Raw genomic sequence first — 72089 nt, 5'->3', positions numbered from 1 at the left:
TTTTTTTATTTTTCTTGCATGTCCCCCTCGGATCTACAGCGACTTTACTTCCAAGTGCACTTTCAGTGCAAACTGGATTTTCCTTTAGTAAATATCCCCCAATGACCGTATATTGATTAGTTTGCACAAAAGTTATTCCTTTTCAAAATAGGGGATAGATTTATGGACTTTTATTGTTTCGTTTTTACCAGTAATGGCGGAAATCTTCAATTTTTAGTGGGACTGCTACATTGCGGTGGACAAATCTGACCCTAAGTGAGACTTTTTTGGGGATCAGTGACACCAATACAGTGATCAGTGTTACAAAAAAAAAAAAAGCACTAATCAATGTATAAATGACACTGGCAGGGAAGGGGTTAAAGTGGTTGTAAACCCTTACAAACCACTTTGACCTACAGGTAAGCCTAGATTAAGGCTTACCTGTAGGTCCAAGCAATATCTCCTAAACCTATATACAGCGGCGCGCAGGCGTACTGAACGCGGCAGTTCCAAAAATGGAGCTGCCGCATTTGTCGACTCCCGTGCGCATGCGCGGGAGTGACGTCATCGCGGCTTCGCCGAATGACAGCGGCGGAGCTGCGAGACGCCACCAGCAAGATGGATGCGCGGACTACAGGGGACAGCGTGACTTCGCTGGCTCCTGTGTCAGGTAAGTGACACATAATGGGCTACTATGCGATGCATAGTAGTCCATTATGCTTTACCTTTGCAGGGAAAAAAAAGAGGAAGTAAACTCATCAGGGTTTACTTCCTCTTTAACACCAGGTGATCAAGGGGTTAAATGTGTTCCCTGTGTGTGTTCTAACTGTGTGGGGATGGTCTTACTGGGACAACACAGAGATCGTTGTTCCTAATTACTAGGAACAGACAATATCAGTGTTCTCCTCTGTCAGAACGGGGATCTGCCTTGTTTACATAGGCAGATCCCCGTTCTGCGTCTCTTGTTGAGCGTTCGCGGGTGGTGTTGGGTCTGCCGGACACGCGTATCGGCTCCTCCTCCGTGCACACTATCTATTGCATGAAAGGTATGTTGTTTCACAGGTATGTTGTTTCACACAATAGAGCCTCCCTGCCACAGTACTGTATATATGGTTAAAGCGGGTTATACAGCACAGTGCTTGTGCTGTGTAATTTGGCCTATTCTATCATCTAAAATACCTGGCTGATCCTGCCTGGCACTGCCCCCCTTTATAAACTGAACACGTTTATCATGGCTGCTGAGCCCCAGATACCGTGATCAGTTTACATGCCTCTGTCATAGGCTGATCTCCTTGCCCCCTCTCCCCCCTCCCCGCCTGTCAGCTGTGTTAGTGCCCGTCCCTCTCCTCCTGCTAAAATGACTGATTTGTTTCTACAATCCCCTGTGTTATGTTACAGTATGTGCCCCAGTGTGTGTTATTTATTAAAATAAATGCTGCTGTATACCTAATTTCAGATTGACGCTCACATGACCGCCTCTCCTCCTCCTGGCTGACGTCAGCGGGGGATACTCAGTCCCGCCCACTGTAGCTGTCGGATTGGGGATAGTAGCAGTGGGCGGTCACGTGAGCGCAGAAATTAGTTATTCAGCTGCATTTTTTTTTTATAGATAACATACACTGGGGCACATACTGTAACATAACACAGGGGATTGTTGCAACCACTTTAAGAATCACTATTCTAACTTATTACTACAGTTAAAGAGGAGGCCCAGCCCCCCCCCCCCCACGAAAAAAGTCAGCAGCTACAAATACTGGACACTAATGCCACGTACACACGATCAGACTATCCGAAGGTGTGTGGGCTCCGGCGGAATTTTTTTTCCCAAACTTAGAAAGTAGTTTTGACTCAAAAATTGTCCGCCAGACTGTGTGTGTGCTAGTCCGCCAGACTTTTGAAATGAATGGACTTTCCCGCACACGGAGAAAAGTCCGTTCATTTTGAACGCGGTTCCAGGCGCTCCGAAGTTGGAAGACGAGGCGGCGGCCCCCGCTAGTAAAAGAGCTATAGGAAGAAAGAGGAGGCCTGGCAAGAAGAACCGAAGTCGGAAGAAGACCCCCGGACGGCGACGAAGAAGAAAGATGGGCTCCTCCGCTAGTAAAAGAGCTAGCAAAGGAGCAGAAGATGGCGGAGGAGTCCGATGAGAAGACCCCCCAAGACGGAAGAAGACCCCTGGAGCTGTGCAATAAATTATTTTAAAACCTTGTGTTGTGTTTTATTTACATTTTTTTCACCAGGTGAATGGGTAGGGGTACATTGTACCCCATACTCATTCACATAGGGTGGGGGCCGGTATCTGGGGGCCCCCTTATTAAAGGGGGCTCCCAGATTCCGATAAGCTCCCCGCCTGCAGACCCCGACAACCAACGCCCAGGGTTGTCAGGAAGAGGCCCTTGTCCTCAACAAAGCACCCCCCTTTGTTGAGGGCACGCGGCCTGGTACGGCTCAGGAGGGGGGCCCACTCGTCCCCACCCCCTTTCCTGATCGGCTGGGTTGCGTGCTCGGATAAGGGTCTTATATGGACCTTGGGGGGGACCCCCCACACTGTTTTTTTTTGGCGTAGGGCTTCCCCTTTAAGTCCATACCAGATGACGGGGCCAGCGATGTGTCAGTCTCGCCGCCGAAGGCGGCGACATTGATTTCTTTCGCTAGTCCCGGCTACCTGGAGCCCATTCAAAATGAACAGACTGTTCTCCGTGTGTGGGCAAGTCCGTTCATTTCAAAAGAACTCCCGCCATAGGTCTGCCGGAAAAGTCCGGTTGTGTGTGGGCAGGTCCGCTCGTTTGGAATGTCCGGCGGATAGTCTGATCGTGTGTACGCAGCATTACTTATCCTGGAATCCAGCAATGTCGGCACCCCAGCTGATGTTTCCATTGGCTCTCGAGAGGCTGCTGCCGCCATTGCCTGTAAGGGAAACTGGCATTGAAACCTTTGCAGCTTCACAGCCAGTTCCCCACTGCGCATGCGTGAAGAGTGCTGCACTTTGTGAATTGCCTGGCGGCGGGGGAGGGAGGAAGGAACTTCCAGGGGACCACGCCGCATCTTGCCACAGCCAGGTCTTCCAGGATTGGGGATGGGTACCGATGAAGAACAAGTAACCATTTCTCCCTCCCCCTGAAAGGTGCCAAATGTGGCACCGAAGCAGTCAAGGAAGCAGATAAGCAGAGCTTCCACTTTTGGGTGGAACTCCGCTTTAATGAAAAATTTAATTTTATAAATTCAGGACAAATTACCAGGTTCTTATCATACTGCACCTTCTCTACCACTAACACCTTACCTGAGCTCCCCCACCACATTGATCACCAGCTAGAGCCATTGGGAAGTCCCCAGTACTTTCTTGTATGGGGAAGAATGGAAGCCGCTCCCCTTCCTCTCATGATGTAGTGAGCATCCAATCACCAGGCCTGAGGTTTGTCACATGGGAGGAGGGGAAGGTTCTTAGCCCAGTGTAAGCTCCAACATGGACCAACAGAGAGCTTACCCAGGGCTGTATATATGGGTGTCTGGTATATGAATATGGTGGGGCAGTGTGGGGAAGGGGAGTATCAGTAGGAATGAAGGATGGGCTTTTTTTCTGAAGACAATCTGTTACTTTGACTTCAAAGCTTTATTTCATATTGTACTTTTGTCATGTATCACTGTTATATCCTACCTTACCCTATCCTATCCATTCTTGTTCTACCGTATCCTATCCTATTCTACCCTATATTATCCTATTCTTTTCAATCATATCCTATATTAACCTTGCCTATGTTATTCTACTGTATCCTATCCTATTTTATCCACTTGTATCCTATCCTATCTTATCCTATTGTATCCAATCTTATCCTATACTGTATTATCTTATCCTATGTTATTCTATCGTATCTTATCCTATCTTATCCTATTGTATCCTAAACTATCCAATCTTATCCCATACCATCCTGTACTATCCAATCGTATCCTATCCTATCCTCTCCTAACCTATGTTATTCTACCGTATCCTATCCTATACCCAGGGCTGAAACTAGGGGGGTGCCTGCCCGGGTGACGCATCTCAGGGGGTGCTGCCAGGGGCGCCGCACCCGCCCACACTGGGATCTGCTGCTCTACTGCTGCCTGATCAAGTGTAATGGACAGGTAGCGCCTGCTGCATAGTTTGCCAAATACCAGAGAATCAAATAGGAGGGAGACTGCACAGGTGCACTAGCGCTGAATCACTCCGCTCCTCCTGCTCGGCTAGAAAAGCATTCCAGAGCAACAGTAGTTGAAGCGTCACTCTGGAATGCCTTTCTATAGCGCTGGCGGGTGGGAGGAGCAGAGTGATTCAGCACTAGTGCGACCTTGTGGTCTCCCTCCTATTTGATTCTCAGGTATTTGGCAAACTATGCAGCGGGTACTGCCTGTCCATTACACTTGATCGGGTGGCAGTGACACCCTAGAAGAGAGACAAACAGCATATGTCTTCTTTTCTGCGTGAGACATCCCAGAGAAGGGGAGGCATTAAAGAGGGCCCTGGAATGAGGGGGCAAAGGAGGCCCTTGACTGGGGGTGATGCAGAGGAGGTACTGGAGTGTGGGGGTGCAGAGGAGGCCCTGGACTAGGAGGAGAGTACACAGGAGGCCCTGGACTGGGGGGCGCAGAGGAGGCCCTGGACTAGGAGGAGAGTACACAGGAGGCCCTGGACTGGGGGGTGCAGAGGAGGCCCTGGACTAGGAGGAGAGTACACAGGAGGCCCTGGACTGGGGGGTGCAGAGGAGGCCCTGGACTTGCAGGGTTAATAAAGGACCTGTATTTGGAAAGCAGGGTGCAGAGGAGGCTCTGAACTTGGGGCAGGCTGTAAAAGGAGGCCTTGGACTGGAAGAGGGGTACAGAGGAGGCCCTGGACTGGGAGAGGAGCCCAGAGGGGACCCTGGACTAGGAAACGGTGGTTGTTGTGGCAAAGGCTCATGGATAGGGGGGGGGGTACAAGGGAGATACTGGACTAGGTGAGGGGATGCCTGGAGGTCCCAGATTAGAAGAGGGGGTGTCTGGAGACCCTGGACCAGTGGTGGTGCTTCCATTAAGGGCGCATGGGCGCCGCACCTTCTCTCCAGCCACCCCCTCTATGTAAAATGGATAGATTCATGCATTGCATGAATCTATCTGTAGCAATGACCCCCGAAGGAGCGGCTGATTTGATTTGGGCTTACCATTACCTTCTTCACTTCGATTTGCATCTAGGGGTTTCCTGAGGTAGATGGCCCAAGAACTACAGAGACTGATGACTGATCCGTTTGAAGGGATTTTTATTTGCAAAAAAGTAGTTAACAAACAGTCTCTCAGTATCGGTTCAGAGGGTTTAGGTGAAAAGTCCAGATACTCCTAGTATCAAAGTCAGTACGATGAAATAACTCTCTTACTTTGAATAAATCCAGAGAATAGCCATTCACAGCTGGATCCTCACCCTAGTTGGATAGTCCCTCTCTCACCAGGATTAGCAGCCAACAGGGTGCTTGAGTCAGGAACAAGTCTCTGCCACAGACTTTGTCATAGAACATGTAACGAAAACTTGAAAACTTGTAGAACACTCGTGTGGTACCAGTATCTTGCAGCTGGTCCGGCGATACCGCACAAGATTGGATTCACTTGGGTCCTTCAGCTTTTCCAGGCTCTTGTTGAGAAGCCAACCTGTGGCCTCCTGAAGAGTCCTCCCCTGGATAACCTCACAGTTGCTGGGTCTCTCCACTAACCGAGACGGCACCGGACCACCTCTGAATTCCTCCTTTAGTTTCCTCGCCTCGGGCTAGCCTACCCTGAGACGTAAAGTAGGGTGGATCCACACCCCAGGCCATGGAAGTCCTAGGGGCTGGCCAGGAGGACCAGGACCATGCAGTCAGAACATACTTCTGGTCCGAAACCCCGAAACACATGACATCCGCATCTTAAGTACCCCCTCCCAGAAGGCACAGCAAGAGTGACACTCCCACTGGGCTGGTTCCAAGAGAAAGTAACCTTAAAGCACCAAACTAGACTGTGTTTCCATACCTGCCAGAAGTGCCAGCGCTCCCTATGGCCAGGCAGAACACCCTTCAGTCCAGTCAGACTGATGCTGAGGTCAATATTTAGAGTAATCAAACCCAAACCAAACTGCGGTTTAAAGAGGAAGTAAACCCTGATGGGTTTACTTCCTCTTTGATTCCCTGCAAAGGTAAAGCATAATGGACTACTATGCATCGCATAGTAGTCCATTATGTGTCACTTACCTGACACAGGAGCCAGCAAAGTCACCGCTGTCCCCTGTAGTTCCGAGCATCCATCTTCTTGGTGGGTCTCAGGGGGTCTCGCTGCTCCGGCGCTGTGATTCGCCGGAGCATCGATGATGTCACTCCCACGCATGTGCACGGGAGCCGACACTCGCGGCATATCGCTGCGATCTGCTGCTTACCCAGTGCGCCTGCGTGCCGCTGTCTACGTTTAGGTTAAGGAGATATTTCTTGGACCTACAGGTAAGCCTAGATTAAGGTCAAAGTGGTTTGTAAGGGTTTACAACCACTTTAAGGGTAACATTAAATTTCAAAAACACATAACGGGTGCTCTTCAGGAGCCGGCGCTACATATCCATGGCCGCTGTAGCAACCCCCTAGTCAGGTGTGTGGCCCCTTTTTGGACGAGTTACAGCAGCGGGGTGTTTTTTTGAAGCACCTGATTAGAGCCATTGGCTCTAATAGGCTTCAAAAAAGGTGAACTGCGAGCACAGAGCATTGCGCTCATAGTCCACCCAGATGTGTTAGCAAAGCAAATGAATATTTAATTTTCTAACACTGAACCGCTTCTCTGCCAAGCAGGAGGCGTGGATCTAATACCGGTCACCTGATTGACTGAAAGTAGATGCGATCCCATTGGCTGCCTAGCAGAACAGGAAGAAGAGATGCAGGGAGGACACAGGAGCCATCGCCTGACCCACCCTGCATTGCCGCTCTCCTGCCCTCACTGTGCAGCAGAGAAATGACATCATCTCTCTGCTGCCTACCTTCTTGCTGGGACACAGCAAGTGAGAATCTGCATTGTGTAGTTGTAGCAGGCAAGTGACAATCTGCATCTAGTGGCAAGGTGACGTGGCAAGTGACACAGTAAGTGACAATCTGCTACGTATGGCAGGTGACGTGGCAAGTGACACAGCAAGTGACAATTTGCTACCTATGGCAGGTGACACGGCAAGTGACAATCTGCATCTGGTGGCAGGTGATGTGGCAAGGGACAATCCGCAACTTGTGGCAGGTGGCATGACAAGTGACCATCTGCATCTGGTGGCAGGTGACGTGGCAAGGGACAATCCGCAATTTGTGGCAGGTGACATGGCAAGTGACAATCTGCATCTGGTGGCAGGTGACGGTGGCAAGTGACACACCCAGGGCTCCCACTGATTCTGTATTAGGATGAGTTGAACTATTTTATTTTATATTCCATTGTAATAATAGAAATAATGCGCTTCAATCATCCTGACACCATAACAACCATGATGCCATGATAACTGAAGTGCCAACACCAGCCATTTCCCCAATAAATATCCTGCAAAAAAAACATATTTTCTGGCAGCGCCCCTCCTGAGACTGGACTCTGGATCCGCTCCTGGTCCAGCGTGGGATGTTTGGTGTTCTGTGCAGGGACATAGTCAAATGTCAAAATTTGACATGCAGACAGGAAAGGGAGGCCGGAAACGTAGGCTGGACGGAGGTGCAGGGCTGGCATGACAGATGCGAGGTAGCACCTATAGGGTTAAGTTTAGAGAAGAACTAGGAAGGGGTGGAGCGGCAGGAGAGGAAGAGGAGAGGGCGGATGCACCATAAAAGAAGGGGGAGGAGCTACGGCAGCAAGCGTGGGGTCACAAGCTGGAAGTTGCCCGCCCACCCGCCCCTTTAGGTTAAGTTGCTGTGTTGTTTGGCTTTCAGGTTGTTGTCGGGTTTTTTCTTTTTCTTGCAGGTTCGGTGGAGGAGGTCGTCATAGCAGTGGAAGGCGGTGTCTTTGGTCTTTGACGGGGTAAAGGAAATTAGGTGATGGAAGTGTGTGGGGGGGCTCATAGGTGGTATTTGCCCCTTTTGGTGTATCCCAGCAGAAGGGTAGGCTGGGATACGGGTTTGGTGACACTGTGGGAAGGTGGGGTTGTCTCCGGGCTGTTGTATGGTAAAATTTTGGTCCCGCAGTGGTTTGGGAAAAAGGTAACGTTAAATGGAACCGAGGTACCGTCAAAGACCAAACGACTGGGAGTTGTAATTGCTGTTGCAATATATATATAAGTATGTTTCTATTATAACATTAAAGTTATTTATTTTATTTTGGTTAAAGTTTTGGTTAAATAAAAGGCTGCTATGGCCAATTTTATACTCCAAACTCCGGTGTGGTCTATTTATTGGGAATGGGGAAGGTAAAATGGGAATGGTAATAGGTTTGGGTAGTAAAAGGGAATAGTTACGGAAGGGGTAATTACCGAATGCATAGGTCAGGGATGCATGTATTCAAATGCACAGCGTCTACATTCGGATCTGTGCACCCACTTCTAAAGGTGAAGTGGGTGCTCTCTGGTGAATGCAGACGCAGCAAAAAGTAGCTGAGCATACAGGATCTCAGTGCCTGTCTGAATGAGCCCTTAGGGGAATTTATCAAAACTAGAGCAGACAGAATCTGGAGTAGCTGTGCATGGCAACCAATCAGCTCATAGCTTTCATTTTTAAAGCTGAACAAGCTTTTAAAGCTGCACAGCTGTTCCAGATTCTGGCTGCACCAGTTTTGTAATACTTACCTGAGCCCCCTCTTGATCCAGCGATGTCCACGAGAGCCTTGTCTGTCTGGGGGCGTGCACTTTTGATCGGCTTTTGGCAGCAGCGGAAGCCAATGGCAATCTGAAGGAAAAATGTTAAATCTGAAGGAAAAACTCAGCAGAAAAACTGGTAGTGTGTATGGGGCTTAAGTCCAAAACATTAAAGAACTCTCTTACGTTGCCGGCATCCAGAGAATAGCCATGCGCAGCTGGATGATCACTCAAGTTGGACAGTACCTCTCTCACAAGGCCTAGCAGCCAACTTGTTGCTTACTCAAGAACAAAGTCTTTGCCACAGACTTTGTTGCAGAACATGTAGGGAAACTAAACTTGAAACACTTGTAGGATACCTGGATCTTTCAGCCAGCTTGGCGATATCCACAAGACCGGATTCTCTTGGTTACTTCAGCCCTTCCAGGCTCTTGTTAAGAAAACCAATCCATACGTGGTCTTCTTCTAAAGAGTCCTCCCCTGGAATTCTTGAAGTACACTGGGTCTCTCCCGAACCGGAGATGGCACCCATCCACCTCAAAATCCTCATTTAGTTTCCTTGCCTTGGGCTAGCCAGCTCCAAGACATTAAAGACGGGTGGATCCATACCCCAGGCCATAGCCTTTCTGGGGGCTGGTCAGGAGGATCAGGACCATGTAATCAGCACATCATACAGCACCGGAACCCCGAACCACGTGACATCCGCATCTTATGTACCCTCTCCCAGAAAGCACAGCGAGAGCGCCACTCCCACTGGGCTGGTTCTGAGAGAGAGTAAACTAAGCGCCTGGCCAGACCACAGTTCCATGCCTGCCAGAAGAGACAGTGCCCCCTGTGGCCAGGCTGAACATCTCACAGTCCAGTCGGACTGATGCTGAGGCCCAATTTAGTTAATTACACCTAAACCAAACTGCAGTTTAGGCAACTTTAATTTTAGAAAAACCGCATAGCGTGTGCTCTTCAGGAGCCACTGCTACATTCAGAAAAATAAACAAAAGACACGACTTTAATATCACTTTAAAGTTAGCTGTGTGCAGTAAAGCATATGCAATAGAACAGTTTTATTTTATTAAAATGAGTATGCTGTGGTTTGTACTGTCTGCTACATACTTGCTTGTGCCCTTTAAGCCCCTCCTACGCTTGATGCATTCTGACCACACCCACACCCAAATGACCAGCCCCGGGTGCCAGGCATGCTAGCTACACTGCTGTCTGCAAGAGAGAAGCCAGAGGGGTGCATGTCGGTGATGGAGAAGACAAGAGACCCAAGTCTGTGGGCTAAAGCAGCAAAGGGCTACTATCTATGTGGACAGTGTTGGCAAGGAAATGGTCTGTAGGAGACAGACGAGGGCCTGAAGTGGAAGGATTGAGCAGCACTGCTGTAGGTGCAAGCCAGGAGGCTGGACAACTATTTCTGTAATAAAAGAGGTTGGATATTTAATTTCTGACTTAATGGTGAAGATCTCCTGCATGGAAAACCTATGGATTATGTTTTCCATCACTTTGTGTGAACTTACTGTTAAATAAAAGTGGGCCAACAAGCCGTTAAAATGAAATATTTTACGTGGACTGTACTCAATAGTGAGGGCTACACTTGAGCTATACAACCCCAAACTTTATAATAGATAAAGGAAGGGTAGACCTAATCTAATCATAATCTGCCCTCCTCACCACACTTTCCACCAACCTTATTTCAAATATGACTCCTATCCTTCTTCATCCTTGTTCTCATTTCCACTTAAACTCTTGCCACTGCTCAACACTACTTGTTAAGCCTCGCACACACAATCGGCTTGTTGGCCAACAAAACCGTGGACTTTTGTCCGAAGGTTGTAGGCCCAGACTTGTCCGATGGAGCATACACACGGTTGGATTTTTGGCCAACAGCCTGTCATCACACATTTCCCATTGGAAAATGCAATCATGTGTACGAGGATTAAGACCATGTTGACTATACTCTACTACAATGTTTCCTTACTTTTATTCACTCCCATTATACAGTCCTTATCTCCACAAAGAGACTTTACTCCGAGGAGTAAAAAAAAATTATAATCTAGCACCATGCTTACTGTGGACATTCCTACTACATGGATATTTAGAGCTTTCTATAAATATTGGTTCATATCTGAGTATATTAATCAAAGCCCCTTGTGAGGGTACACGTTTTCTGTTAATAAAGTAAAACTTATTGACACCAAACAGTGGTTTGGCTATTAGTGGGCTGTCTCCAGAACTAACCTTGTACAAGAGACTGGTAACTTTGTCATACATTACCATGAGATGACAACAATTAGAAAACAACTTTATGGCTTTCAGACAGCTACCTTCAGAACTTACCCTGTACAAGAAACTAGTTTTGGCTCCTGCTGAAAGGTTGGTGGTTGGAAGATGAAGCTGGAATGAACCACAAAAATTGCCCCAATCAGAATATCCCCAAATGGTGGGAAGGTATCCTTCGACCAATCCTGGGGTCTGCAGTGGGGACAAGACTGACCCTCACCCAGCCTGCCGGAGTCCCCTGTTTAAGGCCATTGGTGGGATCTTGGCGAACTAGGGTTACAGTATTATCTGGTTTAAAGGCTTAGTTCATCTAGAATACGGAATTGTAAATTCTGGAGAGTCAAACCATCTAATGGTTTTCTACATCGGGATTTGTTGAGATCTCTGTGCTGTGTCCCTGTACCTGAACACTTGTTGCAACCTTTAAAAAACCCTCAGAAGACTCCCTCATAATATATCAAGTCTTTATGGTGTTTATGCACATATCACTGACCAAGAAAGGCAGCCTCAGTGGCCTGCAATTCAAATTGTTGCTATACTATACAAGCCAAGAAAACTGTGGTAGACCTCTGGGCTGTAGAAGCCACCTGCCTTGAACACCTACATCAACAACATTACATGAAGACTGGATAACAATACCAATAAGATATGGGCCCAGCACTATCTTTTCACTTTCCTTAATTTTCAATGGCCATTAAAGGCAGGACTCAGTAAAGTGGCACCGAATCAAAAGGGTGCACAGGGAAAGTCTTGTTGGTTACCAAAGAAAATAGTTTTACATTATTTACTCTTAAACAACTATCAAAAGTTCCAGTTCGAGTATACTGGATTAGAGCAGTGCTTTTCAACCTCAGACCTCAAGTACCCTTAACAGGCCATGTTTTTGAATGTTCCCTTATGCCGCGTACACACGATTGAATTGACCGGTGTACTTAGTCCGGCAAACAATCCGGCGTATAGTCCGGCAGACTTTCTACCGAATGGACTTGGCCACACACGGACACAAGGAAAGTCCGCCGATTGCTAGCGCGATGACGTACAGCACGTACGACGGGACTAGAAAAAGGAAGTTCAATAGCCAGTAGCCAATAGCTTCCTTTTCGTACTTGCTTCTGAGCATGCATCATTCTTAGTCCGCCGAACTAGCATACTCTCGAACGTATTGTCTGCTAAAACCCAAGTCCGCTTATGCCCACACACGATCGGATTGTCCGGTGAAATGCGGTCCGGCGGACTAAGTACGCCAGACAATTTGATCTTGTGTACGCGGCATTAGTTAAAATAGCTGTCATAAATACCAAGCCATTGACATTGGTGAAGGAAATCTTGAAAACATCATGGAACTTGAAAAGCTTGAGGACAGAGGTTGGGAGCCCCCGATCCTCCTCTTCTTGGGTCTCCCATCAGTGCTCCTGGCTCCTCCTCTCTTGCTGGTGCCCACAATAGGAAAGAAATTTCCAAGCCACTCTGCTGCATTAATTGACACAGGCAGCAGGACTTAGCCCCCACCCACTCCCTTGTCACTAGAGTTGATTGACAGGAGCAGGAGCCAGTGGTTCCCACTGCTATCAATGTGCCCAATGAGGAGGGTGACAGCGGCGAGAGCCACTGTTCTCATGCACATCGCTGGATCGGATCTCAGAGGTAAAAATGAGGGGAGGCTGGGGGGATCCTGCAATAGAGAAGTTTTTTTTTATACTTTATACTTACCTAGGTGGATGCAGCATTGGTCCCCCGGCACCTGTACACTGAGAACCGAGCCATCAAACATCACCGGTGGCTCGGTTCCCACAGCTCCCTGAGCAGAGAACTTCTGACTGTAAATCAGCAGCCCTGGAGTGCTAAGCTGTGGAGTGGCCGTCTCAGGCTCTCAGTGGCTCGCTGAGAGGCTGAGATGGGTGTCAGTCCAGGCACCTGGCAGATCCAGACTTTATTTTTGCAATGACACGGTGCCTGGACTGATATCCCTGATGTTAGCAGAAAGCGGACTTCAGTCCGCTCGCTGCTGAAAACAGGTCACAGGACTGCAAAACTAATTGCACTCCTGGCTGGACTTCTCCTTTAATGCATTAATGTATAGAATGCATTAAGGTAAAAAACCTTGAGGCCTTACAACCACTTTAATTTGACTTGCTATCAGCACCTTTCAATCCCTGTATAGCAGAGCTGTAGACTGAGCAAGGAAGAAGCAGCACAACTGATTGTGCTGCAATGCTCATGTTCTAACAAGGGATGTGCTGATAGGAGGAGAGAGCAGAATGACAGACGGATGAGCTCACTAGTCTTCTGGCTTTCCCTGTCACAGGCTGGGGAAGAGCAAGACCTTAACTTTAACCTTAACCTTAACCTTAACCTGGGTCTCTGCCTAGCCTGATAGGGCTGTTTAGCACAGCATAAATCTGTAAATCTGAGCATTAGATGGACAGAATTATAAATCTTTTGGCAGGTAAAAGAGCTTCCTTACATGCCTGCTCCTTGACCAATGTATCCGGGATATCACCCACTCTATGTACACCCCTTTTACCCCTTAACCTACCTTTACCTATTCCCTCTCCCCTTTTAACCTTTAACCTTTCCCTCTTAACCCCCCAATAAATAGACCACACCGGAGTTTGGAGTGTAAATGGCCATAGCAGCCTTTATTAACAAATCTTCAAACCAAAACTTAAGTAACTTTATTACTATATATAAAACACTATTTTACAACGGCAATTTTAAACTCCCAGTCAGTTGGTCTTTGACGGTACCTCGGTTTCACCTTTTAACTTGACACTTTCCACCAGTATACTGCGGGACCAAATTTTACCATACTAGGCCTCTGCCCGTTTATCAGCCCGGAGACAACTCCCTTTCCCGCAGTGCCACCAATCCCGTATTCCAGCCTACTCTTCCGCTGGGATACACCAAAAGGGGGCACATACCACCTATGAGCCCCCCACACTTCCATCCGGCTGGCTTTCACACTGGAGTGGTGAGCTAGCAGTATGATGAAAAAAGTCTTGCTAGCCGCATCTTCGGAGCGGTGAAGGAGCGGTGTATTCACCACTCCTAAACCGATCCTACCCATTGAAATCAATGGGGCAGCGCGGCTATACCGCCGGCAAAGTTTGTGGGCAGTTTTAACCCTTTTTCGGGCGCTAGTAGGGGTTAAAACCACCCCGCTAGCAGCTGCATACTGCCGCTAAAACGTTGGTAAAGGGCCGCTAAATATAGCGTCGCTTTACCACCGATGCCGCCCCAGTGTGAAAGGGGCCTAATTCTGTAGAAAACTGGAAAGCTAGTTTTCTCCACTCAGAACAAACATCTCGGAGCCCCTCAACTAGCATGGGTGGGAACCCTGGTTATCACGAGACATTGCAACAAGGCATAGCTCTGTCACGCTCTTTATAACTAATATAAAATAGAATATACTTACTCACCCAGGAAATGCCTTTTAAGTTATCCAACAAACTGACCTCTTCTAGCTTCCTGTCGTGGAAGAAATTCCACACGCTGATCTTCCCATTCATATGCACATTCTCTCCTACGCTGAACCCACTATTCTGAGATGAATTATGCCATGTACACACAATCGGAAATTCCGCCAGCAAAAGACCGATGTAAGCTTTTGGTCGGAAAATGCAACCGTGTGTAGGCTCCATCGGACTTTTGCTGGTGGAATTTCCGATCGTCTGTGGCAATTCCAAAGCGCAAAATTCAGACGCATGCTCGGAAACAATTCGACGCACGCTCAGATTCATTGAACTTCATTTTTGCGGCTCATTGTAGTGTTGTACGCCACCGTGTTCTTGATGGTCGGAATTTGGTGTGACTGTGTGTAGTCAACACAAGCTTGATCAGATTTCCCTTCGGAAAAACCATCCAAGGCTTTTCCGACGAGAATTCCAATCGTGTGTACGCGGCATAAGCCTCCTCTAGAGCAGCTATGGATCCTTCCGAGGTTGCTGGGGGTTCCTTGAGCTGTGACCAATTCCTGCCTCTCAGATAAGTTTCCACTTGGCACCATTGATCCTTTTAGCTAGCTGTAAGGGAATGAGATTCTTCCCAATGGCCATAAATGTAAGGAGCATTCTTCCCACTAACCATCACAGCTGTACATATAGTAGTTATTAGTAGGGGTTCCTTGAGACTGGAAAAGGTATTTTGAGGGTTCCTCTATGCTAAAAAGGTAGAGAAAAGTTGCTCTAGAGCAGGGGTGTCTCAATTTCATTATCATTCATCAGCAGTATGGTTTCCCTCAAAGGGCCAGTTGTAGCTGTAAGATCATGTATCTACTGTTATTAGGGGTGTGCTACATGCAAAATGCAGAGCTCAGGAGTGCGTTACATACAGAGTGCATAGATCAGGAGTGCACTGTGTAGAGTTCAGGAGTGTGGTTTGTACAGTGTGCAGAGTTCAGTGGTGTACTGTGTACAAAATGCAGGGTTTAGGGGTGCACTATGCATAGTGTACAACAACAACCCAAAGCTTTGTTGCATGTCTAGTCACTCCTATCTCTACCTATGTAGATGACTCTAGTACCACTCAGTGTAGTCAGCTCTCTCTACTCCCTGTGTATGTGTCTCACTGTGAAGGATCTGTTATATCCAGAAGCTGCTGAAAACAAAGCTCTTTCTTTACAAGTGACAGCAAGGAGGGGAGAGTGAGAGCTGGAGGTGGTAGAATAGAGTTCCACCATAATCTGGCTGAAAAACTGGGAGAGTTCCACATGACAAGGACTGGCTGGCTATATTCAGGCTGCAGGCCTTGTTTTTGTCATACTGTATGCTCTAGAAGATCTACAAATCTTTGCAACTGACCACCTTTCTTAAAGACTGAATAAATCTTTCTTTAGTTGATTCAGGGACACATTTCCCTACACAAAGGGACAGGAATATAATGGAAAAACTCTAATACAGTGATTCGCAACCAGGGTTCCGTGAAACCCTAGGGTTCCTCCAGAGGTTGCTAGGGGTTCCTTCAGCATTGGGCAATTTCTTCCTCTCAGATAAGTTCCCAATGACGCCATTGCTTATTTTAGCTATCTGTAAGGAAGTAATTCTTCCCAATGACCACAAGTGTAAGGACCATTCTTCCCACTGACCATCACACGAATGTATCATGAATTGTAGAGTTCTAATTTTTAGCAGGGGTTCCTCAAGACCGGAGAACTATTTCAAGGGTTCCTCTGTGTTGAAAAAGTTGAGAAAGGCTGCTCTAATACAATAGAAATGTATAATTGTATTTATAGAGTCATCTCTATACAGGATTTTAATTATCAAAGTGTTCTCTTCTTTCTATTGCCTGATAAGAAATCTCGATTGTTCCTCTCTGGTCTCAGCAAGATAATATAACATTTCGGTAGGAATATACAGCTTAGTAGTCCAGCACTGGAGGCCAAGATAGCAAATATTTGAACAGCCACTGTGTATTTGCCACTGGTGCTCAGATAGGCTGGAATGAAGGAAATCCAGACACAGCAGAAGACCAGCATGCTGAAGGTGATTAGTTTGGCCTCATTGAAGCTTCCTGGGAGGTTCCTTGCTAGGAAGGCCACTAGAAAACTTACCATGGCCAGAAATCCCATGAACCCCAGAGTCATGTAGAAAAATTCTTTCTGTCCTTCATTGCATTCAAATGTTATCTTATAATTCTGATTATTCAATGTTGGAAAGGGAGGCGACCTGTGAAGCCATAAGGAACAAATGCTTGTCTGAAAAACTATGCAAAGTCCTACAACATTACGAGGAATGGTTGGACCCAACCATTTTCTCAAGGAACTGTTCATTCCAGTGGCTTTAAAGGCAATGATCACCATTATTGTCTTGGCCAAGACCGAGGAGATGCTGATGGAGAAGGCCACACTAAAGAAGGTTTGTCTCAGGAGACAACTGAATTTGGATGGTTGACCAATAAACACCAGGCAACAGAGAAAGCAGAGAATAAGAGACACCAGCAGGATGTAGCTTAGCTCCCTATTGGTGGCTTTGATGATGGGTGTGTCCTGATTTTTCATGAAAATGATTAAGATGCAGAGTGTGAGGATAGACAACATGGCAACTGCTATCACTAGCACAATTCCCAATGGTTCATTGTATGAGAGGAACTCTATCACCTTCGGGATACATCTGTTTCTTTCCTCATTGGACCACTGATCAGAGGGACATCTGGTGCATTCATCGGCATCTAAACAAGAATGTGTGAATTATTTAATAATGCATGTAAACAGATGTTGTCTTTAGTCACTGGACCTAAAAAGAATCTATGGTCAGCTTTTTGTAATTGATAATATTTCTTTAGCGTTTGGCATTATTAGGACATCTATATTTACTAGATACCCATCTCTGCTGTGCCCTCTGCACAAGGCAATGTCAGGTGACAATCTCCTGATTCAGCTATGACAATCTAATGTCTATGTTGCTGCAGACACCCGACTGGTCTACAAGTGTCCCCTCCTCCATTATCATTTGATCCCAGGTAAAGCCCTGAAGTCTAGTCTTCTTCTTAACATAAGGCTTGGAGACAGCTGCAGCCTGTGAGCTGATTGACAGCAAAATGTGGACCAAGGGTTGGAGGTTTCATCCCACCCAATACTCTGCAAAAAGCCTCCAGGCTCCAGAACCCAATTAAAGGCTTACTAATTCTGGACAAAACTGCAAAGCCAGGTTCTTTCACTCAGAACAGACATCAAGTAGCCCCTCAAGCTGCATGGGTGAGAACCCTTGTTGCCAGCAGACACCACATCAGTTCTTGATTGGGGGAATACAGAGAGAACCTATCCCTACACCCTGTTTTCTCTGTTCACCAACCCCCTCACCCCTGATCGCTTGTATTCTCACAAAAAAACTCATCCAGCACAAACCTTACTTTTAATGGCCATATAGGCGCCTTTATTAACAAAATTAGGTTCTAATAACTGAAAGTGCACAATCAACAAACATAACTCCAAAATAAAGGTGTGAGTTGAGGGTGCAATAGGTAAACAACAATCATGCCTCCGATAGCATTGCATCGGCAGCTCCACTTTGTTACCTGCTATGCCCCCAGCCCCACCACACCACCTCAAAGATTATAACAGTACCTTTCATAGAATCTTATCTTTACCCTGGTCCCCTACCACCAAAAAATGGGACCAGATGACACAATCAGTCGTCTTACCTTAGATGGGTCCTACACCCACTTTACACATTTAAACACTTTCAAAGCCCCTCAACAACAGCCCCATAATCAGATACTCTCCCATCTTCTCCCATTATCCCAACTACAGGCTGGCAGGAAGTTCTTGGTATATTGGTCAGGCTTAAAAGGACCCCGGTTTTTAACGTGAACTGTTAGACAGGTTAATTTGGTTTGTTGCAGGCTGGCTGGTAAGGGAGCTGGGAATTTTCTTTGTTTTTGTTTGAAATGCGTTGCCCCTCCATGTGATCCTTGCTGTTAAGGCCAGTTATAGGTTGGGGCAGTTTGCGTTTGTTTGTACCTTTGGTTATTTGGAGAGGGGGTGCACTGGACACTTTCACTTCCTGGATGTCCAGTGTGCCCCTGTGCATTTAAGGAGGAGTGGGCTCCCTCCAGGCATACCTGCCCTCAAACTATCCACTATCCATTATTATTTATGTGCTCCTACTATGAAGGCTCTCAAAATTGATAGCTTTAGGACTGCAGATAATACTTCAGTGCCTTTGAAACGTATGCATTTATTTGCAAATGTGTGCAAACTAAACCGGTTTTTATCATGAACTGTTAGGTAGGACAATTCAGGTTTTTGAAGGCTGTCTGGTAAACTGAGCTAGGATTTTTTCTTTGTTTTTGTTTGGCATGTATTGCCCTTCCATGTGCTCTTTGCTGTTAAGGCCAGTTATAGGTTGGGGCAGTTGCAGTTTGTTTGTACCATTGAAAATGACCCTCTCCTGCCCCCACCTGAGGCTAAGGCAGCCCATACATGTGTAGCACCCACCTGGTCCCCTGCAACCACGAGTTGTGGACAGTAAAGAAAAATGGCCACCAGTCACTTTTATGCTGAACAAAGATGAGTTTATTGCTCACACAACATAAATTCAGGGAGAGAGGGGTATGGCACAGGACACCCCAGAACACATAGGCAAGCAGACTACTCAAACAAAAATAGTAAGGCAGGCAGAGGTAGAGGAAAAGCGTCTTTAAGCTCTACCCAGTGTTCTGTATCTTAGTTGCAATAGCTGTTGCCTGTAGCAGCAAAAACTCACAATAAGGTGCAGGATTTGCTTGAATGAGCCTGTCTTTGATGCTATCCCAGTCTCTTCTACAGTTTCCTGCCTGTGTCAGAGAGGCTTCTGGTATTTTTATTTTTAGGTTTCCATCCCTTCCTTCATTCACGCAGACACGCCCTCAATTGCAGAGCCTAGAGCACATGGCTAGGCCTTAGATTTCAGGCCTACCTTGCACAGGTGTTCCTCACACACCCACACCAGACCAAGGTCTCGGTAAGAAGACCCTGATCACTTGACCTCCCCAAATATTTATACTCTCTCCCAACATGTACCAGTGGCCAGAAAACTCCTACTGATTGGCCATTGTTAGAAAAGTTTTAAAATGTTTATTATGTGACTATTAGAAAAACAATAACCCTGAGACTGATTTTTAAAATGACTTCTGAGCACGTTGTTGTATTAACTTGCTATATCGTTTTATTTTAACTAACTCCATAGTAAGTTGTAGGATGATTAACTATATATGGTAGCATGAGATTGTACAGGAAACCCTGATTAGCCAAAATAAAGTACCATTGTGTACCAGGCACGCTATCTATGTTTCCTCAGCCAATAGAAGTGTAGAGGCTGTATTATTGTAGGTATTAGAAGGGGGAATATACATTCCTTTGTGTGAGTCTTACTGGATCTTTTGCCCTCTAAGCTTCTCCCTTTTGTGTGACACATCAGAAATAAATTGTCTGCTTTTCAATACACCTGGAGTTTGACTGATCACAAGAGAAGAATATTCCTAACAGTCATACCTCCCATCATTTTTAGATGGGAATGAAGGACACCTATTAGCAAAAGTATGTAGGCATAGGACACTCACCCTGCCACGCCCCCTTAAAGGAGAATTATACAAAAAAATAAATGATCAGATAAGCCAACAATTCTTTTTTTTTATCACTACTATTCTTTATACTGGCTTTTCACATTTTCAATTGTAGCAATTTAGAAATTGGATGAAAGGTTTAGCACTGGGAAACCCTTTTTTGAAAGATAAATACTGCATTTTAAATACAACTATATAGATCAGAACAAATGAGGGACAAATGAGGAGAAAAGAGGGACAGAGGGACTTTGTTCCAAATCAGGGACAGTCCCTCAAAATCAGGGACAGTTGGGAGCTATGCTGATTGGCTGAGAGAAATATGCATATTCATAACTCAATTGTGCAACTGCTTATCATACTAATGTCAAAGGCACAAGTGACACCTACTGACAAAAAGGAGGAACTACAGCTACACTGAGCTTAGGAGATACCCAAATTGTTGGACCTGTGTAAGACTATAGAGGAGGGTGCAGTGGTCAACTTTGGTGCATGAAGGAATATTCAATACCTCTCTAGTAGAAGCAAACTACGAGGTGCAATCCAGATGGTATCATGTACCGGCAAGGCCGGCAAAACTCTATCCAGGGAGGCCCGGAGTGGATGGACAGAAGGGGAAGTAAGGAAGGGCCGGGCATGACAGGGATGGATAAGGTCTAAAGGGGTTAAGATGAGAAAGAGATGTTCTAGAGGGAGGAGCAAAGAGGAATTGGAGCTGAGGGGGAGGAGCAGTATAAAAGGAGGAGGGTGCGGAGCTACGGGCAGTGCGGAAGGAAGGAACAGAGAGAGGAGGCAGTTTTCCCACCCTCCCTCCCTATTGTTGGGGTGATGGGGTATGTTGTTTGTTGTTTCTGTTCTTCTTTTTGTCATGACAGCGATATGGACGGAAGTGGACGTTGGCAGTGTTTGTCTGGTGGTCTTTGACGGGTGGCGGTAAATCAGAGGTCATCTGAAAGGGGTGGGGGGCCCGTTGGATGGAATACCATTATGGTTATCACTGTCGGAAGTTGTCTCCGAGCGGTCACAGCTGGAGGCCTGATTAAGTGGAATTGGGTACCACAGTGAGTTTGTGTTTTGGTAAAGTTTTGGGTCACCGTCAGAGATCACCAGACGGGGCATGTTATTTATATGCTATTTGTTATACATGATGTTTGTTACGGTTATATATATATATATATATATATATATATATATATATATATATATATATATATTTATGGTTATTTATATATAGATATATATATATTTTGATTGGAGTGTTTTGAGTAATGTTTAATAAAGGCTGTTATGGCCATTTTACTCCAAAGCAAGGTGTGGTCTTATCTTTCTGGGTTTATGTGGTAAAAGGGGTGGGGTTGGAGTAGAATAAGTAACAGGGTAAGTAAGAGGGAGCTTTATACTACACTGGTCGTGGTGCCCCACCCCTCTAGTCGTCCTGTCCGAAGGTCCAGTGATTCTGGATTAGAATATTCAGTCTTGTCTACTCGGTGACGGGACAGAATATACCTAAAAATGCTAAAACAGCATTGTTTGCTGATCTATTGGATGAGATCCCCAGACACCTCTGAACCCTCAACTTCCTTACATTTTCAGCAGCTGAAATTACTATAGCGCAAGCAAGGAAATCACCCTTGGTTAATGTCACACTGGTTGACAAAATATCCTGGATTATGATTAATGAAAAATTGACAAGGATTTTTTGAGATGAACAAACCAGGTTTGAAAAAAAGTGTGGAGCCTCTGGATTAAATACCTTCGGACTCCCTAGGTGCTGGAATCCCATTATTGCATGTAACATATATGTAGCACCCTCCTAGAATAGGTTGCTAGAGAGGTTCAGGTAAATTTAGTTAGTTTGTCTCCTCTGTAAGCAGTGGAGATGTGTGTGTGTGTGGGTCTCACTGGCTGCAGGCTCAGCTACTTCTCCCTGCCTTCTAGCAGGTTCTAGAATGTAGTGGGCTGGAAGAGGCAGACCCTGGCCCTAAAACGTATGCCGTTTCAGCCAATCCCTGGAGGGGAGTGCCCAGTAGGTGTCTGAGAAGTAGATAAATAGCCAGAGGCCTGGAACAGCAATGTTCTTGTCTTGGAGGAGGAGATCCCAGCCCAAAGGGCTGCTGCCCTTATGGGCAGCTTAACTGAAGCCTGCAGAGAGCTCATCAAGGTCCCAGCTCAGTGGGAGCTGGGGGACAAATTTTTCCTAGAAGCAGTTTTGAGCCAAATCAAGAGGGTGCACTGAGAATCTGGCCCGGACAGTCATGGTACAGCGTCTAGCCAATATTGGACAGGAGGAATCCAAGTATCTGGAGACACAGTGCATAGAGGCCTGGAAGTAGGATTCTAGTGACTGTCTGCTGTTTAACCTCTTGTGTGCTAAAGTGGAATTTGTCCTGTTGGGGGTCCCAGAAATGCTTGTGTCTCTCATATCTGTCAAGAGGGGGATGCCCATGAAGAGAGTAGACAGAATAGAGAGTGTCCTCCAAATACTTTTTGTACTGAATTTTGGAGTATCTCAAAGCTTCCCTGCCCCCCATCCAAGTTTAAACAGCAATAAAGCCTAAAAAGACATCCGTTGTGTGGTTATTGTGTGAGAAACAGTACAAGTGTTGTGTGCCTGGCTGCCTGGGGACTCAGACGGGAAGAGAGCCTGGAACAAATCAACAGGACCTGTCAGGGGTCTGAGCTACATATCCATGAAGGCTTTCATCTATCCAAGTCATGGTTTAGCTTGTAACGGTTATTAACCTTCACCTGGACTTGTTTTGTATTGTTGAGTATATTTCACCACTTGTCCAACCATTGCTACTCGGGTGAGTGGTAACCTTTCCTCAATACAAGTCCAGTTGAAAAACTACTGCTATCTTTGTGTCAAACATACCTTGATTAGTTGCAGGAAAGGCCCCCAGGGGTCTTTAAGATATTCAAAGCACCCACCTAAATTAAAAGAAACAGCAGCTCCACCATACGATACCTGTGTAATTAGTAATCTCTCCCTCAGAGCAGGGGATGCAGTCATAGCAGCAGATAGGTTTTCCTTCAAGAGGGGCTTTCCGGTACCCTGGCCGACAGCTATTGCTGCAGACGGAGATTGGCACCTGCCGAGGAGACAATATCATCAGCAATTACATCGACCCTACTTTGGTTTCTGGTTTGTGTGTAGGCAGGTGCAGTCTACTTTCTCCACTGTAGGTCGCACTATCTGAAGCAACACTGTATTTGGAGAGGAAGTCAAGAGGAACATGGTTCCTCTATGGTTTCCTGAGCCACTGGGGAAGTGATCTGACTGGATGCTGCTGCCCCATGTGACCCTGGCAACCATCTTGGGTCAGGCTGAGCCTATTTAAGGCCCTGGCTCCAAGGTTTGGTGTTCTTTTGGTGAGTTGGTAGAGTAGGGACAGGTATCCTGCCTGTGAAGGGCAGTACTAGCGCTAGGAAAAAGTTCCGGATGAGGAGCGAAAGTGTAGGTTCACATCTCTTCTGGACACCTCCTCCATTGGGCGCAAGATTGCCAGGCCGCATTTTGCTCCCTCTCTGCAGATGCTGTCAGTCCGGCTGGAATCTGCATCTTCATGTTGTTGGAAACTGTAAGTGCACCCGACTGGGTAGCCTGTCCACTGGGTTTGTTGGGAACTGTTGCCGCATTACTTTGATACAAGTTTGACATTGCACCCGACTGTGTGAATTATTGCCGCCGCACACACTACACCCCACCTACATGTGTGTGGACAGGCCCAGTTGATTGGTATCCAAGATGGAGTAAAGGTAAGACCAAGGAAAGTGGCACTGTTATTATTTGGTAATTAGAGGTAACATATAACATGTGGAAGACAGCGACAAGATGCTTATTCAAACAATATAACATCAGAGTCTTGATAACAGAAGCTGGAGGACGCAAGATCTCAGATATCTATATACTATCCAGATGTGTATACGAGACTGGAATGAAGGAGATGAGACGCCGCTCACCAACCCAGTGGTGTGATAATGTGTTTCACCCCACCCACCAGGGCTTGGTCACAGAGGTCAGTGATCGGCGTCTCATCTCCTTCATCCTGGTCACAGGGGACTCGGGTACAACATTTCTCAGCAATGAAGGCAGTACTTTAACACAGTCCCAGAACTTGAGATGACGCTTTAATAAGGATTAATGTCACCAGAACAGCTTCTGAGTGAAGGGGATGACAGAGCAGCAGTACAGGCACACTTAGTAGACGGATTGAAAGAGCCTTGTCCCAACTCCCTAGAGTCCAAAGATAGTGGAGCCAGAAGATGTATATCTGCTTTTTCACTCCTCCGCAGGAAACTCTCCTTAGCTGTAAATACACTGTCCCCCGTCAACTGCTGTGGGACCACGTCAACTGCTGTGGGACCACGTCAACTGCCGCAGGTTATTTATTAGCATTGCCCTCGCTAAAGATGCCTGTGGAAGTCAACGAGTGCTGCAGCGTCCAATCGGACAGCTGCTCCCCTTCTGACACAACTATGGAGGCTTCAGAGGAACAAAATTCCCCTTGACCTCCATTCCTTCTGTGCAGTGGCCAAACAAACAGTGCCACCTACAGAGGGGGAGGATAAACTGCACCTACCTACATGTGTTTTTAACAAACATTTTTCTTCATATATCAATTTTTGGACCTAAAGTTGGACTACAGGAAGATATAAATAGACATCAATTGATATGGTTCTGTATTAATTAAAAAAACAATTCAATATATTTTAATAGCAACTAATGTAAATACAGAAATGGTCAGACAGAGAGGGAGGGGAATCACTAGACACCAATCAGATGTGTTGCATGCACATGTGCAGATAAAAACATTCTGACAGGAGGGGGGACCACAGTGATGAGAGAGGGGAGTTTATCAGTCTGCTGTTTCTACTTTATTGTCCAATCACAGACTTGGGGCAAGAAGGTAACTATGTAAGGTGTAACAAAAAAAGAAAAAAACAGGACATTTTGTATACGTGGGACTCCATATGGAGTTGTGAGCCAAGAGCCTACTGTATACTGTCTACAGCCTTGCCATTATCTCTTTTCTTGAAGCATTGGCTATTCCATAGTGAGGCTCCTTTTTAGCTGCACTGACCCTGAGGTGTTATCTTCTCCCACTTATTTGGATGTGTGTTGCTCCCGCTCTCTCCCCTGCCGTTGTGGACTATATGCTGAACGGCTCTCACTTTGGTGGCTTTACATATCTAATACCATTAGGATCCCTGAGGAAGCCCTTGGCAAAACGCGTAGAGATTCCTACTGGTGATGGTATATTGAATCTGGGTTTGTCCTGTTATAGGGAAGAAGTCCTTCATCTGACTCTATTAATAGATACTTTTGACGTGAACCAACCTAACAGGTCTTTTTGTATATATGCACACACCATACTAGCCATCCAGCCTATGGTTGAATGTTACACATTATAGATTGCACATACTTTTTGATATTTTTCCTATGTGATTATAATCATGTTGTCAAATAAACTTTGTATACGTTTATACATTTGGGTACTCATTTGGGATTATAGTTGGCAGCTGTTGAAGTCCAGTATTTCAGTTCTTTGCTTTTTTGTATTCTATGGATGTGATCCACAAGCATCACGTTACGTCTCTCGATTTTGGGCTGTATAAGAAGTAATTCATAACTGCAGCAGAAATAAGTCTGTTCCATGGTTACTGCCGGGCAGGGCTCTTGGGTGGGCATAGACCAGGGTTTCTCAACCAGGGTTCCATGGAACCCTGGGGTTCCTCCAGAGGTGTTAGGGGTTTCTTGAGCAATGAGCAATTTCTGCCTCTCAGATAAGTTTCCACTGACACCATTGATCTTTTAAGCTATCTGTAAGGGGTAATTGTTCCCAATGACCACAAGCGTAAGGAGCATTCTTCCCAATGACCATCGCACCAATGTATCAGGAGTTGTAGATATACAGTGGAACCTCGGATTATGAACACAATCCGTTCCAGGACTCGCATATCAAAGCGAATTTCCCCATTGAAGTCAATGGAAACAGAAATAATTTGTTCTACATTGACTTCAATGGCATGGAATACCGCATGCAGCCAGAGGTGGGGGGTGACGGAGAGTCTCAAAAATGGCCGTAAAGGCCCGAGGACACTTCGGCTGACCTCGGCAAACCTCGGAAAGACTTCGTTCCCAAGGTTTGCCAAGGTCAGCCGAGCTGTCCTCAGGCCTTTCTGCGCATTTCCAAATGGCGGCGAACGGCGGCGAACGGCTCCGGTCCCCCACCCACCTCAGGCCAAACGCGGTATTGCACATGCTTTGGCCTGAATCCTGCTCGTTTTGCGAAGACAACACTCGCAAACCCAGCTACGATTTGTAAAAATACAGTGCTCGTATTGCGAAACGCTCGTTAACTGCGTTACAATCTGAGGTTCCACTGTAGTAATTTTTAGCGGGGGTTCCCTGAGACTGGAAAGTTATTTGTAGGGTTCCTCCGTGATTAAAAGGCTGAGAAACCCTGGTATAGACAAAATTTTTAATTATTTGTATAATATATTTCAACTATGTGTAGCTGAAGTTAAAGAGTATAAGTTGGCAATCCTTAGTTATGGTGGCTGCATCAGTTTTTCTTATTTCAGTTTTTTTTTAACTTTCTTTTCACTCTGTGATTCTACCACTAACACACTTCCTGTCCTAGGGTGGCAACACTCTGTATTGTATATATGGAGGAGCAGTCTCATCCTAGGTTAGGCCTACTGGGAAAATCTACTTTGTAGTATTTCTCCTTCTTTTCTCAGGAGGAAGAGGAGGATGAGGAGAGGGATTAGGACCCCTGTCAGTTTTTATTGCTGTCTGTTCCCCCAGTGGGGGGCATCCACCCTCTCTATTTTTCCAGTTTACCGTTATCATCGAACGTGAAAGAAGTTGAAAGTAAAAGAAAATCCTACATTTTGGGTTAACATCAGAACAGTTATAGAAGGGAAATCCTCCAATGGGTACACTAGTTCTGGTAACTGGCTCATTTTGGATGGATTTCCTTTAACTTCCTGTTTTGGCTACAGGACAGGAAGTGAAGGGAAATCTTCCCAAAGTGACAGATGGCAAAAACAAAACAAACAAAAAAAAAAACTGATGGTGATCATAACCTCCCTTACTCCAAAATGAAAAACAAAAACAAAACACTTCTGCCTATAGTTACACTTTAATGGATCCCTCAACACTGAAGACCTAAATGTAACGAGAGACTTAAATTTCAGCACACATCACATATTGGACAATTACCTGTAATAAATGATCATTCCACAGGATGGCACTAACATTTAGACTTATCTTCTCCCTGGGGGGTTGGGCCTCAGGGTCAATCCTCCCCACTTTCATCAGGTTGAAGCTGCCGTTGATGACCTGGATGTTAATGATATCATATGATGCTGCGAGGTCCCCCTCAGAATTAAATTTCATCAGCTCCCCAGACTTTGTGTGGAAATTGGTTTTCTTGAGGAAACGGAGCACCTGAAGTATTTTGAAACACCAAATAATAGGAGCTTCAGCTTTGTATTGACAGTTAAAGAGGAAGTAAACCCTTTCAAACCACTTTGACCTACAGGTAAGCCTAGATTAAGGCTTACCTGTAGGTCCAAGCAATATCTCCTAAACCTATATGGTTTAGGAGATATTTGCCCGAAAATGGGCACCGCTGTCTACGGCGCATGCGCCGTAGACAGCGGCGCGCAGGTGTACTAAATGCGGCAAGTCCAAGAATGGATCTGCCTAATTTGTCGACTCCCGCGCGCATGCGCGGGAGTGACGTCATTGCGGCTTCGCCGAATGGCAGCGGCGGAGCTGCGAGATGCGTCTCCCGTGCGCATGCACGGGAGTGACGTCATCGCGGCTTCGCCGCTGTCATTCGTCGGAGCTGCGAGACGCCACCAGCAAGATGGATGCGGCGGACTACAGGGGACAGCGGCGACTTCGCTGGCTCCTGTGTCAGGTAAGTGACACATAATGAGCTACTATGCGATGCATAGTAGTCCATTATGCTTTACCTTTGCAGGGAAAAAAAGAGGAAGTAAACCCACCAGGGTTTACTTCCTCTTTAAAGAACATGTAAACGTAATTTTTTTAGGGTTTTCGGGAAGAGGCCTTTGTCCTCATCAACATGAATCATCCCCGCAGGGCTCCCCCCCTTCCCCAAAGCACCCACCCCCCATGTTGAGGGCATGCGGCCTGGTACGGCTCGGGGAGGGGGGGGGCGCTCACTCGGCCCCACCCCCTTTCCTGACGGGCCGTGCTGCATGCTCGGATTACGGGTCTGGCATGGATTTTGGGGGACGTAGGGGCTTCCCCTTAAAATCCATACCAGACCTAATGGCCTGGCATGCTCTTGGAGGGGAATTCCCCCTCGTGCTCGCTGCGATAGGAAAATGTGGTTTTCCTATTGCAGCGAGCGCGAGATGTACAGTACCCTGTCACAGCTGGAAACATTCTCACGGGCAGGTGCTGTAGCTGCCTGTGTGTCGTATTTGGTCCGTCGGACCAGCATACAGACGAATGGGTTTCCCACTAGGAACTGAGTCCGGTGGAGTTCCGGCGGGAAAACGTAAAACATGTTCTATTTCTAAAGTCCGTCGGATTTTTGGCCAGCAAAGGTCCGATGGAGCCCACACAAAATCGAATCATCCGATGGATTTGACCTTTGCTCTCAAAAAGTCCAGTCGTGTGCACACGGCATTATGCCTCGTACATACGATCGGACTTTCTGATAGCAAAACCGTGGAATTTTGTTTGAAGGTTGTTGGCTCCAACTTGTCTAGCATACATACGGTCACACAAATGTTGGCTAACAATTACGAACGTAGTGACGTATGGTGATTCAATAAAAAGGAAGTTCAATAGTCATGCGCCACCCTTTGGGCTACTTGTGCTAATGTTATGTTTGGTGAGCATTGATTCCGAGCATGCGTGTTTGTACTTTGGACTTTTGTCAGATGGACTTGTGAACACACACAATCTGAAAGTCCGACAACACACATTTGTTGGTGGAAAATTTGAGAACCTGCTAGCCAATATTTGTTGGAGGAAATTCCAGCAACAAATGTCCGATGGAGCATACACATGTTGGACTTTCCGCCAACAAGCTCACATCCAACATTTGTTATCGGAAAATCTGATAGTGTATACAGGGCATAATTGTATTGAAATTCCCATCAGGGCAATAGATCAACCCCTCTATACCCAGCACCAAACCTGCCTTGACCTTGAATTTCTGGTTATATCGATGTGTTGGGACTAGTCAAGCCTTATAGTACAGCCAGTAAGAACAGTTTTGTTTTGGGGAGCCATATGTCTCCAGAAGACCCATAGATACCTTCTTGTTTAGAGAAAAATGTTAGGTTGTTTATTTTTAAAGCAAGCCTCTCATATACCTGAAGAATTTAAATTGAGCATATAATCCAAAAAATAAGTAGAGCCTATGTACAGTAAAGATTGCATATCAAAGGAGATCAGTAGATTCAAATGGAGAGAAAGATGAAGTGATATACAAATTTTTATTCCTGTTATGCCGCGTACACACGACCGGACTTTTCGATGGACTAGGTCCCCGACAGACATTCAGCAGAGGTCCGACTGACTTTCTGAACGTAACGGACTTGGCGACACACGACCGGAATAAGTCAGTTCGAAAGTCCGTTCATTTTGAACGTGATGACGTAAACGGGACTAAAACGGGGAGTTCAATAGCCAGTAGCCAATAGCTGCCCTTGCGTCATATTTGGTCCATCAAACTAGCACACAGACGAACGGTTTTCACGATTTTTAGTCCGTCTGACTTGAGTCCGTCGGATAGATTTGAAACATGTTTTATTTCTAGGTCCATCAGACTTTAGGGAAAAAAAAGTCCGCTGGAGCCCACGCTATTGAGTCTTGTTTTCCTACCTCTCAAGCCTCTCTATTGGCTTTTTAATGTGATAGGAAGGGCCAAGGCCAGCTTTTACAGCAAAAGTGTATGAGAATGACACAATAGGGACAGTCTTTGTAAGCACTGATGATCTCTGTTACAGAGAAAGTAGTCAAGATCTAACAAAGTGAAAATGTCATGGTTGGAATTTTTTTCCTGTTGTCTCTATTACCTCAAACACTCACCTGTTCCAGCAATCCAGCGCCATGTCTTCACCCAGAGAGCTGGTGACATGGCCAATCAGAAGACAGCTCTCCTGATTGGTGTAGGCTCATATGACAAAGCAACACATGGCTTGGTGTTCAAGTAACATGCCACTATGCCTAAGACAAGCTCATGTGTCTTCAGTGTTTCTGCTTCCTGTTTTCCCTGGATTTCCAGTGAGCCTTTTCCGGTGTCTCCAGTGATCCCTGTGCACTTCAATGACCCCACAGCATCTATACCTCCAGTGACACTGTGACTTTTACGCATTCTGGTGACCCCAGCAGCTCCAGTCACCCCGGAGCTCCTGTGCCCTCTATGGATCTCCAGTCTCCCCTGTGCTTCAGTATATCCAGTGACTCCTGTATGATCCGTGACCTCAGCACTTCCAGTCCCCACTGTGTTCATGTGTCTCCAATGACCCCTGCGCACCTTAGTAACCCAAGCATCTCCAGTCACCCCTGTGCTTCAGTGCATCCAGTCACTCCTGTGTCTCCTTTGACCCGAATGTCTCATTTGACCCATTGTCCCTTTGTCTCCAGTTAATCCTGTGTCTCAGGTGATCCCAGCATCCCATGTGTCATCCTGTGCCTCCTGAGCTTGTAGTGCTACATAGTGACTCCAGAGCATTCTGTGTTATCCAGTGACTTCACTGTGACCCTTCTGTACTTTGGTGACACCAGCATCTTCAGTCACTCCTTGTGCTCATGTGTCTCCAGCGAGCCCTATGCACTCTAGTGACTCCAGCATCTTCAGTCACCCCTGTGCTCCAGTGTCTCCAGTGACTCCTACGTCACCTTTGATCCAAGTGTCTCCATTGACCCATTACCCCTTTGTCTTTAGTGAATCCTGTGTCCTATGCAGGGCTTTTTTTCTTGGAGAATAGGTGCAGGAACTCCCCCCATCTGAGTCACCCCTTGTCTCTGCCCCCTACCCACCTCTGACCACCGTCCCTTGATTCCACACACTAAACACATACCAGTACTGTTCCTTTTAGAGAATACAGAACCAAGTATCCTTTTGTGAAGCTAAATCATTTGAATGGAACATGAAAAGAAAAGCAGTAAAATAGATCCCCTGCAGCCAGCAACAATAGAATCCCAGCAATAGAACCCCACACAACAATAGACTCCCCCAGCAACAATGGACTCCACCCCAACAACAACAGATTCCCTGCAGCAACAGTGAACTACCCAAAACAAAATATCACACCCAGTAACAAAATATCCACCCAAGCAATATTAGATCCCCCCAGCAGCAAAAACAGATCTTCCAGCAGCCAGCATCAATAGATCCTCCAGCAGCCAGTAAAAATAAACCTTTCCCTCAACAGTATATCCCTTCCAGCAACACTAGATTCCCCATCAGCAAAAATAGACCCTCACACAAAATCAGATCCCCACCAGTGACAATAGATCCCCCAGCAACCAACATAAATAGACCCTCCAGCATCCACCGGAACATACTAGTGGTGTACAACCAGCAGACAGTGTACTGTATATATATATATATATATATATATATATATATATATATATATATATATATATACCGGAGATAACAATGTCCCCCCCATTCCTCTCACTTGTCTCCAGTGGTGAAGCTGTACTTCCTCTTGCAGGGTGTCCGGGCAGGCCATGGCGGGAAGAGATCGGTCCGAGCACACACACATGGAGGTGCCGGAACTGCGTTTGCCCACGTTCCCGCTGAAAAAAAGCCCTGGTCCTATGTCTTTTCAGCATCTCATATGTCATCCTGTGCCTCCTGAGCTTATAGTGTCACCCAGTGACTCCAGGGAATCCGGCATTACCCAGAGATCTCACGGCACCCTGTAACATCCATCATTCTGTGTCACCCAATCACTCTAGATCATTCTGCCTTACACAGTAACTCTATAGCATCCAGTGTCACCCTGTGTCTCCGGTGTGCTCTGAGCTCCACCATGACACCTGTGTCTCTATGCAACCTCAAATACACTCCAGGACTGTCTCTCTTTAAGTGGATACGGATCCCTGACCTTGACATTACCATATCACCACAGACTGGGTGGTGGTAGAGCTACAGTATGTTTTACATGTTTAGTTCAGTTGTGGCATGATATTCTTTTTTGTCTGTTTTCTGTATAAGGTATAGTATATTGTAGAGCATTTTTTGGTAATACAAAAATGTACTGATGGAGAGAGATGTGGGTGGGATGCAAGAAGGGTGATGCCGCGTACACACGATCGGAATTCCTGTCAGAAAAAGACCGATGAGAGCTTTTCACAGTGACAGCATCAGCTTTCACCACCGTGCGGACACCCATGGCTGGAGGAGGAGAGCGGAACTGTCAGCGTGGCGCTGAGGCTGAGCTGTGTGTGAGAGAGACACACAGCTCAGCCCATGCAGCCGCCAGTTCCGCATGACACAGGCTCGGCCAGTCCGGGCCTGCCAGCAACAGTAGTAAATATCTACACTACCACTTCTGCTGTCTTTGTTTGGTCATTAGGAATGATTTTGCTAGTCATTGTAATTACAAAGAGAAATAAATGGATCATTGACTTCTTATCTGCCACTTTAGTAGGGGCTGTTTGGTTTTGAGTAATTACGTTTTGTGTTGCTGGCAAAACAGATAAGGAAGCAATTCTTAAGGAGCAGAGCATGGCCTCCTCCTTAGATAAAACACAAGTAGGCATCTACTCTAAGAAAGATGTCCATAGAGGAGCACAGGGAATAACACGCTGGCTAGTCTGAAAACAAGCCAGCTTGAACCTTGACTTGACTTCCAAGTTGTCCTAGTCAAGTTGTCCAAGAGCCTTACTAGCCAAGATCCCCTTACTTCCACACTCCCAGTCTTCTATTGCTGTAATCAGGATAAAATTATTTCTATTGAACAATGACAGAATTTAGGTCCTTATTAACAAATGTGTAGCACCCTGGAGTTTAGGCAGGGTTTCTCCTAGATTTAACTTGGATAATTATTAGGGATCAATTGATTTCTCCCTAAGTTTGACATTGTTGCACTTTTCTCTTCTGCTGCTAGGTGGCTGGGTACCTGGGTACCAAGAAGGACAATGCAAGAGTATATGGGGTATCTCAGCCAATAGGCAGGGGTTTTCTTGAATCCCTTGGCCTGCTGCGAGGACCTATATATTTGGATGGAGTCAGGTGATCAATGCCACCTGGACGGCTGTCTGGGTGGACATGTGTTGTATTGCCCAGGCTGCTAGGCCAGAGATTGGGCCTATCCCGGGCACATCTGGCTGCTAGGCTGTCTAAGGGCCTATCCAGAAGCAAGAGAGCAGCACAGGGTTGGGACTGCAGCTTGCAGTCCAACCAGAATTGACGGTTCTGCCAGCCGGAAAACCTGTCGTGGTTGGAGGTAGAGGGGAAGCTTTCGCCACTAAGGGACCAATCGCCTTATTATCAGGGACCACAGTGAGTAGCTGAAGCAAGTACCAGAGCAATATTCTCACAAAGCAGGGGCAGTGAAGAATCGGGAAACTTCAGGGTGTATCAAGCCAGGGACCCAGCCAGTAGAGGTGATGCTTGCAAGGCAGCCTTGTGTGTCAAGCCAGGGACCAAGCAGGCCGGTGGGGTAAAGCTTGAGAGGTATCTTGAGTGCCAAGCTAGGGACCCAGCAAGGAAGTGGGGGTGACGCTTGAGGAAGATACTACCGTGAAGATTGGAGGAGCTCAAGGGATTCAGTGGCAGTGAATCATCAAGTCTAGTGAGAGAGACTGGGAGCTCAGTGGTCTAAAGAAGTACAAGAGGAGATTGTAGTGGAAGTGAAGGAACTTCTACACTTTGTGTTAGAAACTGGTAAATACTGTTGCCATAGGAGACAGTGCTCCTCCACTTGCAGATGTGGCATTTTGCTGGATGCCTTTCCCTTCATGACTGTCCTTCTGTTGAAGTCTCAGAGTCTGCCAATTAATATTGCAGCTACCTAAGGGTGTCCTGGCCCTAACCCTCTCTCCCAAAGTTCTGTTAAGAGAAATAAAATCTATTTTGCATCCAAGAAGTGTCTGGGGCCCAATAAATCTTATTGCATTGAACCCACCATGCCACACAATCTACCAAATACAGAAGGATGTCAGCTATCTCTGGTTCTGGAGGTTATTAGACCGAAGGAGGGCTGGAACCTCGCTACAAATGTTAAAGAAGCAGAGGAAAAAACAAAACAATGGTTGGAAGCCCTTGTATTATTATTTAAATTGAGTAAGAAAGCTGTTTAATGTGGAGGCTTATGTCATTAAAGTAACGAGACAGGAAAGGCCATAGAAAGAGTAATGCTGCGTACACACGACCAGACTTTTTGACAGCAAAGGTGTGACGGAACGAGTCCGTCGGACAATTCGATCTTGTGTGGGCTCCATCAGACCTTTGCTTGCCAAAATATCCGGCGGACTTTAGAAATAGAACATGTTTTACATTTTTCCACCGGAACTCCGCAGGACCAAGAAATCCGTTCGTGTGTATGCTAGTCCGACGGACAAAAACCGACGCTAGGGCAGCTATTGGCTACTGGCTATGAACTTCCTTATTCTAGTCCAGTCGTACGTCATCACGTTCAAATCCGTCAGACTTTGGTGTGATTGTGTGTGGCCAAGTCCGTTCATTCGGAAAGTCAGTCGGAACTCCGCCGAAATCCGTCGGAAAGACCGTCGGACCTAGTCCCTCAAAAAGTCCGGTCGTGTGTACGTGGCATTACACATTGACATACTAGTACTTCATATTCCCATCGCACATGTTCCTGGATAAGCTCTCAGATCTGGGTACTGCAGCAATAACCAGCTGGATACTGGTTCAAGTCACAGTGAAGATATTTGCCAGCACACCATGGAACGACAAAGATAGCGTCCATATGGCTCATTTATTGCATGATCACAACAAAAGGATAGTGCAAGGCTTCGGAGCCACGCAGGACCCCTTCGTCAGACATGCCCGACGAAGGGGTCCTGTGTGGCTCCAAAATGTTGCACTATCCTTGTGTTGTGATCATGCAATAAATGACCCATTTGGACGCTATCTGTGTCGTTCCATGGTGTGCTGGAAAATATCTTCACATTGACATACTAGACACATGAAATGAGCTTCACAGGACAGTAGTTATTCCTGTTAAATGTCAGCAGAAAAAAAGCACATTCACTTTTCTCTTCAAGATTGTAAACTGCTGAAAGTGAGTTTATGCTTTCGCTATTTATCAGTTTGCTCTTTCTATATACACGATCATGAATACAAATCACAATCTAAGTATTTCGATTTCATACATCATTTGCCACTCACCTTCCTGGGCTGAGCATCATTAATATTTGAGCATACTCCATGATTGAAATAACCCTCCGATATAGTTGGACAGCCAAGCAGTGAATGCAGAGTGTGTGTATAGGCGTATACTGCCAGGTAGGCATGATAAGTCAAGCTAAGATCATTTGTCTCAAATAATTGAGCAATCTCACTTCTGAACCCTTCCTCACCAGTGCAGGTCACGCCTTCCTTTAAAATGGGAGCATTTGATCTCTCGCTATCTGGATTTTCAACAGGCCAGTAGCAGCTGAAAGCTTTCTCCCAGAACAGTCTAATAAATGGATATGTTGTGTTGGCATTTGGGTGAAGGTTTAGGAGGAACTTTTCAAACCCTGGTAAAGGAGCAGCACTAGGAACCAGCCCGATTGTCCCATTTAGAACTTTCCAGGCTTTCTTAGAGAAAAGACCAGGGGTGATTATGAAGGAAGCTGAAGAGATGAAAATTTTCCCAGTGACTTCTTCATCAAACATGGCATCTAGCAGGGCCTTCACATGGACCTCTTGGCTATGGAGAACAATCACATTAACAGAGCTTCTTTTAATGACATCCACCACTCTCTTGATTTTCTGGGTTGAATAACTCAGATGGATTTTCTCCAGAAAACCAATACAGCCTCCATTTCGCTCTATCCCAGCTCGTATGACCTGGGCACCCTGCTGCCCAACATCATTGTCCACCACCAGCATGCCAACCCAAGTCCAACCAAACCGGCCAACCAGCTGGATGAGAGCAATGTTCTGAAAGAGGTTGCTGGGCATGGTGCGGAAAAAGGATGGAAAATTCATTTTATTGCTCAGAGCTGACAAGGTTGCCCCATGACTGATCTGTGAAGGGAATGACATAAAGATAAATGTAACACATGATCATCATTTTTAACATGTGGGGCTTTCATTTTCATTTGGGTGTTAGGAATTAATGCAGGGTCATTTTTAAACCAGATCTTAACATTATGGCTTACTTTATGTGCTATAAATTCATAAAATATATACTGTATGGTTATCTGTGCACCAAGGATCATCATCCTTGATATACCAATAAATCAATTACAATATAGAGTTTGTTGTTATAAAAGTCTATTGACAGATGATACCTATAGATTTGCATTAGGAATTATAGGAGGGTTTCAATGATTTTGTATGAGTCTTATATAACTGAAGGGATAAGTACATACAGTAGTTGCCATCAGTCCCAAAATGCCGGGACATTCCTGGAAATCTGACCAATATCCCATTGAGAGCTTGTCCAGAATCCTGAAAATTTAGCTCTGTCAAGGACAACTCTGAGACTGTATTGAAAACGGTTATGGCACCCGGGCGAATCAAAACAGAGACATACTCACAGTCATAGAGATCCCTGTCCCTACTTCCTACTCCTCTAGAAAGTCAGGTGCCGCCTGGGTGTTTGCAGATGGGTCAGTCCTGAGTGAGATGACATAGGCATCCGAAGGTCATCATGTCATCTCCATCCTGCACACAGTCATCTCCAAGTCATCTCCGTCTTGCACACAGTCATCTCCATGTCATCTCCATCCTGCATACAGTCATCTACCATGTCATCTCCATGTCATCTCCATCCTGCATACAGTCATCTACCATGTCATCTCCATGTCATTCTTCAAAAAGTTGGTATGGGGTAAAGGTTCACACTTGGCATCTTTGCCCCTTCATTCTGCACTGTAAATTTCCTATTTACCATTACCACATTCTGCACTATGTAAGTCATCTCAGACTCTGAGTAACTACACCCCCTTTAAGCCACACCCAATATTTAGTGCAATAGCCATGCCCACTTTTCAGCTTCATATTTATCTTGCTTCTTGTAGAACCACACCCATAATAAATGAATGCCCTGCCCCTAATTAAAGCAATGATCTGCCTACAGTGACTTTTTGGGCACACAACAAAAAAAAGGTGTCCATAAAAACATTTTGGAAATCTTGGCAACTATGTAAGTGTAGCACCCTCTAGTTAGGTAGGTGCTAGAGTGATGATTTTTTTCTGGAGCGTAGGAAAATGTAGGCAGGCCTAGCTGGAGGCTAGGCCTGTTTTATTTCATTCTGGGGTGGGAGTGGCTCAGGGCAGGGCTGGGTGACTCACAGGTTGCATCACTGTCATCTCCCTCTTCTTTCTAGAAGGTGCTTGAAAGAGAGGAGGAGCTGCCTTGGGTATTCTAAGGAGCCTTGACCAATCCCCAACTTGGATTGCTAGAGCGCAGGCCTCTTTAAACTCCCAGGGTTAGCCCAGCTGGGGAGGAGTTGTCGGGAGGAAGAGCTGGAGTGAGAGAGCGTGGTGGCTGTTGGGGCCCACAGGGAGCTCCCCAGTCTGGGAAAGGGTTCTACTACGAGACTCCAGGGAGGACAACTGATCACAGCCAGGAGGGTTGGTGAGTGGAGAACAGTCGGGAGGACTGGGGCAGCACGCCTGAGAGAACTGGGAGATTGCAGTTTGAGATGGGTGCAGAACCAGAAGAGTGGACTGTGGGAAGGGCAGTGGAATAGGGTCATTGCAGCCAGGCTGGCTGGCAGGACCTGAAGATAGCTATCTGGGATTGGTAGCTGAATAGAGGACAGTTAGCATATGAAATGTTTCTACAACACCGGGTCCCAAGGTCCCTGCCCGCAAAAGGCATTTCACTGAGGTCTGGCTGAGTTAGTGTCAGGCCTAACCATGCGGTGCTAGCTAGTCTAGAGGAGTGACAGTCTGAAACAAGGGAAGTGCTAGAGGAGTAACAGTTTGCAGCAAGTGAAGTGCTGAAGGAGTGAAGGATAAGAGGTCTTAAGCAAGAGTTTGTGCTGGAGAGAAAATTGGAGTGTATATACTGGAGTGTATATAGAAGTCCCAAGCAAGTTGCACTGAATGTTCCTGCACATCCCATAATTTGACATTTCCCATCCAAGTTCAATGGCCTCAATAAAAAACAAAAAAAAACAAAGCTTATGGACTCTCTCTGAGCAGGGTGACAGGTAAACCACTACATTCAGCAACCCCCGAGGGGGGGGGGGGAGGGGGGGCATGGCTACATAAGTACAAACTACATACAGTGGTGTGAAAAAGTGTTTGCCCCCTTTCTCATTTCCTGTTCCTTTGCATGTTTGTCACACTTAAGTGTTTCGGAACATCAAACCAATTTAAACAATAGTCAAGGACAACACAAGTAAACACAAAATGCAATTTGTAAATGAAGGTGTTTATTATTAAAGGTGAAAAAAAATCCAAACCTCAAGGCCATGTGTGAAAAAGTGATTGCCCCCCTTGTTAAAACATACTATAACTGTGGTTGTCCACACCTGAGTTCAATTTCTCTAGCCACACCCAGGCCTGATTATTGCCACACCTGTTCACAATCAAGGCATCACTTAAATAGGAGCTGCTTGACACAGTAAGGTCCACCAGAAGATCCTTAAAAGCTACACATCATGCCGAGACCCAAAGAAATTCAGGAACAATTGAGAAAGAAAGTCATTGAGATCTATCAGTCTGAAAAGGGTTATAAAGCCATTTCCAAAGTTTGGGAATCCAGCGAACCACAGTGAGAGCCATTATCCACAAATGGCGAAGACATGGAACAGTGGTGAACCTTCCCAGGAGTGGCCGGCCGCCCAAAATTACCCCAAGAGCGCAGCGACGACTCATCCAAGAGGTCACAAAAGACCCCACAACAACGTCCAAGGAACTGCAGGCCTCACTTGCCTCAGTTAAGGTCAGCGTTCATGCCTCCACCATCAGGAAAAGACTGGGCAAAAATGGCCTGCATGGCAGAGTTCCAAGGAGAAAACCACTGCTGAGCAAAAAGAACATCAAAGCTCGTCTCAATTTCTCCACAACACATCTTGATGATCCCCAAGACTTTTGAGACAACATTCTGTGGACCGATGAGACAAAAGTGGAACTCTTTGGAAGGTGTGTGTCCAAGTATATCTGGTGTAGAAGGAACACTGCATTTCAGAAAAAGAACATTATACCAACAGTAAAATATGGTGGTGGTAGTGTGATGGTCTGGGGCTGTTTTGCTGCTTCAGGACCTGGAAGACTTGCCGTGATAAAAGGAACTATGAATTCTGCTGTCTACCAAGAGATCCTGAAGGAGAATGTCCGACCATCTGTTCGTGTACTCAAGCTGAAACGAACTTGGGTTCTGCAGCAGGACAATGATCCTAAACACACCAGCAAGTCCACCACCGAATGGCTGAAGAAAAACAAAATGAAGACTTTGGAGTGGCCTAGCCAAAGTCCTGACCTGAATCCTATTGAGATGTTGTGGTATGACTTTAAAAAGGCCGTTCATGCTCGAAAACCCTCTAATGTAACTGAATTAGGACAATTCTGCAAAGATGAGTGGGCCAAAATTCCTCCAGGATGCTGTAAAAGCCTCATTGCACGTTATCGCAAATGCTTGGTTGCAGTTGTTGCTGCTAAGGGTGGCCCAACCAGTTATTAGGTTTAGGGGGCAATTACTTTTTCACATTGTAACATAATTTGACAGTGCAGAAGGGTTGCTCTGGAGTAGGGTCTGGACTACCCATATGGAGACCAGCTGTATTCTGGTGGGGGGTGAGTGTAGCACCCTCTACCTTAGGTAGGTAGGTTGCTAGAGTAGTGTGTTTTTCTTTTGTTGCAGTCAGTTCAGATAAATTTAGGCAGGCCTAGCTGTGAGTTAGGCCTGTTTGTTTTTAGATCTGTGGGCTGGGGAGTAGTTTCGTTTAGCAGCAGGTGATTGGCATGTACTTCATCTCTCTGGTGCCTCCTTTGTTTCCAGAGGGTTCTGGAAAAGAGGCAGGGCAGAGGGCTGGAGTGACATGGAGTGTATTGGGGAGCCCTGACCAATCCCCAACTAGGATTGGCAGGGGGCAGGCCTCCTATATATACTCACGGTCAGCCTGTTGTGGGAGGAGTTGTCCGGGGGATGAACTGAGTTATGCAGTGTTAAACTGTCGTGGCCCTTGAGGGAACCCCCTTTCTGAAGGGGGGGTAAACTCGGGCCTGGAGTTCGGGAGCTGGGAGTTAGCCTCTCTCTACATGGTCATTGAGAGGTGTCCTGGCTCTGGGAGGGACATGCCAGGATTGAATGTGACGCCCGTGGGAGAGACTGTGGTGTTGTTGAAGTACAGCAAGGAGGGTTGGCAGGATTTGCACCAGATTTTCTGGGATCAGTAGTCCACCAAGTTTCAGTCAGCACAAACATTTTTTTCTTCATGGTTGCTACACTATAGGGGACTTGTAGGCCCCTGCCAGCAAATGGCTACTAGTGAATTGTTGGGACTTATTCAGAGTGAGGCCTAACCATGTGTTGACGGTGACAGGAATCTATGCTTGTACAGTAGAGGAAGCAAAGTGATCTCAAGTAGTGTGCTGAAGGAGTGTGGAGCTTTAGAGACTGTTCCTATACATTAAACCATCTTTGTTCAAGCAAGCAAGTTTCTTGATCATACATCACGGGACACAGGAGCTTCATTACATAGTGGGTTATATAGGCACCTCTGGTGATTGGACACTGGTTGACCCTAATTAAGGAGAATTCCTCCCCTATATAACCCCTCCCATCCGGGAGGCACCTCAGTTTTTTCGCCAGTGTCTGGTCGATGGTCACGTAAAACTTAGCTCTATGCGGGTCCCGGCGAGGGCCGAAGGGCTACAACAAACCGGATCCATACCTCGGGCCGATATTTGACTCCCAAGATGGTATGGTACCCGGGCCTCGTTTGCCGAAGACACGAGGTTTTGCCTGTAAGTCCTCTCCATTGGAAGACTGGACTCTGGGACAACCAGACTTGGGGTACTGTTGACTCAGGGCGCCCGTAAGTTTCTGGCAGAGTTTTTTACAAGGCCCAGGTAGGAGGATCTTTTCGTAAGAACCCCAGATACGCCTGAAGGTTGGCTAACAATACCCGCCGTGATGGGTGAAGGCTGGAATTGGTCTGAACACAGCAATTCCTGCGGCGGGGAACAGGTAGGGGAAGTCATCCTATATATTTAATATATGAATGGATTTCTTCACTGTGAGTAGTTGTATGTCTTACCTGGTTTCCACCACTAGATGGAGTAAGAGCAGCCTGATGCATACTTACATGCCTTTCAATACTAACACGCTCAGTGAAGTGCCTGGTTCTCCAGCTCTCACGTCTCCTTGCAGTCCCTGCCACAATAAAGGTAAAAAAGGGGTCCCACGCAGATCAGGGGGTCCCAGGTCACTCCTTTTGGGTTCTCCTCCTCCCCCCCCGGATCCCGCGGTCCTCGTGCACGCGCGCGGGTGCGTGCACGCGCGCCGGGCGCGCTCCCGGCCTATTGGGGAAAGGGGGGGGGTGTGGTTGCCAGCTGTGCACAATCAGGTGCTCTATGCTGTAATGCAGGCGCCAAAACGGCCGATTTAAAAGCCCAGAGCGTCAGGGGACTGTAAGGTGAGGCACAGGAGCTGTGGGCTGTAAGCATCCGTGGGATTGGATCCAGGCAAACCCTAAGACACCTACTCGGCATCATATTGTGCAGTTAAGCTAATATTGATTTATTGTGAGACTTTAAGCACAAATAAGTGATTGCATTTTACATTAGTAACTCTGCTTTGTAGCTCAGTACTATGTCTCCTCGTAAGAGGGTTTCAGGGGCAGGTAACAAAAGCACTGGCAGGTCACCGCCTAGGTCCATTTCAAAAGTGCATGCAGATTACCATCCCCCTCTGCAAGAGTGGAGCCTGCATCTCAAGACGAGTCAGTGCCCCTTTCAGGCTTTGCAGCCTCTCCTAATGTCGCAGCCCCGGTATATGTCACTGAGGACTCCCTTAGGGCTACATTGGAGAGTTTTGAAGGGAGGATAATGAATTTTATTTCTGCTTCCCTAAAAGATAGCAGAAAAAGGGGTAGATCCCCTCCCTCTGCTGAAATCCCTCTCTCAGACAGTTGTTCTGAAAATGAGGAGAGATCCCTATCTTTAGAAAGGGATCATGAGCAGTCGGATCAGTCAGAGGATGAGGAGTTAGTCCCCTCCTCCCAGGCACTCAGAAAGCAGGTGCAGTATTATACTGAATTGGTGCGTACCACATTCAGAATGCCTGCTACTGAAGTCGCTACATCCTCTGTCTCTTCCCTGGGAGTCAGGAAAGCCCCACAGACTGCCTGTTCCTTTCCAATTCATCCTTTAATGGCTGACTTGATGTATAAGGACTGGGGACATCCCGATAAACTGTTTTCTCCTCCCAAGAGGTTTTCTATGTATTATCCCGTGGAGGAAAGTTTCACCAAGAAATGGGGGGCCCCATCTGTTGATGCGGCTATCTCTTGTGTGAATAAAAACCTAACTTGTCCTTTGGATAATGCGCAGGTATTTAAGGATCCAGCTGACAAAGGGCTGGAAACCTTGTTAAAAGCCTCCCTTTCCATGGCCGGCGCTGTGGTGCAACCTACAGTCGCAGCCGTGGGGTTGTGTCAGTTCCTTAAGGAACAGGTTAAACAGATGTTTGAACTCCTTCCCAATGAGGAAGTAGAGAAATATGCAGAAATGCCTCACATCTTATGTTTCATAATTGATGCGATTTTGGATTCTGTCCAACAAGCATCACGTTTGTCCCTCATGTTGGTACACATACGAAGGGCTCTATGGCTAAAGAATTGGGCTGCTGAGATGTCATGCAAAAGCATTTGGCTGGGTTCCCGTTTAAAGGGGAACGGTTGTTTGGAGAGGAATTAGATAAATTCGTCCAAAATATTTCGGGAGGTAAATCTACACTCCTTCCAGTCAAGAAGAGTAAACGTCCTTCATTCAGGCGTACTCTTTCTCCCGAAGCATCAAGCTCTAAACAGTGGCGACGGCCTTCCCAGCCCTCCTCGGCTGGAAAGCCTCAGGGCTGAGCCCAGGGACAGAAAAAGACTTGGGGGCGGAAGCCTGCCAAGCAAACCTCCAAGACCTCCTTGTGAAGGGGCGCCCCCGCTCGGCCGAGTGGGGGGAAGGCTCCTGCAGTTTGCAGGCGCCTGGCGGGAGGAGATTCAGGACAGATGGGTGATCTCTTCAGTGTCTCTGGGCTACAGGCTAGAGTTTCAGGAGATTCCACCTTCTCGTTTTCTAAGGTCAAGGATCCCCAGGGATCCGATAAAGCAGAAACCGCTATTTGTGGCCTTAGATCAATTACTATCCCAGGGTGTGATAGTAGAAGTGAACCCTGAAAGATCAGGGTTCAGGTTTTTATTCAAATCTCTTCACCGTTCCAAAACCAAGCGGAAGTGTCAGACCTATCTTGGATCTGAGAGACTTAAACCGGTTTCTACACATCCAGACCTTCCGGATGCAGTCAATACGCACTGTGCTCTCCTCCCTACAAGGAGGAGAATTCATGGCATCAATAGATATCAGAGACGCATATCTTCATGTGCCAATATTTCCCGCACACCAGAAGTTTCTGAGGTTCGCGGCAGAGCAGCGCCATTTTCAATTTGTGGCCCTGCCGTTTGGCCTAGCCACGGCCCCCCGAGTCTTCACGAAGATTCTAGACCCTCTCTTAGCAATCTTAAGAGTTCAGGGCATAGCCGTCATGGCTTACCTAGACGACTTACTTCTCGTAGAGAGAACTGCAACATGCCTAAGTCGCAGCGTCACCAAAACGCTAGAACATCTGGGCCACCTAGGTTGGATTATAAACCTAGAAAAGTCATCTTTACAACCGACCACCAGGTTGGATTACCTGGGTCTGATTATCGACACCGCTCAAGGCAGGGTGTTCCTTCCAAAGCCAAAGGCCTTGGCCATTGGAGATCTGGTGCGCCTGATTCTGGGCAGAAGATCTTCCTCCATTCGGTTGTGCATGAGACTGTTGGGAAAAATGGTCGCCTCTTTCGAGGCCGTTCCATTCGCCCAGTTCCACCCAAGGCCCTGCAAGGATGCATCCTTGCGATTTGGAACAGGAAGCCCCAATCCCTGGATCTTCCTATGCGTTTATCCCCCCGGGCACGCAAGAGTCTTGTTTGGTGGTTACAAACCAGAAATTTGCTAAAGGGCAAAACATTTCTTCCCCTCTCATGGAAGATTGTCACAACGGATGCCAGCCTGACAGGCTGGGGAGCCGTATTAGAGGGAACATGCTCGCAGGGAAAATGGTCTGCGACCGAAAGTCTGTTGCCCATAAATATCCTAGAGTTTCGGGCAGTTTACATGGCACTCAGAGAGTGGTCTCACAGACTGCGAGGCTTCCCGGTTCGGATTCAGTCCGACAATGCCACCGCGGTGGCTTATATCAATCACCAGGGCGGTACCAGAAGTCTGGTGGCCCAAAACGAGGTGAATCGCATACTTGTCTGGGCAGAAGAGCATGTTCCGTGCCTCTCTGCAGTCTTCATCCCAGGTGTGGAGAATTGGCAGGCGGATTATCTCAGCCGCCAGCAGTTGTGCCCAGGAGAATGGGCTCTGCACCCCGATGTGTTTCGAGACATATGTTACAAATGGGGCACTCCAGACGTGGATCTTTTTGCGTCCAGATTCAACAGGAAACTGGACAACTTTGTGTCAAGGACAAGAGATGCACTTGCTCAGGGGTCAGATGCTCTGACGGTTCCCTGGAATCAGTACAATCTGATCTATGCCTTCCCCCCGAACCCGCTACTGTCACGGTTCCTGGGAAGGGTCAAGAGGGAGGCGAAGTCGGTCCTTCTAGTGGCCCCGGCTTGGCCCAGGCGACCATGGTTCGCAGAAATCATGAAGCTAGCAGTGGGCAGGCCATGGACCCTCCCCCTCCGGCCGGATCTGCTCTCGCAGGGCCCAATTTACCATCCTGCTTTACGCAGTCTGAATTTGACGGTCTGGCTGCTGAGACCCACATTTTAAAAGACCGTGGTCTTTCAGGGCCAGTCCTTTCCACTCTGGTCAATGCCAGAAAGCCGGCCTCCAGGCGTATCTATTACAAGATCTGGAGGGCATATGTTTCCTGGTGTGAACCCAGGAGATGGCATCCCAGAAGGTATGTCATTAACAGAATCTTGGCCTTTCTCCAATCAGGCCTTGAATTGAATCTGGCCATAAGCACCATCAAGGTGCAGATTTCGGCCCTGTCGGTCTTTCTTCAAAGACCGCTTGCATCACATTCCCTGATACGGGCCTTTATCCAGGGGGCTATGCGGATGAGACCGCCAGTCAGACCTCCGGTATGCCCATGGGATCTGAATTTGGTTCTCTCGGCCTTAGTAGCCCAACCATTTGAACCTTTGCATCTTGCTTCGTTAGTCCTCTTGACAAAGAAGCTAGTCTTCCTAGTAGCCATATCCACGGCTAGAAGGGTATCAGAATTGGCAGCTCTTTCTTGTAAAGAGCCCTATTTAATTATCCATAAGGACCGGGTGGTTATGCGTCCCAACAGGTCCTTTCTACCTAAGGTGGTTTCAGGTTTTCATCTGAATCAAGATATAATCCTACCATCCTTTTTTTTCCAAATCCTCAGTCCATAGAGGAAGAATCCTTACACACTTTAGATGTGGTTAGAGCAATCAGTCTTTATCTTCAAGCAACTGCTCAGATAAGAAAAACTGACTGCTTATTTATTCTGCCAGAAGGCCCTAGAAGGGGTCAAGCAGCGTCAAAGTCCACTCTCTCGAGATGGATCAGACAGGTTATTTCTCAGGCCTATAGCTTAAAGGGGAAGATTCCTCCTTTTCAGGTGAAAGCGCACTCTACTAGGGCTATCAGTGCTTCTTAGGCAGTGCATCACCAGGCCTCCCTGGCTCAGATCTGTAAGGCTGCGACTTGGTCATCAATCCACACATTCACCAGATTCTATCAGGTGGATGTCAGAGGGCAAGAGGATATCGCCTTCGGGCGCAGTGTACTGCAGGCTGCAGTTTAGGTCCTCAGGTCCCTGGCGGTCTATGCTTATGATCTGTGTCTCCCTCCCCTCAACCTGAGCATTGCTTTGGGACATCCCACTATGTAATGAAGCTCCTGTGTCCCGTGATGTATGATCAAGAAAATGGGATTTTTATATACAGCTTACCTGTAAAATCCTTTTCTTGAGAGTACATCACGGGACACAGGGCTCCCGCCCCTCTTGGGTTTTACGTGGTTCTTATTGCTTTGCTACAAAACTGAGGTGCCTCCCGGATGGGAGGGGTTATATAGGGGAGGAATTCTCCTTAATTAGGGTCAACCAGTGTCCAATCACCAGAGGTGCCTATATAACCCACTATGTAATGAAGCTCCTGTGTCCCGTGATGTACTCTCAAGAAAAGGATTTTACAGGTAAGCTGTATATAAAAATCCCATTTTCATTATTATTATTATCCATGTCCCTTTTCCCCATCCAAGTTTAATCCCCTAAAATAAAAACAACAAAAACAAGCTAAAGGACTGTTCATTGACTGGTAAAGTGTGTCTGAAGTGAATGGAATGCCTGGCCAAGCAGGGTGATGTGTGGAACTACTACACGCAGCCAGGGCCATCTTTAGTATTGTTTGGAGCCTGGGCAAATGTTTTCTTGGGGCCCCCCATACAGTTTCGCTCTCCACCTGCTCTGAGACATACAGTAAATAGCAGCTAGACTTAAAAGCAGTTTACTGTATCAGATCAGGAAGCGATTGCGATTGGTGGCCAGAGGTTACAGTGTATCATTACCTTTACTGACTGGTTGCTAGAGGTTACACCACACATTACGGCTCACTGATTAGTTGCTAGATGTTACAGCACATGATTTCTGCTTGTTGATTGGTTGCTAGAGATTATTGTACAGTAATACTGCTCACTGATTGGTTGCTAGAGGTTACAGCACATCATCTCCTCACTGCAAGGGGCATGATATACATTTGAATGCCGCCTTTATTTACATATCTATGCATCTGTTTACATATGAATGCCGGTTATTTACATGTAAACACGGGGTCTGCAGGTGAGTCATCTGTACAAAACAATAAGACAGAGCTGGGCAGCATTAATAGCAGCACTTCACACTGAGATATCAGGACAAAGCTAGGGACTAAAACTTCAAGGGCCAAGGGAATTTAAACTTGGATAGTTGGCAAGTATGAGGCAGTTGCTTTGGGCCCCACAACAATGACAGGGTCCAGGGCAGCTTCTCCTTTTGCCCTGCCTTAAAGATGGCCCTGCATGCAGCGACCCCACGGGGGCACCGCTACATATGCATTATCGTGGCATAATCTGTGAATGCTCAAATAACTAATCTTTACAATTTCGGTGAGCAGAAAAGCACTTCAAAATGCCCAATTGGTGAAACCTTCAGGTGGATGAGCTACACAAAGATGAAGACCATCCCGGGTTTCCCTTCTGCCAGTCGTGAACAAGGGACTGGGGCTGCAGTGAGCACAGGAAAGCCAACATTGTACATATGAAGACTGGAAAATTGTAGCCTGGTCTGTATAGATTCTCAATCTATGCCAAGGCACACACATGACTGGCGAGTCAATGAATCTAAATCCAATAGAAGACCTTTGTGATGTGATGGAATGGAAGATTTACAGCCTGAATGTGCAGCTGATATATTTGCAGATCTTTCATGATGTAATCATTCCAACATGTACCAAAAAGAATGTGGATTATGGAGTTCACGCAAAAAGTTTAGGGAAGCCCTACCTCGTGTTAGTATAGCGTTCTTCATAAATTACTTGTTGAGTGTACAAATCTAAAGAACCTTAACTTTTAGTTACCTGTGGATAATGTAGAGCACCCAACATTTGGGCAATGGGAAGAGATAACGCAGAAAAATGTTCACCTACAATCCCGACCATGACTGAAGGTGTGTGGCAGTCATATCCTGGAAAAGAGTTTCCAAGTCCTGACAGCAGGGACAAAACGCCTCCAACAGCCCGGAGCTCTGACATACAGGAATCCAGGACGCTGAAGCCAAGAGTGATATTAGGCAGGAGGTCCGGAGAATTGTTAATTTCATCCACTGCAAACATGAGGCCCAGAACATCCCGATAGTAACGAATGTGGAACCTACACAAGATGAGAGAACTTCGAGAGATGAGGCTATATATACATTATGTTACACACAATCACCGACTTCCCATGGCATTAATTAAAAATGGCCTAAGTTTGGCACGAGGGAGGATTAGAGAACCCATTGAAATCTATGGTAACCGAATCTTCAATTTTTTTTCTGGATTTTATCGAGGCCAATTTGCAAGACTCTGGTAAAAAAGACATAGCTAGCTGGGTACTGCCATGGGGTACATGTACCAATGCAAAAACAAAATTGAAAAATAATTCAGCGCCGAGCAGGTTTTGTAACATGACTTAAAGTGCAACATTAAAAGTACACTTCCTTTTAATAATAGGCTTATGGAATGCCTTAAACATGCACAGTTGTCACATCTGAAGGATGAATTCCAGCAAAAGTGTCAAAAAATAAATAAAATACTAAATGTATTACTATATTACTTATTATATTATATTATATTTTATATTATAATATAATATATATAATATATTATATTATATTAGTATTACTAAATGTAATACTATATTATTATAATACTAAATGCCACTAAATGTAATCAATCGTTTCTTACAAATATCTGTTTGCATATGATAATTTTTTGCTAAAACTTTTAGCTTTTGGAATAAATGTCCCCCTGTAAAGGTTCTCCAAACCACATAGCATTCAGGCCCCTCCAAGAGTTTGCTATTTAAAAAACCCAATAAACAATAAAGCTGTCAACAAATGCCATTTGCTGCAATTTTTAAAAAGTTTGTCATTGCTGTAGCATTTTCTGTACATAATAGAGATGAGCCCCCTCACAGGTAGATTTAGGGCACCCCCCCAGGCATATTATATATTATAAGTGGTTGTAAAGGCTGAAGGTTTTTTTTATTTTATGCATGAAGGTAAGAAAACCTGTGTGCTGCTCCCCCCACAGCCCCCTCAATACTCCCCTGAGCCACCCCTCGATCCAGCGATGTGCTCGGGAGCCTCAGCTGTCCCAGGTCTCTCTCTCCTCTGTTGTCAATCACAGCCAATGAGCCAATGAGGAGAGAATGGGGGGTGCGGCTGAGCTGTGGCTCTATGTGTCTTATGGATGCATAGAGCAAGGCTCGGGAGCGAGCACGCACAAATGACTCTATAGGAATCGGCTTGCTATTGGAGGCACTGGTCAAAGGGGAGGAGCCAGGGGTATGACGTTTATTTTTATTTATTTTTAATGTTTAAAAAAAAAACAAAAAAAAACTTTAATATCACTTTAAAAGAATTGGACATGTTGAAAGCACTGAAAGCCTACATACAGATTTCATTTACCACTAAATAGTTTCTGTTTGGACTCCGTTGGTCCAAAGTAATTTTTTTCCTTCACTAATACATATGGCCACTGTCAGCCCTGTATGAACTACATACAGTGTGCAGCGCTATGTTTTCTGGCAGCATTACAGGGACTTCCTGTCCCATTACTGGAACAAAAGAGAGTCAGGCTGAGCACTGCTTAGCCATTCACAGGAAGCCTTTTGATTTATGAATGAATATAAGACTTCCTTTGATTGTCTGAGGTCAGGGTTGTAACTAGAACCTTCAGGGCTCCGGTGCAAGAAACAGTGAAGAGCCTCCCTGACCCTCTTGGCTCCTTTTCATCAGTCCCAAGGCCCTTCCCTCCAGGCCAAGGGCCCTTCCCACTGATCCTGGGGTCTTTTACTCCCATCCTCATCCCATTAAAAACAAATAGTATTTATTGGTACAAAAAATATAGCACACTTAAAGTGGAGGGCCACCCTGAAAAAAAAAAAGACATTAAAAATTAGAAAAAAAAAATGAAAACCTTTTTTTTTTTTAACTTACCAGAAATGCCTGTTGCTAGGCACATCATCCTAATCTGCCTCTTCCTCCTCCGCGGAGATCTTCTTTCTTCTCTCCTCCGTGCAGCGTCTTCTGGGTTATGGGGCGCTGTGTGTTCTGGGAACTGTGTGTCCCAGAACACAGAGCGCCCCATTCACAAAGCGCTGCGCGACTCGCGCATGCGCAGTAGGAAACGGGCAGTGAAGCCACAAGGCTCCACTGCCTGTTTCCCTTACATAGAATGGCGGCACCGGGACCCGAGAGCCGAGGGACGGATTGGCCTCGGGCGGCCGACTTTTAATTATTTATTTTTTTAAACCGGCCCTCCTCTTTAAATTCAAGCAGCTGTATTGGCATGGATGGAAGGGACCAAGATGTACGCACAGGCAGGCAGGGCTGTATGAACAAACAAATGGTGTTGGTTTCCAAAGACGGAAACCCAAAGAAAAAAGTGAGGCTCTCTGAGAAACAATAACCATCAAAATATACATATCACAAAAATGTATTGAGTACAAAAACGTATCTACCATCCAAAATACATACATTTATTATAAATAAGTCACTGGACCAAAATATGTGAAAGAACTTACCCTATATATGAAAAAATAAAAATAAGTAAGTACCCACAATGGTATAGTACTCTTCCTATCCTAATGAACACTAAACTGAGGTAGGACATAAATGCACAAAAGACTTGTGATAACAAACAACACACAACATGTAGAGCCGGGGATCGCGTAACTAGTTAGCATGGAGGAGTCTCGTTCCTTATCAGAATTAAGGGCTGTATGAAGCAGAAGCAGCTGGCAATCCCAATGCCGGCATAAAGGGACCTGCTCAGTGTAGCAAACAGTGTCCGCATCAAGCAGCGTTACCCACTGCCATTCCACCACGTGGTCTACATCTATCCAGATGGTGGTAACGTGTTTTCCAAGGTGTTCCTTCCTTCTTAAAGCTCTAATTATGATAATGCAGTGGGACCCTTCCTGCTGTCTTGCCCCCCCCCCCCCCCCATGGTGGAGGAACTCCAAAGCCAGGTCACAAGTATGACCTTTGCAACCTTGGAAATTCTGTCACTGCCTGAGGTGAAAATGTGGGCAAATGACTTCACGATCTCCACCTCAGCCAGAGGAAGCATTATATTTATTCCTAAAATAGAAGGCTTCCTGTGAATGCCTGAGCAGTACTCAGTCCGACTCTATTTAGTTCCAGTAATGGGACAGGAAGTCCTCATACTGCTGCCGGAACACAGCACTGTATACAGTATGTAAATGGATCTATGTACAATTTATACAGCGCTGCCAGTGAGTACAGGTGTTAATTTAGTTGATCCGGGGGGGGCAAAAAAACAAAACAATAAAGCATGATCCAATTTGCCCAAATGGAGGAACATGGAGGAACATGGGGGAACATATTCCTTCCTGATCTTCCAGGAGGCAATCAGATATTCCCTAGATCAACTACCCCTGGGTTTATTACTTATAAATATTAGTATCTAGTTATATTTGGTGCATTTAGGAAAGAATCCAGGCCTTTTTTAAAGTCTACTGAGCTGGCCAAAACTAGTTCTTGAGGGAGTCTGTTCCACATACTGAACAAAAAAAAGTTTGTTTGAACTAGCTTGGTAAATGAAACTTTGAGTTAGGCTTCAACACAATCACTATTGGCTGACCAGAATTTTTTTTTTAATTGTGCTTTGCATTGGTACACGTTCCTCAGGGGAGTGGCCCACCCCTTGTACCACCCCTGGTTTTTGATACTCCTTTACTTATTAGCCTGGAAAATTGGCATTTTTAATTTGGCACAATCAACCCTTATTGATTTCTGAGGGGTTCAGGAGCTGTACTTTGAAGTTCACCAATAACGCTCAAACTGAATCCAGGGCAGTTCAGCTCCTCCCTAGTATTGAAAATGATAAGCTCATATAACAAATCACCTGGTAACTTTGTCATACATACATTAGATGACCACAAGCAGAAAACAACCCAATGAATATCACTTTGGCCTTTAGGCAGCTGCCTCCAGAACTTACCCTGTACAAGAAACTGGCGCTGGTTCCTCCTGAAAGGTTGGTAGTTGGAAGATGAATCCAGAGTGAACTACAAAAACTGCTCCAATCAGAATATTCCCAAATTGTGAGAAGGTATCCATTGGCCAACCCTGGAGACTGCAGCTGGGACTAGACTGACCATCATCCAGCCATGAGAGGAGGAGGAAGACTTGCAGCAGTCTTCTTGTGATAGCCATTCATGAGGTCTTGTTGAACTAGAGTTTCAGAGCCAGAGTGTGCTCAGCCAGTCCAACTGAAAGATACCGAGGTCAGAGATTACAATATTATTAGGGTTAAAGATAAAAGCTGGCCATGCACAGGGGGGAAATTTCCATTGTTCAGCCCCATGAGATGAACAGGAGAAATCACTTGATTCCTCCATCCATGTTACACCCGTGCTCGCTATTTGCTGATAATTGACACTTGTGGCTGTCTGAATATTTATTCAGTACTTGAAGTAGTTGTCCTGAGAGGTGCCCATCACAGCACTCTGTTGACTGTAAGAAACATGTCTTCTGGTCTATTGTGGCTTTAGGTCTCCTGGGCCCATTCCCATCTGACTTTCCACCAGTTTCTTAATGTCTTTGGATGGTGTCGGACACTGCCCTTACTGACAGCTTCAATTTCCTAGCAATTTCTCTAATGAAAAAACTTTCCCCTTTGAATTTTTGGTACCTAGGCTTTTTCTCTCTCAATGTGTTGGGTGCCAAAGTGCTGCCAATCATATGAATAGCTCTCCTCGAGCCAGGAAAACCAACCAGCTTTCTAGAAGTGCCTGAAGTGTCTTGATAAGTTTTGCTATCCAGTTCTTCAGGAGAATGGAGGCAATATGCATCAAATTTGTTGCCCCATGTGTCATAGGTGTCATGATTCAATGGCTAAAAGCCCTATATGTGAAGGGGGGCCATTGCGGGCGTCAGCAAGAGCCCAGAGCCAGTAGGGAGGGAATCTGAGCCTTCTAGGATTTCCTTCTACTAGGTGTATAAATTAGGAATACAGGCAGGACAATGCTGTTGGGACTTTCTCACAATTGTCTGTAATGCCACGTACACATGACCGGACTTTCTGGCAGACTAAGTCCGCCGGTCTTCCCGACGGACTTTCAGCGGAGTTCCAACGGACTTTCCGAACGAATGGACTTGACCACACACGAACGTGCTAAGTCCATTCAAAAGTCTGTTCATTTTGAACGTGATGATGTGAATGGGACTAAACAAGGAAGTTCAATAGCCAGTAGCCAATAGTTTCCCTTGCGTCGTATTTGGACTGTCGGACCAGCACACAGACGAACGGTTTTCCAGATTTTAGTCCGTCGGAATCGAGTCTGTCGGATATATTTGAAACATGTTCTATTTCTAGGTCCGTAAGATTTTTTTCGAAAAATTATCAGACTAGCCCACACACAATCGGATTGTCCGGCGGACTAATCCCTTCGGACCTAGTCTGCCAGAAAGTCCGGTCATGTGTATGCGGCATAAGACTGCTCTGTCATAGTCTTTTACTTCCCTATTTTTTTACCAATAGCCAATCCTCTACTGAACTTTCAGGGGGACTATTAAATATGAGGTGGATGAGGTGTATATGTTATAGGTGTCATGTTTAACCCCTAATAGTGGTCCACAAACTGTGGCTCGTTCTCTGGATGTAACCCTTTCCCTGCCTTTACCTGGCCTGCATAGCACTTTTTCTTCCAGTGACACCAATGATGGGGCATAATTCCTCCCACTGATGCCAGCGATTAAGCACTAACCCTTCAACTTACACCAATGATAGGACACTATTCCTCCCACTGATGCCAATTATAGAGCACTATTCCTCCTACTGACACCAAAAATCGGGAAATATTCCTCCCACTGAAACCAACAATAGGGAATTATTTCTCCCATTGACACCAACAATAGGACATTATTTCTCCCATTGACACTAACAATAGGGTATTATTTCTCCAATTAACACCAACAATAGAGCCCTATTTTGCCCACTGATACCAACAATGGGGCATAATTCCCCCCAATGGCACCAACAAAGGGGTATGATTCCTCTCACTGACTCCAACAACTGGGCACAATTCATCCAACTAATACCAACAATGGGTCGCCATTTCTTTCCCTGACACCAACAATGTCCGCCACCATCACTCACAATTGGGCATTTTTCCTCTCTCTGCATAAACAATGGTGCACTATTCCTTCCACTGACTCCAACAATGGTGCACTACTCCTCCAACCGACCATATTGATAGCAATGATGGACCCCTATTCCTCCCACTGATACCAATGTTGGGTCCCATTTCCTCCTACTGATACCAATGATGTAGCACTATCTCTCCTTCTACTGACCATAGGTGCTATGCTATTTTTTATCCCCAATGACCTCCATGGCTGAATCATTGTTTACTCCAACTGACAACAGAGCCACTAGCTGCAGTGTAGTTTCAAGGACAGTGAACTGACCCCTTGTTTAGAAAGTTTGGAGGGGCAGCATAGGGGCTCATATGAAATAATGGTTTTAAATATGCGTCAGTTTTTAATGAATTCACCATTGCACTTTTGGTTGACACCATGAAAGTCCTACTTTATTTATTTATTTATTTATTTGACCTGTAAATATAGGAAGATGAAAATGTGCTTACGGTCAATCCCTGAAATAATCCAGGATGTCTAAATCCATCAATAGTTGATAAAAAAAAGTTTCGGGATATTTCCCTCCTTTAGTAAAGTATCGCTGGCAAATTGTGCTCAGCGAATGACTATATCATATAAAACCACAAAGCTCACCTTCTCCAAGGGCAGTATAGCACTATCAAGATTGCATTACAGGGTATCTCCCAACATGGAGCACAACACAGCAGATCCATAAAAAAGTGTTGCAAATAATTTGTTCTATTTCTTAGTTAAAATGTGTATATAAGATGTCGGGAACTCACACAATCCTTTGTGCCTCACACCACTAGGCTGATAACTTGTATGTATGCCTATTATCAGGTCAGCCTTTAGAATCTAGGCATAATATACAGTATAAGTTGCATAGGTGTAATGAGAACTACATATAGAATTACACAGCACTTGATTCCTATAAATAGAGACAGAGCCAGCGGCAGGGAGCAGCTGGGGAGCTGGCACTCTGTGGATGCCAATCTGATATAATTACTGGTTTCGTTTGATCCTCCAAGGGTCTCAGTGTGGTAATCATGCGCCAAGACTTGCAGAAGTAAGCAATATAATAATACATTGTGTTATTACAATGGCCTTATAATCACAGGTCCTACATAGTCAAGAAATCTCAGTGTTCCTTCACTGAACCATCAAAAAAGCACCCTGTTACTGTGGTACATACACCCACAAATACCCACAAATACATATGTGGTACATATACACCCACAAATACATAAAAAAAAGGAAATGACGAAGCTCTTTAACCATAAACATTAAAACCATATACTGTAAACCATTCATTAAATAAAAAAAAAACACAATCCTAAAACGTTCTTTAACTTATAAAGCCCACTCTCAATCCAATCCTGATGCAATAACATCCTCCTCCACCTTTCTGGTAGAAAAGATAGGCTAGATCCCTAGGCCATCCAATATCTCCCAGTGGGATTCGACCATGACCTTTTGGCCCTTTAAGAGGGCATGTGCCCACAGGATATACCCATCCTGTCCTCAGGGAATCCACCCACCTCCCGGAAGGTCTTTTACACTGGATCTTTTTATTCCATGGTGTGGTCCCTTTAAACAACCTGAAAGTACTTCCACTCACAACATGGGTGAAGAAGATGGTAGGGTCTGATGTCACACTTCCTGCTCCTGCCCTTCATATACTGTACACCTGGCTGATACCCTTGGAAGCTGAAAATCACTGAAGAAGGCACTACTACTTCATTGATCTTCACTTGCTTCTGGGTTCTGTTGTGAGTGGCCAGCCTGGTACATTGTGAATACAGGAGGTCAACCGCTCGGTGGTGGCACCATTCTGCCATTCAGAGAAAGCTTAGCAAATTCTAAGTGAATGCAAAATGTTCTCTGATTGGACGAGGCTGAGATTATGACATCACCATCCAATTAGAGAATGCTTTGCATTCATTCAAAAATGCAAAGAATTCTCTGAATGGTGCTGAGTGGCCACCTTCCTGTGTTCACAATACATCAGGCCAGCTGCTCAGCACAGGACCGCCAAGCAAGTGGAGATCAGTGGAGTAGCAGTGTCCATTTCAGTAATTTCTAGCTTACAGGGGCATCAGCCAGGTATGGTGTATACATAGTTACATTGGTTAAAGCTGGACCAATGTAACTATTGTTATATGAAGAGCCCATGATAAACAAAGCCAGTTGCTTTGCTTACCCTGCCAGCTAGTTGCAAAAGCAAGCATTCTTTATCTGTCTCTTAAATCAAGCAAACTAAAACAGCTTTCTTCAGCAAAACTAAAGCAAACAGTCCCTAATCTTGGTATAATAAAGACAACATAATGGCTTATTGCCAGTATACCAGTCCCACATTTGGGTTCCTGTCTGCTTCAGGGGTACGGCAAAGACCACAGGAACTCAGCAAACGAAATGTCTCAGTCACTAGACAATCCTCCATTGCTCACAACTTAGAACTAGTGATGGCCGAACAGTTCGCCCGGCGGTCGTTTCGCGGCGAATTTCGGCTGTTTGCGATTCGCCCGATCGGCGGACTATTGCCGCCGTTCGCCCGGCGGACTTCCGTGTTTTCTGTGTAAAAGAACTTTGACCTATGATGACACATCCATCATGGGGTACAGGACAGCCAATTGAGACATTACAGCACATGGACACTTGGACATTCCCCCTAACTTATAAATACACCCGATCCGGCGGCCATTTTACATTCTTTCTTCTGTCACTATAGGGAGAGGTTGCTGTGTGGAGCAGGGAGAGATTGCAGTGACCCAAATCGCTAGCTATTTGGTACACAAAAGTTCTTTTCAGGACTGGTATAGGTGTTAGGTGTATATAGGTTTGCTGTGCTACTGATTGTTGCAGCAGCCTGAGTGTCTTTTGTCAGTTTAGAGAAAGGGACAGGACAGTGTGTGCTGCAGGGAGAGTCAGTTTAATCATTAGCTGTTACTATCAGGTCCACAAAAGTGCTATTCCAGTTATTGTTGCAGTAGCCTCTGTTTTGTCAGTTTATATCGGGACAGGCAGGAAGCAGTGTGTCAGGCAGTGAGGGTCAGTTTAATCAGTAGCTGTTACTATTAGTTCCACAAAGGTTCTTTTCAGGACTGGTATGGTAATAGGCTTGTACACGTATAATATTCTTTCTTCCAAATATAGAAAGAATATTATACTTGACTGCTGCCCTTCTGCTGCAGTCTGCTAATCATTCACAACTCACTTGTTCCACAAACCTCCTTATAAGGTTAACTTGGTCTGTCTAGGGTGCTACAGTACATAGGGTTGAGTGAGGTACAGTCTGCTATTCTATAAGGACTGGTATCGGTCCACAATACATAGGGTTGAGGTGCACTACTGCTGACCGCTGCCCTATACTGCAGCAGTCCTTCATCGGTATAGGGACTGACGTACAGTCTGCTAATCACTCACACACAACCTACTTGGTCCACAAAGCTCTTTATCAGGACTGGTAACTTGGTCTGTCTAGGGTGCTACAGTACATAGGGTTGAGTGAGGTACAGTCTGCTATTCTATAAGGACTGGTATCGGTCCACAATACATAGGGTTGAGGTGCACTACTGCTGACCGCTGCCCTAAACTGCAGCAGTCCTTCATGAGTATAGGGACTGACGTACAGTCTGCTAATCAGTCACACACAACCTGCTTGTTCCACAAAGGTCCTTATAAGAACTGGTAACTTGGTCTAGGGTGCTACAGTACATAGGGTTGAGTGAGGTACAGTCTGCTACTCTATAAGGACTGGTATAGGTCCACAATACATAGGGTTGAGGTGCACTACTGCTGACCGCTGCCCTATACTGCAGCAGTCCTTCATTGGTATAGGGACTGACGTACAGTCTGCTAATCACTCACACACAACCTACTTGGTCCACAAAAGTCCTTATAAGGACTGGTAAGGTATAGGGTACTACAGTACATAGGGTTGAGTGAGATACAGTCTGCCATTCTATAAGGACTGGTATTGGTCCACAATACATAGGGTTAAGGTGCACTACTGCTGACCGCTGCCCTATACTTATTATGAGGGGCTCCCACCATCCCTGTGCTATGCTGACATCCTCCTGGGGCTGCTTATTATGAGGGGCTCCCACCATCCCTGTGCTATGCTCATTATGAGGGGCTCCCACCATCCCTGTGCTATGCTGACTTCCTCCTGGGGCTGCTTACGGTGCAGGTGTCAGTGCTGTATATCACGGTGCTGATGTCAGTGCTCTCTATCACGGTGCTGCTGTCAGTGCTGTATATCATGGTGCTGGTGTGAGTGCTTTATGTCACGCTGCTGATGTCAGTGCTCTCTATCACGGTGCTGTTGTCAGATGACTCTATCACGGTGCAGGTGTCATTGCTGTATGTCACACTGCTGATGTCAGTGCTCTCTATCACGGTGCTGCTGTCAGATGACTCTATCACAGTGCAGGTGTCATTGCTGTATGTCACGCTGCTGGTGATCATCTCCTGCACCCTCTTCTTTGCCTACCCTGGTCCCTGACCTTCCCTCTCCTCCATTGCCTTCATGCGCTCCACAGTCCTGAATTGTCACAACAATTTCCCATATAAAAAAAGAATGTTTGTAGTTGTCGATCCCAGATTCACCTCATACATGTGTTATGTCATTGGCCATGTGGTGGGACTATGTTTGCACAGCTATTAATTATTTTGTGGCTGAAAATTTGACCTGTAGGTTTGCGAAGTTCGCCTCCCATTGAAGTCAATGGGGCCCGCCGCGAACGTTACGGTTCGCGAACTATCGGCCGCGTTCGCGGTCCACGTTCGCGGAACGTCCCGTCGGAAGTTCGTCCATCACTACTTAGAACTACTCTACTCCACCCTACCAACACCTGCTAACTGTTTCCTGTTCTTTTTCTGGTCTCTCCTGTAGACAGGTTAACCGCTTTCGGAACAAAGTCCCTGTAATCAGAGTTAGAGGCTCTTTTCCACCCAAAGTTTTTCCGAGCCTCTCAATTCTGGATCTCAAAACCTACCAATCAAGAGAGTACTGTAAATCGGTCCTCTCCTCTCCAACCGGACTACCCCATAACCCCTCACCCTGCATGGGTGAAAATGCCTGAGTATTAAAAATGTGTTTCCATGATCCCCCTTAAATGGATCACAGCCTAAATAGTTGGGGAAATATACCTGTATGTGGGGTGCAGTGTGGTGCAGCGGCAATAATTCACACAGTCAGGTGCAATGGAAAACTTGTATTGAAATAGCACAGCAGCAGTTCACAACAAACCCGGTGGGAAGACTGCCCAAACGGGTACACTCACAGTTTCCAGTAACCTGAAGAGAGCGGGTATCAGCCAAATTGACAGCATTAGTAAAGAGATCAGGGTGAGACCTGGCCATTAGTGATGGCCGAAACAATTCGCCCAGCGGTCGTTTTGCGGCGAATTTCGGCTGTTCGCGGTCCGCCCGTTCGGCGGACTATTGGCGCGGTTCGCCCGGCGGACTTCCGTGTTTTTACTGTGTAAAAGAACTTTGACCTGATGACACATCCATCATGGGGTACAGGACAGCCAATTGAGACATTACAGCACATGGACACTTGGACATTCCCCCTAACTTATAAATACACCCGATCCGGCGGCCATTTTACATTCTTTCTTCTGTCACTATAGGGAGAGGTTGCTGTGTGGAGCAGGGAGAGATTACAGTGACCCAAATCGCTAGCTATTTGGTACACAAAAGTTCTTTTCAGGACTGGTATAGGTGTTAGGTGTAGTTCAGGATAGGCAGTGCTGTGCTAGTGATTGTTGCAGCAGTCTGAGTGTCTTTTGTCAGTTTAGAGAAAGGGACAGGACGCTGTGTGCTGCAGGGAGAGTGAGTTTATTCATTAGCTGTTACTATCAGGTCCACAAAAGTACTATTCCAGTAACCAGTGATTGTTCCAGCAGCCTCTGTTTTGCCAGTTTATATAGGGACAGGCAGGAAGCAGTGTGTCAGGCAGTGAGGGTCAGTTTAATCAGTAGCTGTTACTATTAGTTCAACAAAGGTTCTTTTCAGGACTGGTATCAGTGGTATGGTAATAGGCTTGTACACGTATAATATTCTTTCTTCCAAATATAGAAAGAATATTATACTTGACTGCTGCCCTTCTGCTGCAGTCTGCTAATCATTCACAACTCACTTGTTCCACAAAGCTCTTTATCAGGACTGGTAACTTGGTCTGTCTAGGGTGCTACAGTACATAGGGTTGAGTGAGGTACAGTCTGCTATTCTATAAGGACTGGTATCGGTCCACAATACATAGGGTTGAGGTGCACTACTGCCGACCGCTGCCCTATACTGCAGCAGTCCTTCATCAGTATAGGGACTGACGTACAGTCTGCTAATCAGTCACACACAACCTACTTGTTCCACAAAGGTCCTTATAAGGACTGGTAACTTGGTCTAGGGTGCTACAGTACATAGGGTTGAGTGAGGTACAGTCTGCTATTCTAGAAAGGACTGGTATCGGTCCACAATACATAGGGAGGTACTACTGCTGACCGCTGCCCTATACTGCAGCAGTCCTTCATTGGTATAGGGACTGAGAGCTTTGTCACAGGGTCATTTAAAAAATGACAGGCAGAGGAAGAGGCAGGCCCTTCCGCAGGGGTGGTAGGGGTAGGGCAGGAGCAACAGGCTTGAGCCAAAGTGGGAAGTTGCAGAAGGTGCGTTCAATTACTTTAAAGGACACACCAGACTTGGTTGAATGGCTCGCTCAGCCTTAGTCTTCTGCACCCTCCTCATCCTCTCGATCTGCACCCTCTTCTTCACTCTCTGCTTCATCCTCCTGGGGCTGCTTATTATGAGGGGCTCCCACCATCCCTGTGCTATGCTCATTATGAGGGGCTCCCACCATCCCTGTGCTATGCTGACTTCCTCCTGGGGCTGCTTACGGTGCAGGTGTCAGTGCTGTATATCACGGTGCTGATGTCAGTGCTCTCTGTCACGGTGCTGCTGTCAGTGCTGTATATCACGGTGCTGGTGTGAGTGCTTTATGTCACCGTGCTGATGTCAGTGCTCTCTATCACGGTGCTGCTGTCAGTGCTGTATATCACGGTGCTGGTGTGAGTGCTTTATGTCACGCTGCTGATGTCAGTGCTCTCTATCACGGTGCTGTTGTCAGATGACTCTATCACGGTGCAGGTGTCATTGCTGTATGTCACGCTGCTGATGTCAGTGCTCTGTATCACGGTGCTGCTGTCAGATGACTCTATCACGGTGCAGGTGTCATTGCTGTATGCCACGCTGCTGGTGATCATCTCCTGCACCCTCTTCTTTGCCTAACCTGGTCCCTGACCTTCCCTCTCCTCCATTGCCTTCATGCGCTCCACAGTCCAGAAAAGCCTGGCGCCGCAGGGGTTAACAAAACCCGTAGGCAGAGGGCTGGCATGACTGTGTGAACAGTGCATGTCAGCCCTGCATGATAGGGGGCGGGGGATTGGCCGAGGGGAGTAGGGTGGGAGTTACTCAGTGCAGAGAAATTGATTCCGCCCCCTCCACGAGGCAGCATCCAAGAAAAAAGGGGGGTTTTGCTGGGGCAGCCGGGGGGGACATCCACAGACGGAGGGGGGGGGTGGGGGCGCGCCCACGGAGGTCACGGCCCCCATCCAGGTTTTCACCTGAACCCCCCAGGAGAGGGAGGGCTGATGCCAGCAGTCCGGGGAGGGCTCTATCGGGCCCCCCGGCGAAGAGAGCCACCAGGACTGGAGGGGGGAGACTGAGGAGCCCATCCCCAAGGAGGCTGGGACAGAGGAGCAGGCCGGAAGGGGGATCTACAGGAGCTTCTGGGCCCCATAGGAGAGCAGTAGGAGCAGATGCAGCCCCCCCACCCAGCGTGGAACACGCAGGGTTAGGACCTCAGCGGGGGAGATCTCAGGCCCCCCCAGGGCTAGCATCACCAGGTCGGGTGAGGAGGGACGGAGACTGGCGTCGGCGATTGGTGGTCGATCGGACGGGGCTGAGGTGGTCCGCACCGGCCCTACAAAGGCAACGCAAAAATCCACTGGCGGGTACGCAGCACGGCGGCAGGCCAGGTCTACTGTTTTACCCTCGGCAGCCAGGGCTGTGTCCCCTGGTGGGCTGTCTGGAGAGGATGCGCTGATGTCCGGTCACAGGTCGGAGGGTGAGGTGTCCGGATCGGAGGAGGAGGTTCCGAGAAGTCCAATCCCTGCTAGGGTGTCCGAGAGATCGGCTGGTGGGATCGCTCCTGTGCAGCCCGGTGAGTACCCTTTAAGTTTACCTATTGGTGGGGGGGTTGTTTCGGCGGGTGCCGGTGGTGCTGTGAGTGCGGGTACACAGGAGGTGGTGGAGCAGGGGGGTTTGGGGACAGGTGGGGCTGTCAGGGCAGAGAGTGGGCTGTTAGGTTTTCTGGCTGGGATCAAGGAGCTGGTGGGCAGGTTTGAGCACCAGGAGAGGGCTGCTGCTGGCCCAGCGGCGGCGTGGGTCCCTTCTGGCGGGGTGTCCGGGGGTGTCGCAAAAGGCACGGGAGCGGTGGTCGGTGCCCAAGGGGTGGTTGTCCCGGCAGTGGCTGTGCCCGCGGGGCAGGAGCCGCCAGTGGCCCATTAAGGCATCGAGCGGGAGCGAGTCCTCTACTAGACAAGACATTGTGCGTTTGGCGGACTCTTCGAAATGCAAGGTGTATGTCTGCTTTGAAGGGCTGTTGGGGGCTCATTTGAAGCCGGAGGTACGGGAGAAAATATGGACGGGTGAGTATGTGGAGATATTTTCACTACTACCACTAGAGAAGTTCAACCTGGACAGGGTCAAGCCGGATGATACTAAAAAAGGCGATGAGGAGAAGCGGCGGTACAGACTGATACCGAGGACCTTTGCGAATTGGCTGCAGGCATTCGCCATCATGGCGAGTGTGATTGGTGAAAAGAACGCTGAGCATTGCTCGGCTCTTTTCTGTTACATGGACTCGGTTGGGGAAGCTTACCGAGTGTACGGGGGAACCGCGTGGCTGAGATACGATGAACAGTTTCGCCAGCGGAGAGCGGTGCGGCCATCGCTGAGATGGGACCACAAGGACATTAGTCTGTGGATGCGCCTGATGACGTCGGCGAGGGCACCGGGCCAGTTTTTTCAGGGGGGGGGGGGGGTGGATCTTCCGCTCCCGGACAATCGGCCAGTAGAAAGAAGGGAACGTGTTGGCAGTTCAACGAGGGATCCTGTAAGTTCGGCAGATCCTGTCGGTACAAGCACGAGTGTTCCGGCTGCGGGGGAACACACCCTTTGTCACGCTGCTTTAAACAGGGCAGGAACAGAGCTGGAGATGCTGCGCAAAAGAGGGAGGACGCCAGTGATGGTGGAAAGGATGCGACCGTTTCTCGGTAGGTATCCGGATAGGAAGGCAGCACGCCTATTGGAGGAGGGTTTCACAGAGGGGTTTCGGATACCGGGTAGGTTAGAGGTGGTCCCGCCGGTACCGCGGAACCTGAAGTCGGCCTTGCTGCATCCTGACGTGGTTTCTATGAAGCTGCGTAGGGAGGTAGAGTTGGGACGGATGGGAGGCCCTTTTCGGGTGGCACCTTTCCCTGATCTTGTGGTTTCTCCTTTGGGGGTGGTTCCAAAGAAGGAAAAGCAGAAATTTCGGCTAATTCACTACTTGTCTTTTCCGAAAGGGGGGTCGGTCAATGATGCCATTGATCCTGAGGAGTGTACAGTTAGCTACACGTCCTTTGATGCGGCGGTGAGTTGGGTCCGCCGATATGGGCGGGGGGCGCTGATGGCGAAAACAGACATTGAGTTGGCTTTTCGGTTGCTCCCCGTCCATCCCGAAAGTTTTCGGTTGTTGGGGTGTCATTGGGACAACATGTTTTATGTTGACCCGTGCCTCCCCATGGGGTGCTCCATTTTGTGCGCGGTGTTTGAAACATTTAGCTCATTTGTGGAATGGGTGGTGCGGGATGTTGCAGGGCTGAACTCTGTTATCCATTATTTGGATGACTTTCTCTGCGTGGGTCCGCCAGATTCCAGAGTGTGCGGGGTGTTGCTGGCGATGCTGGAACACGTAGCGGAACGGTTCGGCATCCCGTTGGCACCCGACAAGACGGAAGGGCCCAGGAAGGTCATCACCTTTCTGGGTATTGTGTTGGATTCTGAAGCGATGGAATGCAGGTTGCCAGAGGACAAGCTTGGGGATCTGAAGACCGTCATTCAGGGACTGTTGGACAAGCGCAAGGTGCAGCTTAAGGTTCTACAATCACTGTTGGGGAAACTCAACTTTGCTTGTAGAATTCTTCCAATGGGTAGGGTGTTTTGTCGGCGGCTGTCGGCGAGCACGGCAGGTGTGCGGTCACCTGTGCACTATGTGCGGCTGCTTAACCACTTGCCGACCGCCGCACGACGATGTACGTCGACAGAATGGCACGGGCAGGCATAAGGGCTTACATGTACGTCCTTGCCTGCCTGCGGGTCGGGGGCCTGATCGGGCCCCCGCCCGGTGCCTGCGGCGGTCGGTATTCGTTCGGGAGCGATCCCGGACGAGGGGACGGCCATTCATTCATGGCCACCCCCTCGCGATCGCTCCCGACGAATGAAAATGTCCGGTGACATCACTTCCTCTCCTGTAATGTAAACACAGGAGAGGAAGTGATGTATTCTCTCCTCCGTGACGGTATTTTTCGTTCCGACACCGAGGAGAGAGCATCGGTGAGTTGCACAAGCACTACACTACACAGTAGAACATGCCAGGCACACTCACACCCCCCCTTTACCCCCCGATCACCCCCCAATTACCCCTGCCCCCCCCCAGTCACAGTGACACCAATTGCTTTTTTTTTTTTTTTTGCATTGGTGTCATTTGTGACTGTAATAACTGTTAGGGCAGTTAGGGTTAGCCCCCTTTAGTTCTAATGTGCCCCCCTAACCCCCCCAATAAAGGTTTAACCCCGTAATCACCCCCCGTCGCCAGTGTCACTAAGGCTGGGTTCACATTGCAGCGGTTTATGAGAACGAATGTGATTCGCACCGCACTGCAGTGCAAATCACATCCGATCTCTGTGCGATTCGAGTTCAGCCATACAAATAGTATGGCTGAATTCGTGTCGCACCCGCCGCACCCGCCGCAAATTCGCACGGGACCCTTTTTTTGGCCCGCAGCAGAATCGGATCGCATGGGTGTTCACACCATGCGATCTGAGTTTGCAGATCGCACTGCGATATGCGAACTGATCTGGGGGTGTCATTAACATTTCACTGACACTCCCAGCAGTTCGCATAGGGCAGTGTGAACTGCCGCCGGGAGGCATGCGATGCGGGAACCCGCCACGGATTCGTGGCGTTCCCGCATCGCTCCAGTGTGAACCCAGCCTAATAAGCGATCATTTTTCTGATCGCTGTATTAGTGTCACAGGTGACGCTAGTTAGGCAGGTAGGTATTTAGGTTCGCCGCAGCTTTTTATAGCGCCAGGGACCCCCATATACTACCGCATAAAGCCCCCTGATTTCCCCCTAGTTAACCCTTTCACCAGTGATCACCATATAACTGTTACAGGTGACGCTGGTTGGTTAGTTATTTTTTTATAGTTTCAGGGCACCCGCCATTCATTACCTAATAAAGGTTTAACCCCCTGATCACCCGGCGGGTGTCATTTGTGACTGTAATAACTGTTAGGGCAGTTAGGGTTAGCCCCCTTTAGTTCTAAGGTACCCCCCTAACCCCCCCAATAAAGGTTTAACCCCGTGATCACCCCCCGTCGCCAGTGTCACTAAGGCTGGGTTCACATTGCAGCGGTTTATGAGAACGAATGTGATTCGCACCGCACTGCAGTGCAAATCACATCCGATCTCTGTGCGATTCGAGTTCAGCTATACAGATAGTATGGCTGAATTCGTGTCGCACCCGCCGCACCCGCCGCAAACTCGCACGGGACCCTTTTTTTGGTCCGCAGCAGAATCGGATCGCATGGGTGTTCACACCATGCGATCCGAGTTTGCAGATCGCACTGCGATATGCGAACTGATCTGGGGGTGTCATTAACATTTCACTGACACTCCCAGCAGTTCGCATAGGGCAGTGTGAACTGCCGCCAGGAGGCATGTGATGCGGGAACCCGCCGCGCATTCGTGGCGTTCCCACATCGCTCCAGTGTGAACCCAGCCTAATAAGCGATAGTTTTTCTGATCGCTGTATTAGTGTCACAGGTGACACTAGTTAGGCAGGTAGGTATTTAGGTTCGCCGCAGCTTTTTATAGCGCCAGGGACCCCCATATACTACCGCATAAAGCCCCCTGATTGCCCCCTAGTTAACCCTTTCACCAGTGATCACCATATAACTGTTACAGGTGACGCTGGTTGGTTAGTTATTTTTTTTTATAGTTTCAGGGCACCCGCCATTTATTACCTAGTCTCACTAGTGTACCCCTAAATTTAGGGGTGTCTACTTTCCAAAATGGGGTCATTTGTGGGGGTTTTGTGCCATCTTGGCATTTTATGGCCTTCAAAACTGTAATAGGTAGTGAGAAGTGAAATCAAACATTTACGCCCTTAGAAAGCCTGAAGGCGGTGCTTGGTTTTCGGGGACCCGTACACGGCTAGGCTCCCAAAAAGTCCCACATATGTGGTATCCCCGTACTCAGGAGAAGCAGCAGAATTTATTTTGGGGTGTCATTTCACATATGCCCATAGCATGTGTGAGCAATATATCATTTAGTGACAACTTTGTGTAAAAAAAAAAAATATATATTTTTTGTCATTATTCAATCGCTTGAGGCAAAAAAATAAAATATTCAATGGGCTCAACATGCCACTTATCAATTTCCTTAGGGTGTCTACTTTCCAAAATGGGGTCATTTGGGGGGGTTTTGTACTGCCCTGCCATTTTAGCACCTCAAGAAATGAGATAGGCAGTCGTAAACTAAAAGCTGCGTAAATTCCAGAAAATGTACCTTAGTTTGTAGATGTGACAACTTTTGCGCAAACCAATAAATATACAATTATTGAATTTTTTTTTACCAAAGACATGTGGCTGAATACATTTTGGCCTAAATGTATGACTAAAATTGAGTTTATTGGATTTTTCTAATAACAAAAAGTAGAAAATATCATTTTTTTTCAAAATTTGCGGTCTTTTTACGTTTATATCGCAAAAAATAAAAATCGCAGAGGCAATCAAATACCATCAAAAGAAAGCTCTATTTGTGGGAAGAAAAGGACGCAAATTTTGTTTGGGTACAACATTGCATGACCGCGCAATTACCAGTTAAAGCAGCGCAGTGCCAAATTGTAAAAAGACCTCTGGTCATTTACCAGCAAAATGGTCCGGTCTGAAAGTGGTTAAAGTGCATAGGGATGATCTGCGGATTTGGCACCGTTTCCTGGAGGCCTTTAATGGAAGGGCTTTGTGGATGTCTGAACCGGTGAGTAATTTTGATATGGAATTATTCACTGATGCGGCGGGGGCATCAGGTTTCGGAGCTTTTTTCCAGGGCTGTTGGAGTGCGGGCCCCTGGCCGAAGTCATGGGTGGATGCTGGGTTCACCAAAAATCTGGTGCTGCTGGAATTGTTTCCGGTGGTGCTGGCGGTGGAGCTCTGGGGGGCATCGTTCCGGGACAGGAAGGTTCGGTTCCATGGTGATAACCTGGGGGTGGTGCAGGTGATTAACAGAGTATCTGCATCGTCCCCTCCGGTCATCAAGCTACTGCAACACCTGGTATTACGGTGTTTGCAGCTGAATATCTTCATTTATGCGGTGCACTTGCCAGGTGTGGAGAACGTGATTGCTGATGCTTTGTCTCGCTTTCAGTGGGACAGGTTCCGGGAGTTGGCGCCGGCCGCAGAGCAACACGGAGTGCCCTGTCCCGACTGGTTGTGGACGATTGCATTGGGCGACTCACGGGATGGATTAGGAAGTTGGTGAGCGAACCCACATGGAGAGCATATGGTAAGGTATGGGAGGAATGGGGGGTTTTCGTTCAGGGTTTGGGTGAGGATCCCACGGGCCCGGTAGTTCACTGGATGGTGCTGTATTACCTATCTAGACAGATGGAGGAGGGAGCCTCAGGGGCTGCAGTGAGCAAGAAAATGGCAGGTTTGGCATTTCTGTTCAAATGTCAGGGGCTTCCGGATTTTACCAAGGATTTTTGGGTGCGCCAGGCGATAAAAGGCTACAAGAATTCGGTTGGGCGGAAGGATGCTAGGAGACCTGTGTCTTTTGCGATCCTGGGGGGCATTCTGGAGCAGTTGGTGGGGGTTTGCGCCTCGACCTATGAGCTGGGTTTATTCAGGGCGGCTTTTCTGTTGGCGTTTTTTTGGGGCGTTTAGAATTGGGGAATTGGTTAGCCCGTCTAAGAAAGTCCAATGGGGCATTGAGTTTCAGGACGTCCAGTGCACTGCAGACGGGGTTTCGGTGCGACTGCGGAGATCAAAAACGGATCAAGCGGGCAGGGGTAAGATGGTGTACATCTACCCCTTGCCGGGATCGGATTTATGTCCAGTGGTGGCGGTTAGGGGGTTTTTGGATCACAGACCGGGGTTTACAGGTTCATTATTACTGCATGTGGATGGGTCCCCGCTGTCCAAATTTCAGTTTGTCGCTGTTTTCCGGAAGTGTTTACGGGGTATGGGTTTGGAGGACAAAGGTTTCTCTTCTCATTCATTCAGGATAGGGGCAGCGACTGAAGCGGCTAGGTCCGGTTTGGACGAGGAAGCAGTAAAACGCATTGGGCGGCGGGAATCCAGGAGGTTTAGACTGTATGTCCGCCCTCACCTGTTGTGATGGCAGTTTGGTTTTGGGGGGCTCAGGATATGTTGAGTTGGGGTTAAGGTTGTTTTGGATGGTCATGGTGGCACGTTTGTCTTTCTTTTATTCCAGATGCGGTGCAGTGCCTGATCTGGATTTTGGGCCACTCATATGTTTGCTGGGGGACCAGAAGGGCAGATGTCCGGCCTAACGGGCGGCAGCTGGGGTTTTCCAACCGAGAAGCCTGTGTTCATTGGTTGGGGTTTCCGGGTATGTTATGGAGCAGAATGGTATCGGAGGTTCACCGCTTTGCACGGCGGGACCGGGCTCCAGATGTTTTGATTTTACTTGTGGGGGGCAACGACTTAGGAGTCAGGTCCATGTTGGATATCACACGGGACATGAAGTTCGACATACTGCGGCTGCGTATGTCTTATCCGGACACTATCATCGTGTGGTCCGACATGGTGGCTTGTCAGTCTTGGAGGATGGCCAGGTCGGTGGAGGGTGTGAACAGGGCCAGACGCAAAATAAACAGGGGTATCAGCAGGTTTGTGATACAGCATGGAGGTTTGGGGATCAGACATCTGGAGCTGGAATTTGAAACTTGGCGGTACTGGAAGAAGGATGGAGTGCACCTTAATGATGTGGGGACTGATCTGTGGGCACTGGGGATACAGGATGGAGCGCAGCGCGCGTTGCGTGTGTGGCGGGGCTCCCAAGGGTAAGGGGGTTACCTTTGTTAGCTGTGGCTGGTGTTTGGTCTTTGTGGGTGAGGAAGAGAGTTCTGAATGAAGAGTCAGGATCTGTCGGTGGTACGGGTCCTGTAGGTGGTACTCCAGTTAACGGAGGTTATCTGTTAATTGGTTATGGGGGCATTGCGGTAGGTGGGTGTCTCTGAGTCAGCATGTCGGCTTGAGGCCCAATAACCCACGTCAGAGGGACCGCAGTGTCATAATTTTTGGATATAACCTGAGGGTTATTGGTGTACCTACAAAGACCAACACTAGGGGGAGCTGATGTTTTCATCATAACTGATGTTATTGTTTTGTTACTGTTTTTATTATGGTTTATGTTATTTAAAGTGTTATATATTTTTGGATATTTTATACAGTTTAATAAATTAATGGCTGCTATTTTACTCCAAAAGTGGTATGGTCTTATTTATTATATAATGGGGAGGTAAGTGGAGTATAGGTTGGTAGCAAAATGCATATATGTTATACACTAGTCATGAATTGTAACAACAATTTCCCATATAAAAAAAGAATGCTTGTAGTTGTCGATCCCAGATTCACCTCATACATGTGTTATGTCATTGGCCATGTGGTGGGACTATTTGTGCACAGCTAATAATTATTTTGTGGCTGCAAATTTGACCTATAGGTTTGCAAAGTTCGCCTCCCATTGAAGTCAATGGGGCCCGCCGAAAAACGTTCTGGTTCGCTAACTACCGGCCGCGTTCGCGGTCGGCGTTCGCGAAACGTCCCGTCGGAAGTTCGTCGATCACTACTGGCCATCTCATTCCCCAAGTAGGAAGATACCCAAGGAGTAGCAACCCTGTGATTTCCATCCTCTTCAAGAACCTCTCCCTTACCACTAGTACTGTCCCTAACAGACTGGTTACCCATCCCTACTCTACCAACTTGCAAAATTCATGCCAAACCAGGGAGCCATGGCCCTAACTAGGCTCTGCCTGACCCAAGATGGCCTCCAGGGTCACATGGGGTGGCAGCATTCAAACGGGATAGCCTCCCCAATGACCCAGGAAACCATAGAGGAACCTTGTTCCTTTTGACTTCCTCTCCAACAACAGTGCTGCTGCAGAAGTGCTCCACCTGCATACCTCCTTTTCAGGACCCATCCCTGGCATCCTGTAAAAAATATACCATACTTGGAATTCTTCTTTAAAATGTTCCCACATACAAACAGTTCCCATGCCCAGAGAAAAAGTGTAAATGTATTTTCCAAGATGGCAGGACAGTGATCACAAAACAGCAATTTCTCTGGTCCTCCACTCATCTTAGGTTCCATCTTACCCAATGCCATGCCAAGAGTGACACAAATGTATACATTAATAAGCCCTCACTTTGACTTAAGTGGTTATGGGCTAGATGCATGAGGGTTCTGTTGGGCACCTGAGAGCAATGAAAAATGGGGGCCTGTGCTTTCCTCCATCACACCACCACTCACTCCCAACCTGAACTGGGTATTTTCTTCCTCACTCCCGAGGTGTTGGCTGTTTTGTATCCTCTTAGAAAGAGTGGTAGTCTGTGCCAGCACTCTTTGCTGTTGATATTCCTCACTACACATTCTTAGGAGGCATATTTGCTCTAAAATATTACTTTATTTTATTGTATAAGATAGGGCATAACTAACAGTCAATTGTTCCAAAACATGTTTTCCAAAGTTAAGGTAAAGTTTAAATCGCTTTTTCTGTTACATACAGTTAGTCCCATAGTGGGTTTCTGCAGTACTTACTGAACTGCTTTTATTTTTTATGTTTATCAACATTTTGTAGGATAAAACAGTAATACAGTATAGATTGTAATGGAGATAATGAACAATAGTGTGGTATACCTGGGGTATTACATTTAGTCAATTTAAGCATGGTGGATACAGTATCATAGTTGAAAGCAAATTATCTCAATAGCATAGAAAAAAGGAAAGGGGTTGTAAAGCACATAGGAATATCTGAGGGTAGGCATTGAGTTTTTATCAGGTGGATGGGGTTAGAGGGGGAATAGTGGGTAGCTATGATTGCATATCAATGTAGATAAGGTAAACTGGGGGGGGGGGGGGGGGTGATAAACAAGAGGGTAGGGTTGGGGCAGGATAAGTGTGTCCTATAGGCATGTTCCCTCTCAAGGGACCATGAAAGTGGTTCTGATTTCCACTGCCTGATGATGAAATGTTGGCTGAAACCTGTAGGGCAGGAGCAGGAGGTAGGACATCAGATCCTTCAATTTTCTCCCAAAGGGGAACACCCCTGGTGCACTACATG

The 72089-nt window shown here is 46.9% G+C and overlaps 1 protein-coding gene across 1 annotated transcript; it reads right to left on the bottom strand.

Moving 5' to 3' along the window:
• Nucleotides 1-13691: 13691 nt before the first annotated feature.
• LOC143989256 (extracellular calcium-sensing receptor-like) lies at nucleotides 13692-52351 on the bottom strand. Its single transcript, XM_077489326.1, has 6 exons — nucleotides 52233-52351; nucleotides 48081-48372; nucleotides 35437-36282; nucleotides 27294-27521; nucleotides 23031-23154; nucleotides 13692-17191 (listed from the first exon to the last, which is right to left on the bottom strand). The coding sequence occupies exons 1-6, from the start codon at nucleotides 52349-52351 to the stop codon at nucleotides 16284-16286; spliced, it is 2517 nt and encodes an 838-aa protein (XP_077345452.1). The 3' UTR covers nucleotides 13692-16283.
• Nucleotides 52352-72089: the final 19738 nt, after the last annotated feature.

Source organism: Lithobates pipiens, unplaced genomic scaffold, assembly GCF_037356315.1.
Source record: "Lithobates pipiens isolate NorthernLeopardFrog02 unplaced genomic scaffold, aLitPip1_a1.2 Scaffold_18, whole genome shotgun sequence".
Taxonomy (NCBI): domain Eukaryota; kingdom Metazoa; phylum Chordata; class Amphibia; order Anura; family Ranidae; genus Lithobates; species Lithobates pipiens.
Note: the sequence above shows the minus strand (reverse complement) of the source record. Positions and strands in the feature narration are given on the sequence as shown.

Bases quoted from the DNA above. Each gene is read 5' to 3' on its own strand.
- LOC143989256 (XM_077489326.1), bottom strand. From the start codon at position 52,351: ATGGATACCTTCTCACAATTTGGGAATATTCTGATTGGAGCAGTTTTT. The intron at 27,522-35,436 runs GTGAGTGGCAAA...AAAATACTTCAG, and splicing joins ATGATGCTCAGCCCAGGAAG to GTGCTCCGTTTCCTCAAGAA. The intron at 23,155-27,293 runs GTAATTGTCCAA...TCTCCTCGGCAG, and splicing joins GGAATGATCATTTATTACAG to GTGCCAATCTCCGTCTGCAG.